The sequence below is a fragment of the Lemur catta genome, chromosome 1 (genome assembly GCF_020740605.2).
Source record: "Lemur catta isolate mLemCat1 chromosome 1, mLemCat1.pri, whole genome shotgun sequence".
NCBI lineage: Eukaryota > Metazoa > Chordata > Mammalia > Primates > Lemuridae > Lemur > Lemur catta.
This window is the reverse complement of record NC_059128.1, coordinates 11,029,833-11,101,921: the sequence shown is the minus strand read 5'-3', so window position 1 is coordinate 11,101,921 and position 72,089 is coordinate 11,029,833. Positions and strand designations below refer to the sequence as shown.

Genomic DNA, 72,089 nt, shown 5'->3' with positions numbered 1-72,089 from the left:
GTTGCCCCTGCACACACCTGTACTCCAGCCCCTCAACCCTGGAATTGTTCACTGGAGACTGCCTCTCCCCTTATGAAATAATCCCTGCCTGAAATGCTTAGTAAGGCCCTAGAGTGAACAGAGCTGGGATACTCCACTCACCACATACCACAGGGCCAGCCTCAAACCCTGGGCACTCATTTTCATCTATAAAACAAAGCACGGGACACAAAGTTCCTTCTTCCAGCCCCCAGATTCTACGGCCCTTGGCATGGAATAATCCATGTAGTTATAACCTCAAATCTAATAGTTAGGGTAGGGGAGGAAACCTGGCTAACTTTCACTTCCATGGTTGATGTGAGTCGTTCTGAAACTCTCACCAGCTCAAACCCCTGAGAACCAGAGCTTCCCTGACTTCTCTGAAGGGATGTCTTTATAAATCTGGGTATTTTTGTTGTTGTCGTTAACAGCCCTTACCCACGAGTGCAATCCTCCATATTAAAAGCATCTAAAGCATGAACTGCTCCCAGATTATAAAGACTGGAAACAAGCCCCCGACTCCGTTGGGTGCCCTGCCTGGGGGACCTTAGTAAATCCCTTCTCCTTTCGGGCCTCAGTTTACCCCCTCCAGAGCAACGCACCCTTCCAGCCAGAACACGCATGACGAGAGCCTCACCATCACCCCCCACCCCACAGGACGTTGGCAGAGAGGTCGCAGGGTTTCCCTCGGAATTCACCGTTTCCCGAAATTTCCCTTTGCAGGGTGAGAAACTGATTACTCAGAAATGGCCACGGGAAATTAAAATCCCGGCCCGGAGGCCAAGAGCCGCGTCAGACGGGTGGTCCTGCGAGACGGGCGGTGCTGGCCTCGGGCGTGAGGGCGGCCGGGTCCCGCGCTGGGGCCGGAGATTACCTGCGGCAAGGATCGCGGCTGCGGCGGCGCCCGCAGGACCGTGGGAACTCGCGGCGGCGCGCAGCCTCAGACCAGCCACCTCTGACGCAGCCCCGCTGTGATTGCGGCGCGGCGGCGCCTCGCTCCTCTTTGAGGGACCACTGCGCGGCGGTGATTGGCGGAGCTTCGGGGCGTGGCGTCTGCAAAAACCAATGGGAAGAGGGGGCGAGGCCGGTGTGCCAAAGGGACTACGAATCCCAGCGTGCATCGGCAAGGTCTTCTGAATCCGGGTAGGCTGGGGCGGCGGTTGCCCTATGAGCTGAGGTCGGTGCCTGGGTACTTGGGCACGCAGTGATTCTAGAAACGTCCACCAGAGGATCAAACCAGCTCTTGGAGCGCTTCAACCCATTGGTTTCCAAACTTGTCTTAGCATTAGACCCACCTAGGGAAGCTTCAGAAATACTGATGCCCTCTATGAAAATAAAATTTAAAAGCTATTGGCACCCCCCCAAAAAACACTTTAATCCTTAAGAGAGATGTGACTGTCGTCTCAGTCACATATGGTTACCCCTTTTATTCTCATAGTTTAACTCGCTTTCTTATTTTTCTTGTACAATTACTAGAGAGAATTAAGTGATTCAGGGACAAAAACCTCGTGCCTTCTTAATTAATGACCCTTGTTTATAGCTTAACTTCCCATCTGTTTTCCTGCTTTGCTTAGACTAGATGATGGAACCCATGACTGTACCCTTCTCAAAAAGAAACTGCCTATAATCAATCAAGTTGCTGTAACTATGCGCCAACCTTGTGTGAATAATGTTGTAATCCTGCTAAAAACTCCTCTGTCTCTGACTGGATAAATGAATTCTTAATTTCCCTACTTCGGAGCGCTGACTCCATTCCTTTGAAGTTGGTGATTCTGAGTGGCAAATCCTCATACATGGAACTTGCATAGTTTTAGGTTGACACCCTGTCTCATCCCCAGAGATTGTGATTTTGCTGGTCTGAATGTGGGCTGGATTTTGGAATCTTTAAAGACCCCAGGTGATTTGGACCTGGTCTCGTATAATCCTCATGGCAACCCTATGAGAGACACTGTTATTATTACCCCAGCTTAACAGATAGAACAACTGAAGGAGAGTAAGTCAGGGAGGTGAAATTAGTTTTCCAAAGGTCACATACATCTTAAGTGTCAGAGCCAGAACTAGGACGTAGGCAGTCTGGTTCCAGAATTCCAAGCCCTTACTCTCTATATAATGCTACTTCTCAAATGTTTCGTATTCTTATCTCACAAGGAACTGCAAAGAAAAATAATGTACTATACATACAAGCACTGTGTGGTGGCAATCAGTAAATCGAATTGAATGGAACTGATGTGATGGAATACATGCAATCCTGCCCAAGGATAATAAGCACATTCATAGGTAGTGTCATTTGGCCTTCTTTTATAATCTTATTTTCCAGTGAGTCGTAGATCAGCATACGACTCCAGTCCTTCCTGCCTACTTTTGTAAGTAAAAGTTTATGAAAACACAGCCACATCCATTGGGTTAGGTATTATTTCTGGCTATTTTTGCAAACAAGGCAAAGTTGAATAGTTATGTAAGAGACTATATAGCCCACAAAGCTGAAAATATCTACTGTCTGACCGTTACCCCAAAAAAGTTGCCAACTCTGGGGTTAAGTACATGACCCAAGATCACAGCTTGGAAGTGACCTTGGGCTTCAAGGCCAGGTCTGTTCAAGTCCTTTGTCCTCATGACCGCTATGCTTTCACAGTCTTCTGTAATGGGGACCATCAGGAGTTCATTTGTCCATTTCTTCAATAATACATTTATTAGGTGCAGGTGCCAGATGCAGCTGAGCATTGAGATAGGTGGGATTTTGTTCCTTCCCCTTCGAATTCACTGTCTAGTAAGAGAGGCAGAAGTGTGTCCTTAAACACTCCCTAATTCACTTGGAATAAATGACAGCCTTTGGCTGATTAGACCTTAACAGTTGAAATGCAATAAAAATGGTAACCTGATGCCCCACATATTTTGGCAAAGGACAGAAATAGCCCCCTTGGTCTCCTCAGCAAGAGTGGAGGCTGAGAGCTCAGAGTCTGGAACAAGAGAAAGTGGCTGAAAGTGGAAGGCCAATGGGAGGGGTTGCTGGAGGTTGCCATGGTGATGGTCCAGGGCTAGCCCCAGAGGAGGGCTAGCCTAGGCCAACCACAAGGAGGAGGCTGAGATGAGAGAGGCCTGTGGTAGGGACTGGTTACACCTGGTGGGCTCTGCTGTCAAGATGCCTGGATTCAAATCCCAGCTTTACTACTCAAAGCTGTGACCTGAGCAGTTACTGAGCTTCTCAGTGCCTGAGTTTCCCCAGGTGCCCCGTACATACTAGCTACTCCCTGAGTTCAGAGAATCCCTTTGACTACTGGGCTATAGCTTGAGGATTCTGGTGAGGAAAATACGATGGGAATCTGCAACCTTGGAATCTGCCTGTGCTCCTGTTCCCACCCATGGGATGGCAGTACTGTGTAGAAAGCACGGAGCTGATGGGAAGTGCCAGGAGCAGAGAGGTGGGCACCAGAATAGCCCTAGGTGGCAGGAAGGCACAGGTGGCAGGAAAGTGGCAGACTTTGTGTGGATAGATAGGCATGAGGACCCCCCCCCCATCAAATGCCCCCAGCAGAATTCTCACAAGAAAAGTCATGGCTAGGCCTCTTGCTACCATACCATGCAATCAGAGATTAGGGAGCCTCATGCAGACATAAGTGATATCACAAGAATGTGGCAGATCACTGAGTCACCAGAGATAATGGCACCAAGGAGCCATTTCAGAATAAGGATCTTTTATTTTTAATCTAATAGTGGGCGATTAAGTGAGTGATTTATGATTATAAAGCAACAAGAGTTGGGAGAGTATGAAACATATTGGTTAGGTTTAAAGCAGAGTTTCTCTACCTCAGCACTATTGACATTTGGGGTGGGTAATTCTTTGTTGTTGGGGGCAGCTGTCCTGTACATAGTACGATGTTCAGCACCTCTGCCCACCTGATGCCACTAGTATCCCTCCCCCAAATTGTGACAACCAAAAATGTCTTCAGACATTGCCAAAAATCCCCTGGGGGGGCAAAATGTGTGCTACACCCCTATGTTGAGAATCATCAGTTTAGAGAGGGGGTGAATATACTCATTCATTCATTCATTCTCTTTGATGTGATGGTTAAAGGCATTGACTCTGGATCCAGACTGCCTGGGTTTAAATTCCAGCTCTGGCACTTACTGGCTGTGTTACTTTGGACAATCACTCTCCCTCTCTGTGCTTCAGGTTCTTCATTTGTAAAGTAGGAAATGATAGTTGCAGTGTGTATTTAACAGGTGGTTGTAAAGATGAAATGAATTTATATATGCAAAGAAAAAACTCAGAACAGGATCCATATGTCCGCTATGCACTGAGTGCACGATAAGTGCCAGGCACTCGCCTTTGCTCTCAGGGTCCCTGCAGTCAACTCTCACCACCACGGATGGAGTTAAATGTAAATATTACAATCAAAGTATAAGAAATGTAGGAAAAATGCACAAATTATAAATGCATGGCTCGGTAAGTTTTCACAAAGTGAACACATCCAGATAACTGGCACTGAGATAAAAAATTGACGTTGGCGGCACCCCAGACATCTCCCTTGGGCCGCCTCCAAGGGATTTTGTTTTTTAATGTTACACACCCTCCCTTCCCCGGGGCATTTAATGATGCAGTTTCCTCCGGCTCCCCACCACCTTGTTTTATTCTGACCAAGTACCATTTATTCTTTTTTCTTTTTATCTTTTTTTATTGTGGTTAAAAATATATATGTATATATATAAAAAACATGAAATTTGCCATTTTAACCGTTTTTAGGTGCACAGTTTGGTGGCATTAGTTACATCCACATTGTTGTACAACCATCAGCATTATTTCCAAAACTTTTCATCATAATTCCAGCTCAAAAACTCTTCCATCCTTCCTAGAATAAAACCCTGCCCAGCTAACACCACCTGATCCCTGCCTACCCCTGTGACCTCATTTCCTGCCACCTCACTTGCTCCCTTCCAGCAATGATGGCCTTCTTGTCTTTGCAGCTGCAGTTTCCAGTTCCTGGAATGCCCTTCCGCTTCCAGTCACACAGCTGGCTTCTACCCAGATGGCACCTCCTCCTCACAGAGGCTGCTCTGAGCCAGTGAGCTGAGACACCGTACAAACCTCTGTCACTCTCTAGCCTTCTACCTTGCCTTACTATCTGACTTCATACATTTGTTAATTTCCCGGCTCAACACTAAAATTTAAACTGTTTGAGGGCAGAGGCCTGGCCTGGCTTATTTATTTCTATACTCCCAATGCCTAAAACAGTAGCTGTCCTATAGTAGGTGCTCAGTAAACATGTATCAATGCAGTTCAATGCTGTGATGAGGGTAAGTGCCATTCACTGTCCTCCTCTACAGAGAAGAGGCATGATCTCTTCCTTGTTACTTTTTACAGATTGCCAGTCAATCAATAAGCATTTATTTAGTGCTTGCTTCGGCAGCACATATACTAAAAATAAGCATTTATTTAACTCTGTGGCCAGCAGTATTCTAAGAGTGACCCCCTCCCCCAATAACCCTCATCTATGTATAATCTCCTCTTCTTTGAGAATGGGTGAAACCTCTGAATGTGATTTCACTCTGGCGATTATGTTATGTTTTGGCAAAAGGGTGATTATCCAGGCAGGGGATCCTACTCTAATCACGTGGGCCCTTTAAAATCTGAGAGTTTTCTCCAGCAGGTGCTAGAGAGGTTCATTGCTGATTTGAAGATGGAGGGGCCACAAGCTTGCTGGCAGCCTTAAAGAGCTGAGAGGGGCCCCTGGGTGATAGTCAGTGAGGAAACGGGGACCTCAGCCCTACAATTAAGCCAACAACCTGAAGGAGCTTAGAAATACATTCTTCCCCCAGAGCCTCCAGACAAGAGCCCAGACTGGTGTCAAAGAAAAAATTATTCAATGACACTTGTTAAGGCGTAGTAAGGAAGACTTTATTCAGGACTATCAAGATAGGTATATAGAGCCAGGCAAGGTGGCTCATGCCTGTAATCCTCACACTTTGGGAGGCTGAGGCGGGAGGATCACTTGAGGCCAGGAGTTTGAGGTTGCAGTGAGCTACAATGATGCCACTGCACTCCAGCCCGGACAACAGAGCGAGACCACCCTATCTCAAAAAAAAAAAAAAAAGAAAGAAAAGGTAGGTATAGAGACCACTGCAGTAGGATTTTGCAGTGGGAAAGAGAGATTGGGCTCAACTTCAAATGCAGCTTAATTCTGAATACAGCAAGTGGGAATTTATACAATAGCTATCGTATTCCATCTTCTGCTGCTGTAACAGAATACCACAGATTGGGTAATTTATAAAGAAAAGAGATTAATTTGGCTAGTGATACTGGAGACTGGGAAGTCCAAGATTGAGGAACTGCATCCCTGAGGGCGCTCTTGCTGAGTCATGACATGGCAGAGGGCGTCACATGGTGAACAAGAGCAGTGACAGAGAGGGAAGTGGGCCAAACTCCATCCCTTTAGCAGGAGCAATAACAAACCTGCCCCTGCAATAGTGGCATTAATTCATTCATAAGGGCAGAGCCCTTATGGCCAAATCCCCTCTTAAAGGTCCCACCTCTTAATGTTGTCACAACAACAATTAAATGTCAACTTGAGTATTAGAGAAGACATTCCAACCACAGCAATAGCCAAGGAGCGGGGTGGGGATCAGTGGATGAAAAATTACTAAGAGGAAACATCAGGAATAAGGAAGATTTTCATGAAACCTACCTAACAGGTTTTTTGCTGAAGACAGGCCAGGTGATTATTTTTTATTTTGTGTAAAGAGAGACAGGGTCTCACTATGTTCCCCAGGCTGGTCTTGAATTCCTGGCCTCAAGTGATCCTCCCACCTCAGCCTCCCAAAGTGCTGGGATGACAGGTATGAGCCACCATGCCAGGCCAAGGCCAGGTGATTAGACATCACCTGACAACTGGTGGAGGGGAACCAGATCAGATGGATCAGATATCAAGGGTGATCAGATATGGAGGATGAGAAGTCCTTGCTGGTTTAGTAGGGTTTTTGGTAAAACTGGATTTTACAAAGAAATGCACAGTTGGGCCTAGGGGAAAGTTCAGGAACCTGACTAAAGTTTGGTCAAGCAAAGAATCATGTTGTGAGATCCTAACCATAAAACCCAGTTAAAGTCACCTGAACTTCTCACCTATACAACTGAGATTAAAAAAAAATTTTTTTAAAGGTGCTTTAAGCTGGTGAATTTAGGGAAATATACAGCAACAGGAAGCCAATACATACTCCAACTGTGCACTCAGCTCTGTGCACACATGATGGGGCATTGCAGAGAGGCTTATAGTGGGGTTAACAAACACAGAGGTGATGAGATTGGGCTCCCGTTAAGACCTGCACTCTGTGTCACTGGAAGAAGAACCTTTTGGGGACTGCATTTCCCTGTGTCACATGTCCCACCTCTGCAGGCCCCAGGCAGCTCCAGGCTACCTTGACCCATCTCGGCCCCACCAGACCCCTCCCCAGACCCTTTCCTCCCACTCTCAAGCGAGAGCCCCAACCACTTGAAAAGTAAAACTCAGATTCAAATTGGCATTGTGCTTTTCTTAGGAACAGTCTTGAAATCAATAATGAGTCTTTTATATTTGCCACAGCATTTGCCATGGGAACAAGACTGCCAGCGGCTCACCACAGTTTGTTTTCCTCTTTGCCAGACCCCCTTGAAGTTCTCTGTGGCCATGTGACTGAGTTCTAGCTGAGTTCTAAGCACAACCAAGATGAACCACTTTTAGGCCCAGCCCATGAAGACTTCGCACTGTGTTCCTCCATGCTGTTTTTCCTAAGAAGGCCCTAGAAGCCATGTGTTGAAGTTGGCAACACTTCCTTCAGGTTAAGTCCCTGAGTGAGTATTTGGAAGACATGTTCACCCATCCAGGACTGATATGTGAACAAGAAGTAAAACAATATTGTGTTTAAGCTGTTATATATATTGTGGGACTACTTGATATAGTAGTAGTTAGCCTACCCCACTGGTTCTCAAAGTATAGTTCCACGTGGCTGGCTGCTCATAGATGTAGCACATTTCCATTGCATCATCTTACGTTGCTGATTATATCACAATTTGTCTTTCTATGATTGATCGGCACTTGGGTTGTTTCTAAGTTTGGAGTGATACTGACAGTAATATTTTTATTCATGTATCCTGGTGCACATATGCCTGAGTTTCTCTTGGGTAAATGCCTAGGAACACAATCGCTGCATCTTCCAGGAAAAGTGCGTTTTCAACTTTTCTTTGTAATGTCCACAAGCACGTATATAAGTTTTAGTTGCTCCACAATCTCACCAACACTTGGTATTGTCAGACTTTCTACTTTTTGCCAATCTGATAGGGTTACAATGGCATCCCATTTGGGGTCTTTAATCCACCTGAAATTGACTTTTGTCTATTGAATGAAGTATTTCCTCACTTCATTCAGTCTCTGCTCAAACGCTATTTTCTCAGAGAAGCTTCCCTGAATATTCTACAAAATAAACCCTCCTAGACCCACCTTGATCACTCTCTATTCCCTCACCTGGTTTTATTTTTGTTAACTTCTGACATTATATTATATATTTATTTCTCTTATGACATGATATTTTATATTTATTTGGTTTTTATTTTCTTAACAGATACCTGCTAAGGTCTAATTGCTTTGTGCACATTAATTCTTTTAACCCTCATGACAACCCTATGAGGAACAGTCCTATGTGGCAGCTGCTTTTTTTAGGAACAGACTTGAAGTCAATAATGAGTCTTTTATATTTGCCACAGCATTTGCCATGGGAACAAGACTGCCAGCAGTATTAGCCGGATATTATAGATGAAGAAACTGAAGCTGGAGAGACGGAGTAGCATGCTCAAGGTCATAGGGCTGATACACGGCAGAGCCAGGCAGTAGCACAAAGGCCATTTTTCATTTATTGTCCGCTAGAATATGAGCTCCGGAAGGAGGAAAGCTTTGTTTTGTTTACCTCAATACCTCTGGCACCCAGAGCAGGAGGTGCTCAATATTTGAATAGCCTTGGAAAAGCCCCGATCCTAGTTCTTTATCAGAGCTGAATGCTATATTTCTGCGGTGCAGTACTGGTCCATGGCCTGTTAGGAACTGGGCCTCGCGTCACTCCTGAGCTCCGTCCTCCCCCTGTCCCACCCACCATCAGTGGAAAAATTGTCTTCCAAGAAACTGGTCCCTTGTGCCAAAAAGGTTGGGGACTGCTGCTATATTTGACATTGATCTGCAGAGTTGTAACAGGGAGATTATTAAACCTAGTTGTGTATCGTTCCCTTGCCAATCATATTGCCTTGGGGTGCTTCTTCAGTGAAGACTAAGCCAGGGGCACCCAGCCTCAGCACTATTAACATTTTTGGCCAGATAATTCTTTGTTGTGTGACACTGTCCTCTTTGTCATCGTAAGTTGTTCATCAGCATCCCTGACCTCTACCCACTAGATGCCAATAACAAACCCCCTTTACCCAGTTGTGGCACTCAAAAATGCCTCTAGACATTGCTAAATGACCCCTGGGGGACAAAAGAGCCCCAGTTGAGAACCACTGAGCTAAGCCTTGAAGTTTAGCCTAGAGGTGCAGTGTGGGGAGGTACTGAAGTGCCACAGAAGGGGGAAGAGGGGAATTTGATCTGGAGATGCTGCCATCCAACACGAAAGAGAAAAATGGGTTAGAGGTCAGACTGCAAGCCCCACCTTCCCTCCTCTCCACCCCAAGGTTCAACTGTGGAAGGAGGGGCTTCCAGGCTTCAGATAGGTCCGTAGGGAAATCCTTGTACATAAGGATTCTCTCTCCATTTCTCAGCATGCGGGCCAGGAATTTGCAAGCCTCTGTTGCAAAGGCCCACATTCAGGGGGTAGTTCAGAAACGGCTGAGGAACGTGTCTAGGCAGGTGTGCAGGTGTGCTAGAGGGCAGCCCAGAGAGAGCTACGTACCCCAGAGAAGTTTGGAGAAGGCAGCTGAGGGTTTCTGGACCCTTGCAAAACACAGAGGTGCAGAACAAATCTGTGGCACAGCAGCGCGGCGCCAGCCCCAAGTCCCAGCTGAAAACCCGAGTGGGACCAGCTAAGCAAGCACCAGGGACATACACCCAAGAACCAGACCAGGCAAGTCTCAGCACATCAGAAGCCAGTAAACCCAAGAGGACAACATGTAGGAAAGGGCCCTCCTCCCAAGGTCATGAGGTTTCGGAAACCCACCCTGTCTCCAGATGCCATCTCAGAAAGGAGAAGAGGGAACAGGAAGTGTATTAGTTAGAATGCAGAAGTCAGCTGCCATGACAAAGACCACAGTGACAGTGACCTAAACAAGATAGAGAATTACTGTCCTGTGAAGCACTCCAAGTATAAGCAGTCAGAGCTGATGGGGAAGCTCCTTCTGTCTTGAGCTCTTTCATTTCTAGACTGTTGGCTTCACCTGGTCCAAGATGGCCCTGCACCATGTCACGTGCCAGGCAGCAACGTGGCAACGGTGTGGATATTATCCTACTGGCGAGAACTGAGGCACATGGCCATACCTGGCTTCAAGAGAGACTGGGAAATGTAGTCTTTAGGTGGGCAGCCACGGGCCTGGCTAAAGCTCAGGGGTTCTATTACTAAAGGAAGTAAGAGAGCCACCAGGAAGCCAGCTTGAAAGACTAATCCACTTTCCCTAAAGAATCTGAAGGAAGTGACTTACACCAGAAGAATCTGAGATACCTCTACATGCCAACTTCAAGTCATCCCCTCACCACCCCCCAACCTTTCCCCCTACAACATGGGGGCTCAAGATCCAGGTGGCAGTTAAAGGGAAAAAGGGGCACAATATTTTTTGCACAGCTGAGAGTTACTGCATGCATATTTAACTCTCAGAGAGAAAAAACAGAGAACTAGGTAACGTCTGAATTCCAGCTCCTGTGTTCCAGAGCACGCAGACAAGCCACAGCTCACTCTTGGGAGAGGGAGAGGGGGTGGGCCTCTGTCACCAGCATGTGTGGCACCCAAAGCAGGTCTAAGGAGAGGCACATCAGCTCTCCATTGAGGTCCCGAGTATTCAACAAATACCAGATGATGGCAGAATAGGAGGAGGTTGTAGGTTGATGGGAGACAGGCCTGAAGTCAAGGACCCCATAGGCCTTTTAAAATGTTTTTCCCCCTTAGTGTTACAGGAATATTAAGTACTCTGGTTGTTGTTTTTAGTACTCACTCAGGACCTATTGGCAGAGTATAATTTTATCACTTAATCCTCATAACAAATCTGTGAAGCAGGGGCTATTACTATTCCCACTTTTAAAGATGAGAAAACTGAGTCTCAGAGAAATTAAATAAGTGGCCCAGGTCTGTAAGGAAGGGCGCCTGGGAGCAGACGTCAGGAATCGAGCTGGGCTGGATTTTCCTCCCCCAAGGATGCCACCAACAATGTTTCATTACCTGGTGCTTTTCAGAAGGACCAAGGTAGAAATTCCTAACTGGTCTTCATACAGGTGTTTCCTAAAGTGAAGACACTGAGTTGTATAAATTACCAAGGGTGCATGTGTGTGTGTATTTATAAATACAAGGCTTATTGCAAAATCTGTGACCCACCCAAAGGAAACTCACAGTTTTCAGACTAATTTCTGGCCACATTGTGTGTCACCACCATTTTTCTTTCTTCTTTTACTTCCACTTTTCTCCCCAAAGTCACTCTTTTAATGCAAAAACTCATTCTTGGGAGGAAAAGACTTGATTCTGTGGAGTCAGGCTCTTGTGCAATGTGGTGTGTCTCAGGCTTTTAGCACAAATGGAGGGAAAAACCTAAAGGTCTTTCATTTGTTTATGTCAAGCCACACTGTTGGTGGATGATGAATTACATCTCCCCACTAACATGAACTTCCATATCATATTTTGCAAATCAGAACATACCAGGAAGACAGAGATAGTCCATGGGACCCGTGATAGGCCAGTTCCCTAGAAGCAAAGCCCGAGTTATCGAGGGTGTGGACTCAGGAGAAGCCTGGAGGGGAGTGAGGGGAACAGGATAGAGTCAAGGAAGAAGCTCTGCAAAGATGTAGGTCTGGGGAGGTGGGCCTCAGCCTGATCCCATGAAGAGCTCTGGAACCTGACTTGTACCACAGAGGTCGCTCCACCCAGAGGCAAGAAGGCTGCGCTGTTACACTCGCACATCAGTCAGCCATTGGCCAATAAGGGGGATGTGACCTCCCAGCGGGGGGTGGGGGTGGGGGAGTTGGGGGGTGGACAGCTTCCCGTAGCCAAGGACAGAACGGGGACCAACCTGAGGAGGGTGCGGAGTAAGCTAGTAGCAGCAGGCAAGAGGCAATGCACGGGCCCAGTAAAGGGGACCCGGGCAGGGTGCCAGGAGCATCCAGCACAGTGTAGTGACAACACAGAACCATGGCAACTTACACATTATGTTAAAGTCAGGTATATACAATAGGTTTCACTTTTGCTAACTATTCTCTTTATTCATTTTTATTTTTCAATGGACTTTATTTTTTAGAGAAGTTTTAGGTTCACAGCAAAATTGATGGAAAGTTCAATCTTTCTTAAACTCTGTGTTCAACACAGAGTTCCCCATATACCCTCTGCCCCACCCCCAGCTCTCCTTCTGTCAACGTCCCACACCTGAGTGGTACATTTACTACAGTCAATGACCCTTCGCTGACACATCATTGTCACCCAAAGTCCCTGGTGAGCATTAGGGTTCACTCTCGGTGTTGCACGTTCCACAGGTTTTGACAAATGCATAGTGACACGTCTCCACCATTATAGTATCACACAGAATAGTTTCACTGCCCTAAAAACTCTTCGTGCTACACCTATTCATCCCTCCCAAACCCTGGAAACCACTGAATTTTTTTTTTTATCATCTCCATAGTTTTGCCTTTTCCATACATACAGGATGTAGCCTTTTCAGATTCACTTCTTTCATTTAGTAATATGCATTTAAGGTTCCTCTATGTCTTTTTAGGGCTTGATGGCTCATTTCCCTTCAGCCCTGAATAATATTCCATTGTCTGGATGTACACAGTGTATTAACCCATTCACCTACTGAAGGACATCACAGTTGCGTCTAAGTTTTGACAATTATGAATAAAGCTGCTATAAATATTCATGTATAGGTTTTTGTGCGGACATAAATTTTCAGCTCCTTTGGATAAATACAAAGGAGCTCAACTGCTGAATTGTATAGTAAGAGTGTGCTCAGTTTAGTAAGAAACCACCAAGCTGTCTTCCAAAGTGGCTGCACCATTTTGCATTCCCTCCGGCAATGAGTGAAAGTTCCTGTTGCTCCACATCCTTGTCAGCATTAAGTGTTGTCAGTGTTCTGGATTTTGGCCATTCCAGTAGGTATGTAGCACTATCTTGTTGTTTTAATTTGCATTTCCCTGATGACATGTGATGTGGAGCATCTTTTCATACGTGTGTTTGCCATCTGTATATCGTCTTTGGTGTGGTCTCTATTCAGGCCTTTTGCTCATTTTTGAATCAGGTTGTTTGTTTTCTTATTGTTGAGTTTTAAGAGTTCTTTGTGTATTTTGGATAATAGTCCTGTATCAGATATGTCATTCACAAATATTTTCTCCTAATCTGTGGCTTGCCTTCTCATTCACTTGCTTTATTCATATTTCAATTTAATTTGGTTTTTTTTTTTGAGATAAGGTCTCAGCTTTGTCACCCAGGCTGGAGTACAGCGGCGTGATCATAGCTCACTGAAATCTCAAACTCCTGGGCTCAATTGATCCTCCTGCCTTGGCCTCCCAAAATCCTGGGGTTACAGCCATGAGCCACCTCACCCAGCTATTCATATTTTTAAAGAGTGTTCTACTCAATGTGGATGAACGTTGAAAGCATTATAAGTGAAATAAGGCAGTCACAAAAGGCCATATATTGTATCATTTCATTTTTGTCAAATGTCCACTAGGCAAATCCATAGATTTATAAAGTAGATTAGCGGTTGCTGGGGGCTGGGAGAGAATGAGGAGTGACTGCTAATGGGCACAGAGTTTCTCTGTGGGCTGCTGAAGACGTTCCAGAATGAGACAGTGGTACACAACTGTGAGTGCACTAAAAACTACTGAATTGTATATTCTAAAAGAGTGAGTTTTATAACATGTGAATTATATCTCAATCAGGTTGTTTTTTCTAAACTTTGGACTACAGAGCTAAGAGGTATAAAAATTTCAGTTGAATATTTTCTATAGACATTTTTAATAAAAACTTGGACTTCAGGTCAGGAACATGTCTTCCATTTTTACATAAATTTAGTATCACTCTCCCTTTTAATTTATGCTCTTTATTTTATGCACCCTTGAAAGCTGCCTCCAAATGTTTCTGAAGACTCGGTGTAAACAAATATTAATAGATAAAGACGCAGACACCTGACTCATCTATGCAGTCCCCAAGTGTCTTGAGCTTTGAGAGTCTGAGTATTTTTAGTGTACTTTAGTGCTTTTGCAGTGTATTTCCAGCAGCAAGAGTGAAACTGAGATTGCGGCGGTGGGGTCCAACTCCCAGGGTTGCAATCACATGTCCTGTTCTGCTGAGTCTTGGGGAGGTACCCTTAGATGCAGAGATAAATAGGCAGCATTTTCTCCTCCGGGCCAGTAAGCACTTCTTAGTCATTCGCAGACTTTGGCTGTCATGTGATGGTGTGGGCTGGTCTGGGTCCTGTGATGTATCCAGATTAGGTCAGCTCAGTTGAGGCAATCATTTCTCCTAGAGCAGTGTCTTGGTGAAGAGCCTTTTAGCACCTTGACCTTCCCAGAATGGCATTCTCTACAGTGTGCTGACAGACAGATTGATAAGTTCTTAGACTCCTGGAATCAGAAGGCACCTTGGAGGAGGCAGTGACAGTGGGAACAACATGAACTACCGAGAGAACGGTTGGGTAGCTTTGGGTGGTCGCTCCACGTCAGTGGGCCTCTCACTCTCTTTCATCTTGAAGATGAAAGGGATGAACTCCGTGTTCCGTCATCTCTTCCAGTGACAGACAAGCTGGTCTAGGGCTTCCCAAACTCATGGATTTCACAGATCAGTACAGTTTTCATAAACCCTCAAGAACTGACACAGGGTGTTTACTTTTTACTTTCCAAGGAAGGATGATAAAAAGCAACTACTACTGTTGCCATTTTCTGTCACATCATTTCCAGAAAGAAAGGATATATTAACTTAAAAAAAGATGTAGGTGGAAATAACCTCACCATTTTCCTCCTAGGAAAAGAGGATTGGAAACTTTACTTCTCCATATGCACTGTTCACTGGCTCTTTCTTCCTCATTTAAAAAAAGTGCTTTATTGAGGTATGATCTATGTACCATACAACTCACGCATTTTAAGTGTACAATTCAGTAGTTTGTAGCAAATTTATGGAGTTGTGCAACTATCCCTACAATCTAATTGTAAAACATTTTCATCACCCCCAAAAGATTCCTTATGCCCATTTGCAGACCTTTTCGTTCCCACCTGCCAGATCAGGCAGCCACTAATCTACTTTCGGCCTCTATAGATTTGCCTTTTTTGGACATTTCATATAATGGAATCATGCATGATGTGGCCCTTTGTGTCTGGCTTCGTTCAGTTAGCATTATGTTTTCAAGGTTCTTCCACATATCAGTGCTCCCCCTTCTTTTTATGGCTCAATAATGTTTCATAGTAAGGACAGACCACAATTTGTTCATCCATTCATTTGTTGGCAGACACTTGGTTGTTCATTCATCAATGGACATTTTGGTTGTTTCTACTTGCTGGCAATTATAAATCATGCTGCCATGAATATTTACCTACAAGTTTTTGTGTGGCCCATAGGTGTTCAATTCTCTTGGGTATATACCTACCAGTGGAATTGCTGGGTATGGGAGGCAGAATAATGGCCCCCAAAGATGTCCACATCCTAATCCTTAAATTTGTGAATATGTTACCTTAGATGCAAAAAGGATTTTGCAGATATCATTAAGGATCTTGATATGAGGAAATTATTTTGGATTATCAGGGTGGGCCCAATATAACCACAGGATCATTATAAGGGAAAGGAGGGGCAAAAGGGAAAGTGTCAGAGTGATGCAGCTTGAGAAAGACCCATCTGGCCATTGCTGGATTTAAAGATGGCAGGAGGACACAAGCCCAAGACTGTGGGCAGCCTCTAGAAGCTGCAAAAGGCTCCCCATGGAGCCTCCAGCCCTGCTAATACCTTGATTTTAGACCATGAGTGAGTGCATTTTGGATTTCTGACTTCCAGAACTGAAAGAGAATTTGTGTTGTGTTAAGGTATCAAATTAGTGGTAATTTGCTGCAGCAGCCACAGGAAACTAATATCACACTGGTCACATGGTAACCCCAACTGCACTTTTACATCACCAACAGACCCATGTAGGGAGGCATCATCATTGGTTGGGGTTAAGAGCACAATCTTCCAGGTGAATGCGTTCAAATCCCAGCACCTGCCGTATGTTGGTATTTGAATAAATTATTTAGCTTTTCTGAGCCTCAGCTTCTCCATCTGTAAAATAACAACACCTCCCTCACACTCGGTCGTGAGGATTAAATGGCCTGATCTATGTTGAGTGGGTCTTAGAGCAATACTTGGTATGTGGGCAGCACTATACAGAATCGTTTGCTCTTGTCATCATGCACAGGGTCTTCAGAGAACAAAGGAGTAGCGATAGCCTGCCCCACAGGTGAAACCAAAACTCTGCTTAAACCTTTCAAAAGATGTTTTCCTCCTTCCATCAAATCCACTCAAATCTCAAAGTTCTTAAGACCAGATTTCCCCTAGAGCTCAAGCAAAAGGGCTCGAGAAAGTCCCCTCCCTGGAGAATTCTCTGTGAAAACACCTTGCCCAGGCTGCTGGCTGAGGCAGAGCAGGGAGCTCTGCCAAAATCTTGACAGATTTTCTGATTCCCTCCACCACATCTTGCTCAGAAATCACTGCTTAGTCCATGGACAAGAATCTGGCATGTGTTTTTGTCCAGTTCCTCAAAACATTGTAAGCTCTTACCAAATGTTGGCTGAATATCAAATGAACAAATGAGTCGACCAGAAGAGCCCTCTTGCGCCAACTTCTGGTGACTTTCTAGAACGAATGAAGTCCCCTTCTGAGTTTTGGCTAGAGTATTTTGGAACAGAAATAACTTTGGAGATGACATAGCCCAGCCCCTGGGTTTGCGAATGAATAAACTGAGACACCGAAGGAAACACAACACCCAAGACCATGCAGCAAATTAGCCACAAAGCAGCTGTTCTGGTGTCCAGCCCAGATATGTCTCTAGATGTTGCTGTGGGTGAAAAACTCTAAGTCTCTGGTGGGAATCTGGGCTGACCATTGGACACACCCTGAAAGTTACTTGTTGAGCCAAGTACCTTGTCTCATTTGCTCATACTTCCTCTTCCAAATTCGGGGTTCAGTAAATCAAGAAATACTATCACCATTCCCTCTGGTCCCATATGCTATCTTCAGTGCCCGATGAGCATGCAAAGTCATGGACAAAAGCCACGATTATTTGTGGCTGGTGTCCTGGAACCCCTGACTTCCCACACCAGAGCTGAACTGCATAAACAGTGAGACCAGCTTGCCACGTTCAGCAAAATTCACACACGACAATGAACATTAACTCAGAAATAAAAATAGTGAACACGAGAACATGGTTCCTCTTTTTTCTTATTTCTCTACAGCAAAGCATTTGGTTAAAAGTGAGACTACTGACTGAGGAAATCAAAAGAGTCAAAACAGGAAGAGTAAATGGCTAGCAAAGCATTGTAGTCAATAAAAGATATATATATCTTTTGCCCAAGTCTCCTAAATGATCTCTTATTTCAGGTACTGTAATAGTCTGTGGAGTGGATCATTTGCCCCGAATTTAAAATGTTTTCTTTGCCCCAAATTTAAAATGTTTTCTTTCTTTTTTTTTTTTCCTCTCTCTGTTTTTTTTTTTTTTCTTTCTAGAGACTGGGCCTCACCGTGTGGCCCAGGCTGAAGCACAGCAGCACAATCACAGCTCACTGCAGCCTTGAATTCCTAGACTCAAATGATCCTCCTGCCTCAGCCTCCCAAGTAGCTGGGACTACAGTTACAAGCCACTGTGCCTGGGCTTCCTTTTCTTTGTTTTATTGTATTGTCTGGGACTTCTGGTACAACACTTCACATCAGTGAGTGCCCTGGCTTTTTCAGAAATCGTTTACTTTGTTATTGTGAAATATTTCAAACCTGAGACAAGACTACAGAATAACAGATAGCCATTTACTCACCACCAGCTTTATCAAATTATAACATCACAACATAGCCGCTTCTGACACTTGAAAAATTATAAACTTATATCTAAAGGCCTCTCTGTCCCTGATTCCTCCAAGCAGAAGTAACCACTGTCATAAATTAATGTTTATTATTCCTGCACATTTTATGCTCTTAATGTGTAAAAATTACATAGTATTGTTTTATAGATTCAAAATTTTTAAATAAATGTTATACCATACATATCCTTCTGCAAACTTTTTCTATTCAAATTATTTTTTTATAAAAATAATTATGTTAGCTTCCAGCCAACTCTGACCACCTAGGCAGGCGTGTGTCCAGCACGCTGTAAGGCCAAGAGAAAAGGTGAACATGGGTTTGGGAGCAGCAGCTGCTCCACTCTGGCTGGCCAGGGAACTCCCACTTTACGTGGCATTGTCTTTTTTGTTTTAATTTTTGATTATTGTCTCGGCCGGGCGTGGGGGCTCACACCTGTAATCCTAACACTCTGGGAGGCCGAGGTGGGAGTATCGCTCGAGGTCAGGAGTTCAAGACCAGCCTGAGCAAGAGCAAGACCCCGTCTCTACTAAAAATAGAAAGAAATCAGCTGGACAACTAAAAATATATATAGAAAAAAATTAGCCGGGCATGGTGGCATATGCCTGCAGTCCCAGTTACTCAGGAGGCTGAGGCAGAAGGATTGCTTAAGCCCAGGAGTTTGAGGTTGCTGTGAGCTAGGCTGATGCCATGGCACTCTAGCCCAGGCAACAGAGTGAGACTCTGTCTCAAAAAAAAAAAAAAAAAAGTCTCAAACATTTACTTCCGCACAGTCTAATGGACTCTATGTACTGATCGACCAGACTCAGCGTTGATCGGTGAAGGTCAATCTTATTTGGTTTGTACCCCACCAAGCCCCTTCCACTAGGTGAGGACAAAGCGAAACGATGCCATGTTTGAAGCAGAGAACAGCCCTCACCGGGCACCAAATCTGCTGGTGCCTTATTGTTGCTTGTTGTTCATATAAAAGTGAGATCTTTTAAGGACCCCACTTTTCCCAATTTCCTGCCTTAGGAAGCCCCCAGGTATTCTGAGAAAGGATGGTATGATCTTGCGAATCCAGTTCTAGACCTGTCTCTGCTACTACGCAGTGATAAGGTGGACAGAAGACTGACTTGTCATGCCATCCAGCTGAAGCTACCAAATTGAGTAAGTTGAAGTATATTCAAGCAGCCAGATTTGCTCATTCATTAATTCACCAATTCATTCATCCCTCAGACTTCTCTTAGAGGATTTACCACCTTGTTTGTAACTGTCAGCTTACTTGTCTATCCCAATCAGGCAGATTCCGAGCTCTTTGAGAGCAGACCTTTTATCTAGGTATCCTTAATGCCTAGCCCTGTGCCTGGCATAGACTAGGCAATGCACCAAAAGTGGAGTGAGGGGATAATAGAAAGATTGATCATTGTGAAAGAAGATAGCAGCTGGGGTATTTAGAAGGCATGTCTTTAGAATGGTGAGGAGACCATCTGGAGCAGCGGGTATCTGCTGGGGAAATATTAATAACAGTGGATAGGTAAAGCAGGACACCAAGGTCTTGGCTAGGCTGCCTCAGTTTCCTAAATAGGAGAGAACAGGCCAGTCTGGAAGGACACAGACTACAGCAAGCGCACATTTACTTGGCTGCCTCCTATGTGTGGCACAGGCCCAATACGATCGCTCCACTTGTATTCAGATGAAGTGTCCGCAAATGACAGTTAATGGTCAGTTTACAGGGGAATGATATCAACAACCTGGCAGTCCCCTGTCCTGGGCCCTGCCACACGACTCAGACATCTGTTCTCTCTTCTCTTTGCCCTCTGGGACCAGGAAGCTCCCACTCCCACTGGGGAACCTAGTTCACTTGGGATGGCCAGGGAGGGGCTCTGCAGGGGAAGAGCTTATAGCCCTGTGGATGGGAAGGGGCCTGCCAGAAGAAGGGGTGGTGGTGGTGATGATGATGAGGGGGGTGGAAAGGAAATTTCCAGGCAGTGGAAACAACAAGGCTGACACCCTGGGGGGCCAGATGGCTGGACTACGTGTGTAAGGAGAGAGCGCTGTAAGATGGAGCTTGAGAGAGAGGCCTTTTTTGGACATTGTCTGATCAATTGGCCGCCTGTGATTGAAACTCAGCTGCTGTGATTGGCTGAGACTCAGCCATCTGTTACAAAAGTATACTCCAAAGTTAGGCTTTCAGTTAGTTTACCCACTAAGTTAGATAGCAGCTCATTATGTGAGGACTCAAGTATGGAGGCATCCACAGGCCAAATTTAGTTCAACACTTGAAAGAAAGAATCTTATGGTATAAGTAACAATTACTCACATATACCCTAAAAAGCACTAACTGAGGCCTCGAGAGAGGAAAAGAGTTGTCCACGATGCCATAGCAAGGCACAACATACCGTTTGTTGATTCCTAGACATGTGCTGTTTCTAGGACAACACAAAGCCCCTTCTCTACCCAGCCCCACTACCAACAGGGGGTCATATGGGGCTTGGAGGCCTCTCAGCAGGGCAAAGACACTGCAGATGTGGGGTCCATGGGGGTCTGGGAGGTTTCATCAAGGCCTCAGTGCTGGAGGGATTCATCTCTGGGAGCAGGCCGGCAGCCCAGATAACATGGAAAACACTGGAACTGGCCTGTCACATCTGGAGGAACTTCTGAAAAGGTGTGGGAATATGAAATCCCCTTGAGTCATCATGAAAATATTACATTCCGTGCTCTGTAAATGAAAAGATACAGCAATCAATACTCATTTTACTTGTCGATCCAGGTATAACATACATGCAATACATATCTGTAAGTATGAAGCGCCCTCTGCTGCTGGAAGACAAAAACGCACAGAGGCTCACAATTTCATTCAGGTCTGTGCAAAAAGGCAGGTAACTCGCAGCACCAAGGAGCTGAAGGAAGGCAGGAATCTTCTAGTGAGGGACACACTCCCTACAGGAAGCCTGCAGAGGCTAGGCAGGTACACTGAATGCGGGGTGTAGGGGATTCAGAGAGGCAGGGCTGTGAAGACACAGAGAGTGCATTCAGTCTCCTAGGGAATGCAAAGTTTAAAAAAAAATATTTGATGCTATTTACTTTCAAAAAATAAGATTTTCATGGTACAGAGTTCAAAGGGTACATACAAAAGAGGATACATTGAAGAATAAACCTCCCTCTCACCTCTGTTGCCCAGCCAAGTTCTCCTCCCCAGATAGAAACAGGGCATCCCTCAAAAGGTCAACTCTACCCATAAAAGGTATTTTTACACAAATGATAGCACACTATATATACCATCTTTTTCCCCCTAACTTAATATACATTGTCAAGATCTCAGAGCTCTTTTCATATCCCTGCATAAGAGCTTCTGGTTTTTTAAAAACAGCTACATAATATTCCATTGGATAAATGTATTAATACCATGTACAAGTTTAACTTGTTTCCAATAATTGCTATTATAAGCAACACTGTAATTAATAATTTTGTATTTGTCCAGTTTTGCATATGTGTGGGTATATCTTTAAGACAATTTCCTAAAAGTGGAACTTCCTTCTTAACGGGTAGGTGTATTTTTTATTTGTTTGGTTTTTGTTTTTTTGTAGGTGTATTTTTTAAAAATTGTTTTAATTGAAGTATAATGTGCACGCAGTAAACAAATGTTAAATATACAGTTTGATGAACTTCAACATATGTATCCACACTTAAAATCAACACCAAAGTCAAGATATATAGCAGAGTCAGCACCGCAGAAACCCCCATCTTGACCACTCCCAGTCAATATGTGCCCCCCTCAGAAAGGTGACTAATATCATAACTTCTATAGTCATAGATTAGCTTTGCCTGTTTGACCCGCATATAAATACAAAGTAGTTTTTTCCAGACTGGCTTCTTTCAACTTCTTTCAACTTATGTCTGTGAGATTCATCTACGGTGTTGTAGTTTCTCATTTCTCATCAGTGTGAAGTCCTGCACTGTGCAACTATTCCACAATTTGTGTATCCATTTACCAGTTTATTGCCATGGGGTTGTTTCTAGTTTGTGGCAATTATGAATAAAGCTGCTTTGAACATCCCTGTACATGTGTTTTGCTGGATATTTGCATTCAGTTCTCCTGAATGGAACTGCTGATTCATAAGGTGGCCCTCCGCGGAGTCATCAAGTAGGCCTATGTTTAACTTCAGCAGGTATAACCTAAGGTTTCCAAAGTGGTTCTATCACTTGCATACACTCTCCTCTCAGAAATGTGTGACTGTTCCAGTGGCTCCACATCCTCATCAGTACTTGCTATTTTCCATCTCTTTATGTTTTTGCCATTCTGGTGGTGTGCAAATGTATTTCATTGTGATTTTAATTCACATTTCTCTGATAATTTATAATGTTGAACACATTTTCATGTGCTTTTGGCCAATTAGATATTTTCTCTTGTGAAGTGCTTATTTAAGATATTGTCTATTCTTGTTAGGTTGCTTGTCTTTTTAAAAAAAAATGATTTGTAGGAGTGCTCTATATATTCCAGATACAAGTCCTTGTCATATATGTGTGTGTTTGTGCACATGTATGTGCATGTGTGTGTGCACGTGTTATAAATACCTTCTCCTAATCCTTGGCTTTTCTTTCACTCTTAATTTTTTTTTTGGAAGAACAGAAATTCTTAATGTTACAAAGTCCAAATTATCAATCTTTTCTTTCATAGTTAGCTTTTTTGTCTGTATCCTGTAATAGGGCATTTTTTTTCATATAAAAAGTTATGAAGATGTTCTCCTCTGTTTTCTTGTAGACGGTTTATGATTTTTGCCTTTCACTTTTTGATTTACAGTCCTTTTGGAATTGATTTTTGTATGGTATAAAGTAGGAGTTAAGATTCATTTTCCCCACACAGTTATCAAACTCAGCAAGGGTTTATGCATTTTAAATGTTGATATACTTTTCTACATTGCCCTCCATACAGGTCATAGCCATTTATATTTTTGCCAATAATGTATAAGAATGCCTATTTCCCCACATTCTTGTCAACACGCTATGCACATTGTATGTGCTGAGTATTTGTTGAATTATTGAATGTGGATTTTAGACTCATTTCAAATATTCAGTGAGCTGTATGCATAACATAACCACAATATTGCTGTCTGGTAAGCGCTTTATTGGCCTTTTCCATCCTTTGGGTCTGAGCTCAAATATTGCCTCCTCAGAGAGACCTTCCCTGACCACCTGATTTAAAGTACTTCCCCTGCCCCCTGGCACCTCTCCCTGTTGTCTTGTCTTTACAGCTCCAGTAACGCTCTGAAATTAATCATATTCATTCACTGCTTGATGTAATATCTGTCTGCCACTGGAATGTAAGCTCCATGAAATTAGGGATCATTTTTTTTTTTTTTTGAGACAAAGTCTCGCTTGTTGCCCGCGCTAGAGGCTAGAGCGAGTGCCATGGCGTCAGCCTAGCTCACAGCAACCTCAAACTCCTGGGCTTAAGCGATCCTCCTGCCTCAGCCTCCCGAGTAGCTGGGACTACAAGCATACGCCACCAGGCCCAGCTAATTTTTTGTATATATATTTTTAGTTGTCCAGATAATTTCTTTCTATTTTTAGTAGGGGGGGGTGTCTCACTCTTGCTCAGGCTGGTCTCGAACTCCTGACCTTGAGCAATCCACCCGCCTCGGCCTCCCAGAGTGCTAGGATTACAGGCGTGAGCCACCGTGCCTGGCCAGGGATCATGTTTGCTGTATTCCCACCTTCTGCTGTGGGCCTCTGCATTCTCATCCGTAATACCAGGGGCCAGGTGGTGGGGAAAGGGAGCAAGGTGAAGTCTAGCGGGTCCACCTGGGCCTCACAGCCCGCCCAAATCAGTCTTCAAATTACTTCCAGGCGGGGCACGGCCTCCGACACCCACGTGGCCTGAAGCGAGGCCCCACCCCTTTATGGGCGTGGCCTCCGATGTTGTGCCGGCCGCACGCAGTCGGACCTCCGCGGGAGGCGAGCTACGTCACACGCACGCAGGCCCTGCCTCACGCCCTGTCTCTCCAGGGGCGGAATGGGGGCGTGGCCAGGCGCGAGGCCCCCGCAGCCGCCGGCGCCGCCGCCTGAGTCGCCTGCAGGTGCTGCTCTTCGCTCCCCGCCGCTCAGGCAGCTCGAAAGACACTCTGTTTTGGGGGCCTCACTTCCCTTCCACGTCTCCCGGAAGCGGTAACAGGGCCTAGGCTGGTCCGGTAGGAGGTTTGCTCAGCCTGGCCCTGCTGCGGGCCAGCTGCTGAGGGGGCGCGGTGCAGCCGTTCTGGAGTTCTCAGGTGAGGCGGAGGCGAGGGTCCGCCGGACCAGACGGGGCCGTTTGGGGGTGCTAACGGTCCTTGGAGCGGGGACATCGTCCCCTCAGCGGAGACGCTGGTCACCCCGCTTTCCTCTGCGTCGCTCTCCCCTTCGCCCTGTTCGGGGCTGGGGAAGGGAGCCGGAGAGACCCCTTGGGCTGCGTTCGACGTTGTTTACCGCCCTCCCCTCCCCTTCCCTCCCTCTCCCAGACCCCCGCTTGGGAGGGCCGTTCATCCCGCCACAGAGGCTGGTGGGTGGGGAGCGGAGTGGGCGTCTTACTCGCCTACCTGGGATCCGCCGACTGGGCCTGACGGACTAACCTCCGGCCTCTTCCTCTGCTCACACCTGGCCTTCGAAGCAGGCCCTGCGACTGCGGTCTCTAGACCCTTCCCAGCCCCATCCTACGCACTCTCTCTGCCCCCGGGCAGTGCCGGAGGAATTACCCGAGGGCTTTGTACCTCCGAAGTCTGGTCGAGCTGTTTGTCAATGGGGCAAGTGCCCAGGGCTCATGTTAGTATTTGTTGAGTTAGGTAATCAACGTTAAATTACGTGCTTTTGTTTTTAAAGCCCTATTAACTTTAAAATGGGAGACATTAAGAACAGTTGTTTTGGTTGCTTTATTAGGTGATATAATTTGCCCTCAGTCACCATCAGTGTTTACTTGAGAACAATACTTTCCATCTATATGGACTTTTATATGTTACAAAGCATTTCACCTCCATTTTCATTTGATTTTTGCATAGACTTTGAGACGCACAGGTGCGTAACAGCCGCATTTTGTAAAAGAACAGGTTTAAAGAGTGAGTTTCTTCTTGAAGTTATTTCAGTTTTGAGATGCTGGGTATGGGGAGGTGAGGGTTAAAAGGTGGGTTTGGCACTAGGCTCACTTAGATTTGAGTATCTGAGCAGCCACCTAAACTCTGGGATCTTTCTAAACCTTTTCCACATTTGTTAAAAAAAAAAAAAGGTATTGCTGCTTACCACATAATGTAGTTGTGAAAATTACATGTGATAGCGATACATGTGTACATATGCACAGCATCTGGCATGTAAAAATCGGTTCCATTTAGTATTTGTGAGTGCCTACTGTTTACTAGACACTGGAAATTCATTGGGGAGCAAAAGACATGGCCTTTATCTAACCACTCCTTCTGTTTCCCCAAAAAGGAGAGAGAGAGATTTTTTTTAAAAAATTATAAAACACTCTGAAGGGCTGTGAGGCAAAAGAATAAAGTATGTACAGAGAATGATTAACCTTAGATGGAAAGGAGGAGAACTCTGAAGCAGATGATGTTCAAATAAAAATGAAGAACAAGAAGGTTAACCATGAAAGAGTTCTTGGCAAAGAGAATGTTGTGCATGTTCAATAAATGGTTGTTGACTTTATTATAGTGCTTTTTAATATGAGGATTAATAACTTAATTGCTTTGATTTATTGTGGCACACAGTACTCAAATATATATATGGAACAAATGGTAATGCAATGATTTTTTATTCTGAATTTAGCTTAATGTACACATGGTATATATTGAGTATTTGAATTATTGAAAATGTACTTTAGACAAATTGTGTGTGCACACCTAAATTATCCATAATATTGCTGCAGTTTAACATTAAGATAACTTTTGTATTTATCAGAAGGAAAATTTGTTTTCAAGTTTTAGCACCTTAAAACAAGCTTGAATGAATTGTTTTTGTTTGGTTGTACTGGAATTTGCTATATTGATTATTTGCTATTTGGATGCTGTATTAATTTGCTAGGACTCCCATAACAAAGTACGACAGACTGGTTGGCTTTGACCGCAGAAATTTATTTTCTCACAGTTCTAATGGCCAGAAGTCTGAGATCAAGGTGTTGTTGACAGAGGTGATTTTTTCTGAGGCCTCCTTCTTTGGCTTTCAGATGCTGCCTTCTCCCTGTGTCATTACGTGGTCTTATCTATGTATATCTGTGTCGAAATTTCCTCCTCTCATGAGGATACCAGTCCTGTTGGATCAGGGCCCACACTAATGACTCATCTTAATTACCTCTTTAAAGACCCTATCTCCAAACACAGTCACATTGTAAGGTTTGGGGGGAATACATTTCAGCCCATACCAGCTGCTTTTGCTACATTAAGATTTGCCCTTCATTGAAATAGTAATAATAAGAACAGTAATGGTAGTTGTGATGGTCATAGTAGCAGCAATTAAAATTAGTGCTTATAATGTGCCAAGCATTTTGCAAAGTTTTAAAAAATATATTATTTCATCTTAAAACCATTCTATAAGGTTTCTCAGCTTCGCTTAAGTACTTTGCTCAAGTTTACCTAGCTAGTAAGAGGTAGGGTTAGGATTTCAACCCAGGACTATCTGACTCCGGAATCTTAACTGTTGTACTCCGCTATTATGCCACAGTGATCATTTTATGTCCTTTTTACAGGTTCATCAATAGGATTATTTTGCTGCCATCATGTCTTGGTTTGCTGATCTTGCTGGAAAGGCAGAAGATCTTTTAAACCGAGTTGATCAAGGGGCTGCAACAGCTCTCAATAGAAAAGAGAACACCAGCAACATCAAATATAGCAAAAATGCTGACTATCCTGAACTTCACCAACAAGATACAGATTTGACTTATCAGACTGGACCTAAAGCTACTTACATTTCCTCAGCAGCTGATAACATTCGAAATCAGAAAGCCACCATCTTAGCTGGCACTGCAAATGTAAAAGTAGGATCTAGGACACCAGTGGAGGCCTCCCATCCTGTTGAAAATGCATCTGTTCCTAGGCCTTCATCCCAGTTTGTGCGAAGAAAAAAATCAGAACCTGATGATGAGCTACTATTTGATTTTCTTAATAGTTCACAGAAGGAGCCTACTGGAAGGGTAGAAATCAAAAAAGAAAAGGGCAAGACACCTGTCCTTCAGAGTTCTCGGACATCAAATGTCAGTTCTGTGAACACCAATGTAACCACCATCAAAACCACTGAAGAAAATTCTTTGGGGAGCCAAACCCATGGTAGTTAATCGGTCCTCTATTTCTTTTTCTTTTTCTTTTTTTTTTTTTTTTGAGATAGAGTCTCACTCTGTTGCCCAGGCTAGAGTGCCGTGGTGTCAGCCTAGCTCACAGCAACCTCAAACTCCTGGGCTCAAGCCATCCTCCTGCCTCAGCCTCCCGGGTAGCTGGGACTACAGGCACGTGCCACCATGCCCAGCTAATTTTTTTTTCTATTTTTAGTTGTTTGGCTAATTTCTTTCTATTTTTAGTAGAGACGGGGTCTCACTCTCGCTCAGGCTGGTCTCAAACTCCTGAGCTCAAGTGATCCTCCCGCCTTAGCCTCCCAGAGTGCTAGGATTACAGGCATGAGCCACCGCGCCTGGCTCTCTATTTCTTTTAGACTTAAACAAATTGGATGTGTCATTATAGCCTAAAATGTTCTGATAGTGTTTCTTATCCTCTGTTATAGGATGTTTCCCCACTGGTGTAAGAGCAGGCTGTCTGCAATTGTCTGGTGTAAACAAGGGAGACAGCACTGAATACTATTAGTCAATATACAGTTACAGCAGGGACCTTTGAATGTTGTCTGTAGGGTAACTTTACCCAATCCAGCATCTAAAAATTATGTCAATTTGATTCTCCAGGACATGCTAAGATTTTAAAAAGAAAATTTTGAAAGAAAATGTATAATTTTGGATTTGGGACTATCTCAATTTATTTCTTTTTATTACTGGGATTATAAAAATGAGAGGAGGCTATACTTTACATATTTTCTGGGTTTTGTGGAGTCCTCCCCCCCATTCTCCAGAAATAAAGCTGAGAGATTGGACTTTGATCCCAGTTTAATTGTTGAAGGCATTGACCTAGTTGTGAAGTAAGAGCTTACAATTTTGGTTTTCAGTTGTTTAATTCACTGTGAAATTACCTCTACAAGTACATCTTCTTACCTGCAAAATGAGATTAAGTGTTGTAAGACAGCAATAAAACATAAGTTTTTGCAGGGATTCTTTACAGAGTTTATGATTAAGGGAAGCTTAAATGTTATACCTTCCCTCACTGTCTTGGCTGTTAGTGAATAAAATCTGTCTTGTATCTTCAAGATAAAAAGTTGTATAGAAGCAGTTGTTTGGGGCTTTCAAGATAAGAGCATGTAGTAGCAGTAGATTAATATGTTCACACACTCCTAAATTTCTTCTCAACTCTCTTTTGATTAATTATACAAAGAACCGACTCGGTGCAAGGATACAGAAGTGTCCAGTAGGTGAGATACACATGTAAACAGACAATTTACCTGTAGTAAGATTGAAGTATGGTCAGAGTGTTGTAGAAACAGAAGAGGAAGTAACTAACTGCCTCAGGTATTCAGGAAAGGATTCGCAAAGGGTCTGTATTTTGAGCTGGATCTTAAAGGATGAATAGGAGTTTGCCAGGTAAAAGGAAAGGGATTAGAGACAGCAAATTCTTAAAGGGTTGGTACAGTAGAAAAAGGTTATAAGAAAGTCTTAGAAACTCTTGAGTGTGAGATGGACAGCAACGAAGAAAATGAAGCTAGCAAAGAAAGTTGGGACCTGCTTCTTAAGACCCTTGTGTAACACTTACTTGTTTAAACCCAATAAACCTATAGATCATTGTTAAAGATTGGTCCCTGAACAACTTGCATTACTATCACTTGTGTGATAAATAGAAAATAAGTTATTAGGTGTCTCCTCTGACTTCCTGAGTCAGGTTTTCTGCGGATGGAGCCAGGGCATGTGAATTTTTTTGTTCCTTAGGTGGTTTTTAGGCCACTAAAACTTGAAAGTGACTGCCATAGGTAGTGTGATACTAGTAGAGGTCTTTAAGCCAGTAGTTGATATGAATTATTTTTCTACTTTTAAGGAAAACAACTTGCACTTTATTGTAAAGGATGGACCAAAGGGATCCTGGGTGGCAGGGAAATGAACTAGAACCAATTATAATACACAGATTATAGTTATAAAAATTGTTTCTCTTGAGTAGGGTCTCTCAACCTTGGGAGTGTTGACATTTTGGGCTCAATAATTCATTGTTGTGGGAAGCTTTCCTGTGCTTTTTAGGATGTTTAGCAGCATCCCTGGACTCTTAGTTGATTAGATGTCAGTAGCACCTCCAGTTGTGACAACCAAAAATGTCTCTACACATTGCCAAATGTCCCTTATAGGGCAAAATCACCTCAGGCTGAGAACCAGTGCCCTAGGATGCATTGCTTCTGTATAGATATTAATAGTTTGGTGAGAATCAGGACTTTTACTATATGGAGTTTTCTAATCCATAAATGTATAATTCCAACGTATTTTGTAATGTCTTTTATTAAGATTTTATTGTTTTCTCCATGAATATCTTATATACTTTGTTAGATTTATTCATAGGTAGTTTATAGTTTTTGAAGCTATTATAAATGGTATTCTTTAAAAATTTTTTCTCCTTCTTGCTAGTGTATTGCTTTTTGTATATACATATATGACAACCTGGACAGCTGTTAATCTTCCTATTTTTCTGGACATACATTTAGATTTTCAATAACACAGTCATGCATTATGACCATTTGTTTCCTCTCAGCCCTTTTATCTTTTTTTTTTTTTTTAAGAGATGGTGGGGGGGGGTGTCTCACTGTATTGTTTAGGCTGGTCTTGAACTCCTGACCTCAATTGATCCTTTCACCTGGGCCTCCCAAAGTGCTGGGGATTATAGGCGTGAGCACCTGGCTCACATATTTTTATTCTTTTTTATTGTTGTGTAGTATTCTATTATGTGGATATACCACAGTTTATCCATTTTCCATATGGACATTGAGATTGTTTCCAGTTTCTGTTTATTGTGAATAAAGCTGCTATGAACAGTTTTATACTTGCCTTTTTGTAGGCAAATGTTTTCATTTCTCTTGGGTAAATACTGAGGCGTGGAATTGCTGGATCAAACTGTAGGTGCATGTTTAATTTCATAAGAAATTGTGAAACGTTTTTCCACAGATGTACCATTTTGTAGTCCCATTAGCAATGTATGAGAGTTACAGTTGCTCTGTATTCTCACCTGCATGTGGTGTTTTTAATTTTAGCTATCATAGCAGGTGTGTTTTGGTTCTCACTGTGAATTTAATTTGCATTTCCTTGATCACTAAAGATACTGAGAACTTTTTCATTTGATTATTTACCATTTGTTTATCTAACTTGATAAAGTGTGTAAAGCCTTTTGCCTATATAGTTATTGTTTTAGTTGGTTTTACCATTTGGATATAGTTTTTTTCAATCACATAATTTTTAGAGTAATTAAAAAGTATACTTGCATTACATTTAGTAACAAAAACAAGGTTAATCTGAATTCATGAATCTCTTATCTCTTTGGGTAAGACATTTTAGATTCTAGTTTGATATATAACAAATTGCTGTGACCCGTTATTTACTTTCCTTGCCCACAGCTGTTCTTTGAGTTCCTTCCCAATATTTTCAATGTTGGAACTTTGCCCCTTTTTCCCCCAAAAACCATACTGGAGACTGGGGGAGTTTGAACCTCTTTTTACGTGAACATCACCATCCAAATTGTCTCTGGTTTTTTCCTTCCCAGAGCAATATTCTTGTATTCTCTATTGCCATTCGTTCAGTGTATCCAGACTTTGAGAAATCTTAAAGGTCCATAGGCTCCATTTATGAGAATGGATTTTCATCAGAGGGAAACCTATTGAGAATTTAAGCTTACTTTTTGTGGTATTTTAGCTACAGCCGTCAATTTGAGCCAAAAGGCAGCCAGCCTACCGAAGTAAACTGCTAACGCATATGTGGTGAGCATGTCAATCTAATGAAAATGTATTCTCTTTTTACAGAAGCTGCTAATAATTCTGATTCTGGCCCTGAAAGCCAAGAGGATTCTTCAAAGGAAATTGCATCATCAAATGCCTCCACTGATCACAACCCAGCACCTAATGATGACAGCAAATCACATGAATTATCTAATCTTCGACTGGAGAATCAATTACTGAGGAATGAAGTTCAGTCTTTAAATCAAGAAATGGCTTCATTACTTCAAAGATCTAAAGAAACTCAAGAGGGTAGAGCCTTATTTAAATTGTTCGAGATTAGGAATTTTACTTTCAAAACTAAAACCTTTACATTTACACTATTAGGAGTAGTTTAGATAAGACTTAGAAAATGGTATTTTCATAGAAATGTGGGGCTTAGATTTGGAAATCATACCACTCATCATCCCACCAACCTGAAACATAGAATATTGGTTGGTTTGGTCATTCTTTTGGAAGCACGAAATTTAAGAACTGAGAGTAACTAAACATTAGTAATTGTCTCGTTTGTTTGATTTATTTATTCTGAACTTTCAAGGGGAACTATTCATTAACCAAAGGTGAGATTAAACAAAATAGTGGACAGTAATAGATAGGGGTATAGAATTGCTGTTTCAGAAGGCTTAAAATATAATATGGAATTCACTTTGAATAATGCCCTCAGGAATTGTGCAACGAGGTGGCCCTGGAGTAGAAAACCTTTGAAATGGGTAATTAAAAAGGAAATAATCTCATAACTTGAGGTAGTGACAGGGGAAGGTGAGAATGTTATTTTAAGTGTGGCTGAGGAAAAGAACAAGAGATGCATTTGCTGCCTTGGTCCTTGGGGCTAATTAAAAAGGAGTTGGGGGACAGTGGGAAAAGTTTTGCCAAGGCATGGATGGAAGTCCAGAAGAGCAGAATAGGAAGATAGTTTAAGACTAACTAGTAAGGTTGACTTAGAAAAAGCTTTACTTTACCGAGATTTAGACAATAGAAATAGAACTTTTCCTGAGACCCCATAAAGTTTTCTTCAGTGTTGGAAAAACTTTTTTTTTTTGTGGCAAACTACAATTTCAGATGGTATATGAGGATGTGGAGATGCCATTGTATTCTGAAATAGAGCACTACATTGCTTTTTTGGCACTGATTTCCTAGGTTAAAAGAATAATATCTTTTTGCAACAATAATTGAAAGAAATAGCCTCTTTCGTGTGCTTTTCTTTAGGTTTTATTCTTAACTGAGGTAGACCTTTGATCTGGGTTTCCATTCCTTCACCTGTCTCTAGCAGAACTCCACAAATCCCTGACCATTCTAGTGTTACTAATACTGTGCTATCAACTGGGTTTGGGTTTTGGCTCCCAAATGCTCTATGTTGTATCTCCAGAAAAAAACAACATAGTAGGAGAGCAGCTAGCTTCATGCCTCTTTCTAACCTAATCTAAGGTGTGAATATTGGCCTTGGAAAATGAATGTCTCATTTGGGGACAAGTAAGTATCGAAGATAATTTGTAAGCTCCTGATTTTGGCAATAAGTAAGGTACTAAAAAGACTCGAAGAAGAAACTGTATGTGCTCTGAAAAAGATGTCTTTGGTTTTGCTTGTATAGAGAAATGTCATTTTTTTGTAGAGTTAAACAAAGCAAGAGCAAGGGTTGAAAAGTGGAATGTTGACCATTCCAAGAGTGATCGAATAACTCGAGAACTCCGAGCCCAAGTAGATGACCTGACTGAAGCGGTGGCTGCGAAGGATTCTCAGCTGGCAGTACTGAAAGTGAGACTCCAGGAAGCTGACCAGCTGCTGAATACTCGCACAGAAGCATTAGAAGCCTTACAGAGTGAAAAATCACGGTAGGTAATTCAACTAATAATGAAAAACCAAGGTAGAATGGTTCTCTCTTCCCAATACATTGTGATATATCCTATCTTAAGAAAATTTAGCTTTTTGGAAATTTACAAGAGGGAAAATTTGTTTTGGTAGTGTTGGAAATGTGAATGATTAAAATGGATCTATCATTTGAACCTTGGGATACATTGTTAGCGAATTCTGAATTTAAAAGTGTTTGAAGAGTGTCATTGATCTTCAATATATAGTGTGTACTTAAATTTGGATATCTAAAAATATGAATTATATTCCATTAGAAAGGAAAAAGATTACTCTAAGAATGTTTTAGTCAAATCACCTTTTTCATGCTTGACTAACAAGCTGATGCTCTAAGTTATTCTTCCTTATCACTTGTACACTGTGGAAATGAGTTCTTTCACATGATGCATTTTCTTTTAGAATTATACAGGATCAAAGTGAAGGTAGTAGCCTACAGAATCAAGCTCTGCAAACACTTCAGGAGAGACTACATGAAGCGGATGCCTCTCTGAAGAGAGAGCAAGAGAGCTATAAACAAATGCAGGTTAGAATGGGAGACAACAGATTTGTATTATTATTTGGACAAGGAAAAATGACTTTATGCTCTTTCATAATGTATTTTCTCTTGAGTAAAATTCTGCATTTCAGAAAATTCTGCAGATTTTTGAAAATTTAGCTTGATTCTTACTAATTTATTTTTATGTATTGAGATATAATTAAAATCATTTATGCATTAGAGATACACATCTTTTACTTAATTTGGTTGTGCAACAGCCATTACCATTATTTCATTAAAGGCTAATTTGGGGCATCTTGTTTTTTTTTTATTTAAGATTTTTCTGATTCCAGTTTAATCTGATTCATTTATTTCAAAGGAAAGATATTATTTCGGGTTTTACTCTTAAGTGAATTTTTATGTCTAGTTCAGTCTCAGCTTTGTCTACACATTAGAATCACCTGTGTAATACTTGCTGCTATCTGTCTCCACTCTTGGAGTCTGATTCCGTTGCATGAGGAGGAGCCTCAGCATTGTTTTGGTTTTATAAGATTCACAGGTCTATCTGATGGAAGTCAGGGTCACAAACCACTCGTCTGGGCTATCTTTCAACAGGTGAAAATAGTTCAACCTTGAAAGTAAATATCATGTAATGTGCTTAATTTAAATTTTAATGTTTTTACTTAACACAGTATATCCAAAGTATTATCATCTCAACATGTAGTTAATATTAAAAATTATTAATGAGATATGATACATTATTTTTTGCATACTGATTCTTTAAAATATGGTGAATTTACACTTAAAGCATGTCTCAATTCAGTCATTAAGTTTTCTTTGGGAATATTTGATCTCTATTTAGATTTCATAAAATTTATAGGTGAACAAGTAGATCCACATACCCAAGATTTTCTAAACATACTCAGAAGTTTCCCCAGAACAAGCAGTTAAACATAGAGTTACCACATGACCCAGCCTACTCCTAGGTATACACCCAAAAGAATTGAAAATATATGTCCACATAAAAACTTTTACACTAATGATTATAGCAGCAGCATTCATAATAGCTCCATACTAGAAGGAATACAAATGTCTGTCAGTGGCTGAATAGATAAATAAACTGTGGTATATCCATACAAGGAAATATTATTCAGCCATAAAAAGGAATGAAGGGTTGATACATGGTACAGCGTGGATGGACCTTGAAAACATGGTAAGTTAAAGAAGACAGACACAAAGGGCCACATATTTATATAATTCCATTTATATGAAATGTCCAGAATATGTAAATCCATAGAGAAAGAAAGTAGATTAATGGTTGCCGGAGGCTGGGGGGAGGGAGGAATGAGTAGAGGATTTTGTGAGAGGAATTAATTAAAATATTCTGGAATTAGATAGTGGTAATGGTCACATAAATTGGTGAATATACTGAAAACCACTAAATTGTACACCTTAAAAAGGGGAAGTTCGTAGTGTGTCACTTATATCTCAATGAATCTGTTACTTAAAAAGTTTCCAATAACAGAATTGAGTGTTGTTATGTTTCCATTTAAATTAATTACAATGAATAAACTTAAAATTTTAGTTCCTTTGTTGCCACTCTCAATAGACTTCAGCAGTAGTCCTCTTGCTCCTTTTCTACAAAATAGGAGTTGATCTCAGATCAGAAGTTTGTGGGCAGACTAGAAGTATTGATGGGTGCCTGTAGTCCCAGCTACTCAGGAAGCTGGGGTAGGAGTATTGTTCAAGGCCAACTTGGGCAACATAGTGAGACCCTGTCTCTTTAAAAAAAAAAAAAAAAAAAAGGAGGAGGAAGTTTGTAGGCTTTCATTATTGGTGTGTAAGTATAAAAGTTTTCTGGCTTTCTGTCAATGGGAGTTGAAAGTAAAGGTAACAATTCTGGAGTATTTATTTCTAAATAGGCTAATAAGTGATAGGCAATGTGTTTTTTAGAATGTGCTTTAAAAGTTTCTTAAGCTAAAAAATGACATTGAAGAGTTTATTAGAAAATTTGAAATAGGAGAAAATATTAGCTGTGATATTAGAAAAGATATAGCTGTTTACTTAATTCTTCCATTTGTTTTCTTTTTCTTCCCTTAGGAATACTGTGTTGAGACGTAATTTGTTTTCTAATAGACTTCCTAGTTTCCTGTAGATCTATTAGCCATTGATCAGCTAGTATCAGACCAGACCTAGTATCCAAGTGACCTGGTAAATTTCTTTAAAAACAGATTCCCAAGCCCCGTCTTGGAAATTCCAATTTAGGAATCCTGGGAAATCCTTGGGTGGCTGTATTTTTAATAAACTTCCTAGTTAATTTTGATGCAGTGCCATGTTTGGGAGCTACAACCTTAGATTTCCTATTAAGCTTCTAACAAAGGAAGAGTTTTTCCCCCTCCCTATTATGTTGCTGAGTTGAGCTAATAAGATATCTGAATGGATGGTTGTGAAATATGTTTCAAAGCTAAATGGTATAATAAGTGTGATATAAACATTTATCACAGAGTGAGTTCGCTGCACGCCTTAATAAAGTAGAAGCAGAACGTCAGAATTTGGCAGAAGCAGTTACTGTGGCGGAAAGAAAATACTCAGATGAAAAGAGGAGAGTTGATGAACTACAGCAGCAAGTCAAGCTATATAAGTCGAACTTGGAGTCCTCTAAGCAGGAATTGATTGACTACAAACAAAAAGCTACTAGAATACTCCAAGTAAGCATGAATCGTACACTTTTGGATGTTAAGATGCCACTTAACTGAGAGACACCTTGAGACTGTGTAGATATTGTGAAATGATGTGCTCATGTTCGTCTGGATTGGCTCCCTTCAGGTGCCTTGCTCTACTTAGAAATTTTATAAAAAGGATGAAATGTCTCTTGTTCCTACTGCTTTTTTTTTTTTTAATTCATTCTGCCACTATCTAGTTCAGGTCTTCAACCTATTACCTTGATCACTGTGATGATATTAACGTTTGTTGTTAAGCAGCTGTTTTATTTTTCCTTGTTGATCCCCTATTGAACTTTTTGCAGCAAAAGCTCTAGACCTCATTCAGCTCTCAGAATCACCTCACCTAGTTTTTTTCTCCTCCCTTAGATCGAAGGTGACCTTACCCTCTACTAAAAAAGATTACAGTCATCTAATGAAGTTTTCAACTTCTCTTTGAGAAAAGAAAGTTTTCAACTTCTCTTTCCTTTGCCTCTCCTATCGGAGAGAAAACATGTCCTTTCATTTTTTTCTAGGATGAGTTTTCTGCCTGTGCATTGATCCCACTTCTTCCTGCCTCATTAAAGCCCTTTCTCCATAAGTTGATCCCCTTTCTTCTTGTGTGTCCCTCTCTGCTGCCTCTGGCACAGCTTACTCAAGAGCACACGGTTACTTGGTGGAAGAATGAAGAGTAGATTTGGGACTCCTGCCTAAGAAAAAAGTCTCTTTTATCTTTGTGACCACTTTGAACTATTTCCTTGTCCTCCTTTCTTTCACTGTCAGCGCTTACCAGAATTGTATATATGCTGTCTTCATTTCTGTAGAACTTGTTAACTTTAACTCCTTCATATAATTTCTGTCCCTGCTACATTCCTGAAACTATCCTCACTGAAGTCTTTAATGACTTAAATATATATTCTTTGTCCTTTTCTTAGTTTCCATATACTTGATTTTGGTAGAGCTCTTGGCACTACTAACCCTCCCACCTTCTTTTATTTTTTTTAACACAGAGTCTCACTCTGTTTTCCGGGCTAGAGTGCCGTGGCGTCAGCCTAGCTCACAGCAACCTCAAACTCCTGGGCTCAAGCAATCCTCCTGCCTCAGCCTCCCGAGTAGCTGGGACTACAGGCATGCGCCACCATGCCCAGCTAATTTTTTTTTCTATATATTTTTAGTTCTCCAGCTAATTTCTTTCTATTTTTAGTAGAGATGGGGTCTCACTCTTGCTCAGGCTGCTCTCGAACTCCTGAGCTCAAACAGTCCTCCCGCCTCGGCCTCCCAGAGTGCTAGGATTACAGGCGTGAGCCACCGTGCCCGGCCCCTCTGACCTTCTTGAAACTCCTGCCTTCTGTGCCACTAAAACCACCTTGGCTCTCTTTTGTCATCTTTTGCTGCTGTTTCTGCCTCCCTTGTGCCCTCTTCCTAATCTTCAAGGAGTAAGAGTCCTCTTAAGTTGTCCTAAACTCTTTCATTGTTCTTTCTTCCCTTGCATTGTCATATACTCACTGCTTCTGTCTGTCACCTCCATGTGACTTCAGGCATGTCTCTAACTCTAACCTCCTGACCTCAGTTTCTAGCTGCTTGTTGTACAGGCATGGGATGTTCCAACCTCCAAGCCGGCTTCTCCTTCATTCTTCTGTTTTGGTAAATATTATTGCCATTTGGCAGTAAAGCTTGAAACCTCAGGTCATTTTTGACTCCACTTTTTTCCTTTAGCCATAGTCTCCTGTTGGCTATGAACACCTTTTTGATTCCACCTCCATGAACTATCATATCCATCTCCTCCAAACCCATTTTGCTAATTATTTTTGTTATATCACTATAATTTGTTCATTCATTGAAAAGGTACTTATTTAGCATCTAACTATTCAGTAGGCCCTATGATGGGTGCTAAGAGTATAAAGCTCAAAAGACATGTCCTCTTCCTTTAAGGGAGTGTTCATTTTAGTGGAAAGAAACTGAGGGAATTGATATAATAAACTTATTGATGCAGTACAGTGGGAGCTTAGAGAAGAAGCCCTTAAAATTTGCCTAGGGCTGTCAGAGATCTCTGCACTGAGGAGATGCTGTATGAAGAGAAACTCGAAGGATGAATAGGGAGACTCATGATAGGGAAGAGATTTCCGATAGAACAGCATGTGCCAGAACATGGGGGCCTGAGAGAACATGCTGTATTTGGGGCACTGCAGCTAGTTCCCTATTGCTGGAGTGTAACATATTAGAGATTAAGAGACAGGAGATAAAACTCAGTGACGGGCAGAAGTCAGATTATGGAGGGCCTTGTACACCATGCAAAAGAGTCTGATTTTATTTGATAGGTGATAGGGGCCAGGGATATTAAAAAATTTGAGTAGCATGATCAAATTTGAGTGTAAGGACTGTGGCAGCAATGAAGAGGTTGGGGGAGAAGCAGCTCTCTATATTGTTTGTCACTGTATCCCTGGCACAGTGCCCAGTACTTGATAAATTATTGAATGTGTTAAAGGGATGAGGGTTGGGATGGTGAGATCAGAGGCATGTACATGGTGAAGAGGTGATTCTAAGAAATAATGAGAACCTGATCTAAGTTTGTGGGACTGAGGATGGCAGACAGGGGACAGCTAAGAGATGTGTAAGAGATAAACATGTGAGACTTAGAGATTTAATTGGAGGGAGGGGACAAAGGACAGTGGACTCTAGGATGACTCCAAGTTTGTGGTTTGAGTGTATGAATGATGTCCCCTGTATTATAAAAGGGAAACCAAGAAAGATAGCAGGTTAGGGTTGAAGGAGAGTTTGACAAATTATGGTGAGTTTGCAAAATTGATGTGACATTGAAGTGAAAGTGTCAGGAGGGTAATTAGAAATACAGGACTGAAACTCAGCAGAGAGGTGTGGGCATTAGCTGTGTTGAGATAGCCGTAAGTTAGGAGGGTAGATGAAATTAACCAAGAATAATATGTAGCCTGCGAGGGAAGAAAGGCTGAGGTCTGAGAACACAGTCTTACACATCAGCATTAACAAATTGGGCAAAGGGAGAGAACCTACAAAAGAAAAATATTACAAAGAAGGGTCACGGTCAGAGGTTGGTGAGAACCAGGAAGAGACTGATGCCCTCCAGGGAAGCCAAGCGAAGGGAGAATTTCAAGTGGGGTTTGGTTGCACATGGCTCTGGTGTGATGAGGACTGAGCAGAGTCATCGGATTTGGCAACTAGGAGGTCCCTGGGGACCTCTCAGAGAAGAGTTTCAGGGTGCAGTGGGAGCTGGAGGTAGGAAGACAAGGACTACTTGACTATGGTCGTGAGGACAGGACAGTTGCTACATGGGGGTATGAGCTGGGAGGTTTCTGTATTTTGATTTTTTAAAAATAACTTAGAACTACATAAAATATTCATGTTCATTATAGAAAACTTGAAAAATACAGAAAAGTTGGAAGAAAATGGAAATCACCCATGATTCTACCACATAGAGAGGAAAAAATATTTTTGATGGAGGAAAGCGACTTTGAAATATTTATATTTAAGGTGAAAGAATTGTTGGTCCTTACTGTTACTGGTCTAGAATTAGCACTTTATAAACCGGTCTTTGCACATCAAATCTCTTATTCCAACTCATCCTTTACACCAGCGGTCAGCAAACATTTTCTGTAAGGGGCCAAATAGTAAATATTACAGGCTTTGTGGGCTATATATGGTCTCCTTCACATATTCTTTGTTTCTGTTTTTTATAATCCTTTAAAAATGTAAAAACCATTTTTAGCTTGTGGGCTATACAAAAACAAGTCCTTGCACCATAGTCTGTGGACACCTTTTTTATAGCACTGCCAGATTAACCCTCCTAAAATGCATCTCTAGTCATATTACTCCCCTATCGACTGTTTGGTAGTTTGTTTTAGCCTACTAAATAAAATTAAAATCTTTTGGCCTGGAGTCTGGAGCCTCTACAGATTGGTCCTGACACTGTCTGAGCTGTATCTCACAATACTTTCTTGTAGACTTTCTGTGCTTTTGCATTTTTATGTTCTGCTCTCTGTTCTCTCTATACTTTTAAAAATTCTGTCCATATTTCAAGGCCAGCATAAATGCTGTCTTTCAAGTAAAGCTTCTTCCCCAAAAGCGGTTTCTCTTTCACAGAATTCTCCAAGTAATCTGACGATATCCCTTTCTCAACTTGTTTTTCTTCCCTCCTACTGGATACTTGTAACTTCCATTTCAGTTTCTAAGGCAGAGGGTACTGTCTAGAGTAAGAGACATTGTCTTTATTATGCTTAACACAGTGCCAGCCCATTATAGGTGTTCCATAAATACTTCTGGTAGAATGTGATGGAAAAAAGCATGGGAAGAAAGTGTATGAGAAAAATCTTATTTATAATAAGTTTTTAACTATAGCATGGTCATGGAGACTAAAATCCAAGGACATGCTACAGCAGACTCTATTGTATTTTTGTCCTATGGATTTAATAATCTGTGGACTTTCTTTGGAGATAATAATTGGAATGTTTCCGTGGTGGGTTAGTTTCTGTATGGTAGATGATATTTAACATACAAACTGATCTTTGGTTTGCTTAAACATATCTCTTTTTTTAAATAATAGTCTAAGGAAAAATTGATTAACAGCTTAAAGGAAGGCTCTGGTTTTGAAGGCCTAGATAGCAGTACTGCCAATAGCATGGAGCTAGAAGAACTCCGGCATGAGAAGGAAATGCAGAGGGAGGAAATACAGAAGCTGATGGGCCAGGTACATCAGCTCAGATCTGAATTACAGGTAAGATTCATTGCTAAGATTCGTTCATAGATGCCATTTGCCCCCAGCTGTTAACAGTTTGAGAGGTGATAGATTCTGTATTTTGGGGCAAAGGCATTAGTGAAATAATGTTTGAAAGTTCTGCTGGAATATTAGTTACCATATAGAAGTGAATCTAAAACAATTAGTTTCTTATCCATTAATTGACTCTAAAATTATGGGAATAAGAAACATAAGTAAACAAATTCATTCAATCAACAAATACCTACCAAGTGCCTGCCTAGGCTTGGAGTTATAACAGGGAGCCAGACAGACTCTTCATATTTATGGATCTTACATTCTAGTGGTTAGAAACAAATTAGTTGGGGGCTTATGTGTGAAACTAGGATGTTTTCTGATATTAGAATGGGCTCAGGGATGGTCTTTTAATTATGCTTTTATCCATAACCTTATAATTTATAGTTTATATATAATTAAAATAAAATTGAGTCATTCATTTTGCTTAAACGGGGTCTTTGGCATAAATATCTTAGGAGGGAGTGTCTGAAGATGAGAGAAGGTAAAGTGCAAGATGATGAGCCTTCTTTACTTAAGAAAAAAAAGGAAACTTTTTGTAAGGAATTTCATCCATGCATTAGCTCTGCAAGTTGTTGATTTGTAAGACTTACATGAACTACAAAAAAAAGTGTAGAAGTTTTGAGAATGAGATATCTTGTCTAGAACATAGACTCAAATATCAGACAGACCTGGATATAGATTCCATCTTTGGTATTCAATAGATGTTACTTTGCATGAGGCACTGCATCTTGCTGAGCCTTAGTTTTCTCATCTATAAAGTACAAATAAGCAAAGGTTCTCTTGACCATAAGGGATAAGAATGTAAAGGGCCTAGCATTGTTCATGACATGTAATAGACCCCACAGTAAATAATAGCTGCTGTTATTTCTGGATTTATTCTGATTCATTAAGTAGAATTTTTTTATCTGTAATTTTGAATTCCAGCGAATTTGGTCCTATGAAATTAGGGCATATGCTAAACTTACTCATACCTGTTCCGTGTCTTTTGAATGAGATTATGAAAAATATGATTTGTTTATTTAAGATCTCATCCCAGCATCATTAATGACATTGACCCATTTTCTTACCCCATCTCAAAAGTTTATGAAAACTATAATAAACACTATTGGGTCTAGCAAAATGGACAAATTGTTAATAATTACAATAGCTATCATTTACTGAGTACTTAAGTTCTAGATACTACACAAGCACTTAACATACAGCCTTACATTTATTCTTTACCATAATCCTATAAGGGAGAGGATGGTATTTTCATTTTATAGTTGAAGAAATTTAGGCATAGAGAAGGAAAGTAACTTGCTATAAGTCTGGTAAAGTGGCAGAGCCAGGATTAGAACCCTAGTCTAACTCCAGAACATGTGTTTTTAACCACTGTGCATACTGTCTGTCTCAAGAATTCACCTGATTTAGTCAAATTAGTAACAAAGGTTAATCTACCTTCTAATCCTGAAAGCTCAAAGGTAGGGAAAAATAATTGTAATTACTGTTTTTTCCTCTGAATCCACAAAGTTGTGTAAGTTTAGACAATTACATTGTGATTATCTGGCAGCATTGTTAATCTCAATTCTTTCAAACAATGTATGAAGTTCCAGAATTTGTGGAAATGAGTATAAAACAGAATGTACCACAAGATAAAAAGCAAAATTAAGATGTCAGTTTTAATCTCCTATAGTGCCATATGAATAGACTCTTGCTTAACCCATATAGGGAAAATACAGAAACCTAGAGCTATGTTCTTTGCCACTAGGAGATTTGACAGGAAGTACAGCAGGTGTCTTTTGAGTTTGAAGAAGCGAGTAAGAAATATGGGAAAATATGTAAATTGGTAATAATAATAAAGCTAAAAGAAGAAAAGTATATGCTAACCTCAGTTGATATGGGAGAAAAGTTATAGTCTTACCATATATTGATCACTGGGACACACATGCCCACAAAAACTTAATTATACCTGCAATTTCAGGGGACTAATGCAGTGAAGTCCTTTTTAGTGTTATATTCTGTTCTTTTTGAAATTGTTAGCTTTTGAATAAGTCTTCTAATGAGCCACAGTATACTCGTAGTCATGAAATCAGATGGCTTATGTGCTGCGGCAGTTGTAGCATCCTGCTCATTCCATTCACTGTTAGCTGTAGTATAGAATGGTGAAGTTATATATTCCTTATAGGCTGAAACCGTGACTCGATCATCTTCATTGCTCCGTGTCTGCTGAGCTCAGTTCGTAGCACATAATGGTTGCTCAGTAGATGTTGAACTGAATGGTTAATTATTGCTTTTATATGTAAGATTCTTCTTTTTAGGATGTAGAGACTCAGCAGGTTAATGAAGCAGAATCAGCAAGAGAACAGTTACAAGATCTGCAAGACCAAATAGCTGTACAAAAAGCATCTAAACAAGAACTAGAATCAGAACTGGACCGACTGAAGCAGGTAAGGATTTTAGATTGATGATTACTGAGGAAGACTCTGCCCTCTAGTAGTCATTTAAGGAGACCTAGTAAAGTGAAGCTTACTGAAATTCTTACAGCATGAGCTCAGACTTTATAGGTCCCTGCCACTCTTTTTGGTTTTTTTGTTTTTGTTTTTAAGAGACAGGGTCTCTGTTGCCTAGGCTGGGGTGTAGTAGTGCAATCACAGTTCTGTAGCCCCGAACCCCTGTGCTCAAGTGATCCTCCCACCTCAGCCTCCTGAGTAGCTGGGACTACAGGCACATGCCACCATGCCCAGCTAATTTTTTTTTATATTTTGTAGAGATGGGGTCTCATCATCAGGTTCGAGACCAGACTGGTCTCAAACTTGTAGGCTCAAGCGATCTTCCCACCTCAGCCTCCCAGGGTGCTGGGATTACAGGTGTGAGCCATCACTCTCAGCCCTGTTTTTTAACAGATGAAAAATAGAGGCACAAAGTGGAGGTGACACTTGCCAGATATTATATAGCTAATAGAATAGAACCTAGGATTGCTGTCTCAGAGCCCAGAATCCTTTCTACTACCGTCTGTATTATTTCTCCTTGTATAGAAAACTTAAAAACATACTAAATATTAGTTGATTTTCATAGTTTATTACATATGTGCTTTGTAGGAACAACAGTAAATATTTAGTGGATATACAAATACAATTAGTGCCATATTAACTGCTCTTTTCTGCTTGAGAAAAAATGGACTGTTCTTACAAATCATGTTTAAAATTATATTTCTTTGTTCAATTAGCAGTTGTCTGCTCTCCCAGCCAAATTATTTTACTTTAATGTACTTATGTAATAGTTTTAATAACACAGGTAAACATATTTATAGCCACATTTTCAGAATAAAATTCTATATCTAATATTAATATCACTAATATTAATATTGTATATTAATATTACTATCATTAATTTACTGAGTACCTACATTGTTATAGTACATACAGTACCTACATTTAATATATATTACCTTATTTGATACCCACAATGAAATCACTGCTATTCTCATTTTACAGAAGGGAAAACCACTATAATTCTTAGTGTATCACTTATAACATTTCCAGCTTTGTGTTTTTAAATTCTTTGAAGATTTTTTTCGTATTTATCATTTCTGAAACTGGTTCTATTCTTATAAAAATGTTTGTTTTTATTATGAAATTAGTACTGAAAATACGTTTCCTAAGTAATAAGAGAAAAACTCACCAAGTAGCAACCTGCAGGGTACATCATAGGCTGTTTTAGATAATTAAGTTGTAAGAATAGTTGTCCTTTCAGAAATTGAATTTTAATTATTCAAAGAACTTTTATATATTAAAAGACAGCAATTTGATGTTCTTGATGGTTAGTGAGATAATTTTCATTTTATTGTGGCAGATGGTGTTGCCGCACCTCTTCCCAGTGCCCTTTTTAAAACGAAGGAGTTAAAGGAAAATGTAGCCGAATGTACCTGTGGGCTATATATTTAGTAATCAGATGTTTTAGATGTAAAGTGTTTAATCTTGGGATCGACTAGTCCTTTAGTGCTCCTTATTAACTTAAGTAATTTCAACCTTAAATTTTTACTAGCCTAGAACTTGAAAGAAATCAGGCATACCTTCTTGTAAAGTGTGATTCTCCTACCCTAGTTACCGGTCTAATGGTCTCTTTTCTCACTTATCTTGATTTTTTCAATTTGTGAAATGAGCAGGTTGAGCTAAGTGTCTAAGGGAGTCTCTAGCAGTTTGCTTCTGTTTCACCTTTACTGCTTCAGACAGCTCCTGTGTGCTGCTGCTTTACTCCTTTACTGTCTGCGCAATTAAGCACAAAGCTTTTCAAAGTACTTAGTAACTCTAATTATTCTTTTTTCCCTGTTCTACGTCGTATTTCAGTGATTTGGACATATTTTTGGATTGGCATGTGCTTTGCTCTTAGATTATGACCTGACTCTGACTCAGTGTATCTGTTGTACAAACTACCAATGCATTTGTGCAGTTGTTAGTAAATCTGCAAGTATTTCTTTTTTTCTCTCTCACTGTCTTCTATCAGTGCCAGAGAAAAACAGGTACAAGATACTGCCGGATACAGATAAGCACAGGAAAAGCTGTTCAACATCATTGTTAGGGAAATGCAGATTGAAATCACAATGAGATACCACTGCATACCCACTAGAATAGCTACACTTACAGAGACTGACAATACTGAGTTGTTAGCAAGGATGTGGAATAACTGGAACTCTCTCTTATTGAGGGTTGGAATGCAAAATGAATGATACAGCTATTTTGAAAACAATGCAGAAAACAATTTGGCAAGTTTTTTCCTTTAAGTTGAACAAACACTTATGATCCACCAGTTCTATTCTATCCAGCAGTTCTATTCTTACATTTTTACCAAAGAAAAATGAAAATACAGGGCCACATAAAGACTTATGCTTGGATGTTCATAGCAACTTTATTCAGAAAAGCTGAAAACTAAAAAGAACCTAAATATCTATCGGGGTGAATGGATAAACAAGTTACAGTATATCCATACAATGAAATATTATTCAGCAATAAAAAGGAATGAACTATTGATACATGCTACAACATGGAGGAATTTCAGACAAATTATGCTAAGTCAAAGAAGCCAGACACAAAATAATGACATACTACATGTTGCATTTATATGACATTCTGAAAGAGGTAGAACTATCATGGTAGAAAGCAAATAAATGGTTGTCAGGAGATGAGGGAAGGGGATTGAATACAGAAGCCACAGGAGAACTTCTTGAGGTGATGAAAATGCTCTATGTCATAATTGTGATAGTGGTTACACACTTGTCAAAACTCATCTAATTTTATACTTAAAAAAGTGGATTTTATTGTGTGTAAATTAGACCTCAGTGAAGTTGATTGTTATATAATGGTATTGTCTGATAGTATAAAAAGGAAAAATTAAGGGCCCTAACCTGAATTCATTCCCAGTTGAATGTCTGTGGTTCTTTTCTTTCTTCCACAAAATAATTTATTGATTTTTTTTCAAGTGTCCCCCACCACTGAGTGTGATATCAAAATTGGATAAAATTTTTCCCTGTGTTTTTAATACTTACATGTAAATTTTAAAAGACAGTGAATCTTCCATTCTTAATTTTTAAAATCATTAAATATTTTTCAAAAGCATAATTTTAATGGCTCTATAATATTTCACAATAGAGATGAACTATAATTTGTTTAGATATGCTACTGGTCTAGAACCAAACTCTATTTTTATTGTTGTTTTCTAAATTTTTTTGCTATGATTGCCCTGGAATGAACATCTTTGACTCTTTCCTTACATTAGATTTCTAAGACAGGAATTACTGAATCAAAAGCTATAAATCTTTAAAGCTCATAATATATGTTGCCCATTTGCTTTTCAGAAGTTTTTATTAATTTGTATGTAACGATAAAATTCCTGTTTGCATTCTTGCTCACATTAGATGTAGTTAAAAATATATTTGTTTCATCAACAGGTTATATGTGGTAACTTATTTAATTTACATTTCTTTGATTGTTAGTAAGATTGAACATTTCCTCTGTCTGTTACTAGAAATATTGCTGAGGAAAAGGGTACATTACATTTGTGATTTTGGCAGATTTTGCTAAATTTCCCTCCCTAAAGTTTGTACCAATTTGTAATCTGACCAGTTGTTTATGAGCGTTATTCCCCCACAGTAGTGGGGAAATTCAGTATATTATCAAAATTTTGGATTTTTGCCAATCTGCTACATGTAAAATGGTATCTCAGAGTAATTTAAACTCACATTTCTCTGAGTAAGGCTGAGCATCTTTTCACAGTGTTTAGGAGCCATTTGTAATTCTTTGCTGAGAACTGTTTTGTTGTTGTGTTATTGATCTTTTTTAAAAATCAATTTGAGGACCTCTTTATATATTGGTGAGATTAGCCTTTTGTGTATCATATGAACTGCAAATAATTTTTCCCAGTTTGCTATTTGTCTTTTAGTTTGCATAGGGCTTTTGTTTTGTTTTGTTGCCATGCAAAAGTTTAATTTTGATGTAGTCAACTTTATCATTCTTTTCTACCAAGACTTCTGGATTTTCAGTCATGGTGTCCCACGTTCTGAAATTATAAAGAAATTTGCCTGTGTGGTTTCCATCTAGTACTTTTATGGCTTCATTTTTGCATGTAAATCTTTGCTCTATTAGGAATTTATTCTGGTGTGTGAAGTTAGGTATGGATCAACTTTATTTTCTTCCACATGGCTACCTAACTGTCCCAGTACCATTTTTTAAAATAGTTTGTCTTTTCTTTATTGATTTGAGGTGTCATTTTTATCATTTCCTAAAATTCTCAAGGTATCTAGATCTGTTTCTGGATTTTATTCTCTTCTATTCATCAATTTGTCTGTTTATGCATTAGAACCACATTGCTTTTAATTTCTGAGATTTTATATGTTTTCATATCTTTATAACTAGTTCCCCTTTTCAGCATTTTCCTGGCTGTTCTTTCCTGCAGTTTTCCATGTGAACTCCAGAATAACCTTATGTAGCTTTAAAAAAAAAAAGGAAAAACGAACTCTTGTTTTTATAGAGATCACATCAAATTTATGAATTAACTTGGGGAGAATTGATATCTTTATGATGTCTTCTTATTTGAAACATGGTATGACTTTTTATTTGTTCCAGTGTTTCCTTGTACTCTTTAGAAATGTTTTAAAGTATTCTTTATATATGTTTTGCACACCTTTTGTTAAATTTCTTTATATTTTTTGGTTAGTGTTTATTGGGGTCTTTCTCCCATTATATCTCCTACCTGCTTTAGATATAGCTACTGATTTTTATAGATTATTTTGTACTGTACCACTTTACTGAATTCTTACTGTTTCCCTTTATTTTTTCTCATGTACTTTGTATATTTTCTAATGTGACTTCCGGTTTATTTTTTTTAATTTATGAACATTATATTGCTATTAATATTAATCTTTATCATATATGTTGTGAATGTTTCTCATTTTGTTGTCATTGTTATTAAGGTTATTATTAATATATATCTGAGATTCTTGAAGGGATGACCCATTCTTTCTCATTGCTGCAAGATAAAAAAATTTTTTTTTGTTTTCTGGCGATTTATCCTATTAACAATTATTTATGGGCCTGTGTTACAACATCATACTGAAGTGTTAACTTTTCATCCGACTCATCCATGTCTGTTCATTTATTCATTCAGTATGTACTCGGCACATACCGATTTAGTGCCTACTATGTGCCAGCCACTGTTTTAGGTACTGAGGATGGAAGAGGGGATATTGATTTAGCTTTTGTTTGTGCCTTACTTTGTAGGAATTCCACTATATAGAAGAAGATATGTATAGAACAAAGAACACATTGCAAAGCAGAATTAAAGATCGAGAAGAAGAAATTCAAAAACTCAGAAATCAGGTATGAATCTTCACAACTTGGGAAAAGATACCATTGTAAAGCTACATTTTTACAAAAGGGTATAGGAAGACTTTTCCCCATGTTTTCACATGAGTTCTGGTGTTTCAATGATGAGATAAGTTATTTTTAACCTGGTGTAGAATTTTCATCTAATGCCATTGAGTCTACACTTGCTCTATTCTGTGACTTGCTTTTTATAGACATATCTTGTAGCCAAAGTCACTGAGGACAGATGAGAATTACCCCCAGATTTCATACCTTCTGATTTCAGTGTGGTTGTGCTGATTGCCAGTTTCATAATTGTGGTTTTTTTTTTTCCTAAGAAAAATCCAGTGATAAATCATCCTATTAATAATTGACAGGTCTTCCATAAAGTCACTAAAACCTTTTTTTAATCCTGAAAATGTAAAACATACAGAAAATGATGGTACTCATGTGCCTACTACCCAGATTTAAAAGCCTTGTATCATTAACTGAAAGAATCACACATTCACTTAGCCTGTAAATGTACATTGTCATTTCCTCCCTTATATTTAGATGATTAACTTTATATATAATGGATTTATTGATCATTTAAATAATTTACGTAAAGATTTATTAATATTTTTTAGTTAGCTAAAGTTTGAACCATGAAAAGTCAAATAATTTTGGTCTTCTCAGTTCTCAGACTGAAAAGTAGTCCATAATTTCAAATGTTTTGGACTATTTTGTCTTAATTTTTTATGAGTTGGGAACCGCTGATTGGAGTGCTCCCTCTCCTTCCCTTGCCTACATTTATTAAATACTTATAAATGGTAACATGACTTGGTAGCAGAACATCAAAGAAAGAAAAGAAGGACCAAAAACCACCAATTGCTTTAATCCTTAAAAATTTGCATATTTAGTAAATACTTATTGAATACCTACTAGGTCTAAAATATTGTGCTATTTTTATTAATCAAGAATTGACCATAAGAAGATTTCTCTTAAAGATTTTTTCATCTAATTAGAACAGAAAAACCTTTGTCTGATAGAATGAAGTTGACTTGTACAATTTAAAAACAGATAAGCATCTTAACACATTTTTTAAAAAATCACACAGAATGAGTTAAGATTTATCTGAATGAACAATAAAGAATTCTGCTTCTGCTTATCTTACTACTTTGAGACCTCCTAGGAGAACAACATGTTAAAAAAAAATTGGGTTACCAGTTTGAATATTTTTTCATTCTTTAAAAACTATTCCATGGGAGTAGATAAAAACATACAGAAAAAAATGAACCTTTATCCTTATCCCTAATTAGACTTGTAAAGTTAAAAAAAATAATTTGGGGTGAAGCTAGGCCTAAGCTGTAGAGCTTCTAGGAGAATCTTTTTGCAGTTTAGAGGAAGACAGATTTCTTACAGAGGACACAAAAAGCACTAACCATAGAAGAAGAAAATGAGAAATTAGAATTCATCAAAATTAAAATTTTCTGCTCATCAAAAGACGTTGCAAAAATGAAAAGAAGCCACGGACTGGGAGATGATATTTACAAACATATATCTGACAAAGGATTTATAATCAAAATAGGAGCAATTAATAATAAAAAGATGTACACTATTTCTTTTAAATGGGCAAAAGACTTTCCAAAAGAAGATACCAGCATACCTCATTATATTGTGCTTTGCTTTATTGCACTTTGCAGATATTACATTTTTTACAAATTGAAGTTTTGTGTCAACTCCACATCAAGCAAATCTGTCAATACCATTTTTCCAACAGCACATGCTAACCTCATGTCTCTTTGTCACATTTTGGTAATTCTTGCAATATCTCACACTTTTTCATTATTACATCTGTTATGGTGATCTGTGATCAGTGGTCTTTTATGTAACTATTGTAATTGTTTTAAGGTGCCTCAAACTGCACCCATATAAGACAGCAAACTTAATTGATAAATGTTGTGTGTTCTGAATGCTCCACCAACTGGCCTTTCCCACATCTCACTTCCTTTCCAAAGGCCTCTCTATTCTTTGAGACACAAGAATATTGAAATTAGGTCACTTAATAACCCTATAATGGTCTCTGAGTGTTCAAGGAAAAGGAAGAGTGGCATGCCTCTCACTTTAAATCAAAAGCTGGAAATGATTAAGCTTAAGGAGGAAGGCAGTGTTGAAAGCCAAGATAGGCCAAAAGCTAGACCTCTCCTGCTAAATAGTTAGCCAGGTGAGTGCAAATGAAAAGTTCTTGAAGAAAATTAAAAGTGCTACTCCAGTGAACACACAAATAAGAAAGCAAAACAGCCTTATTTATGATAAAGAGAACGTTTGAGTGATCTGGATAGAGGATCAAACCAGCTACAACATTCCCTCAAGCCAAAGGCTAATCCAGAGCAAGGACCTAACTCTCTTCAACTCTGTGAAGGCTGAGAGAGGTGAAGAAGCTGCACAAGAAAGGTTGGAAGCTAGCAGAGGTCGGTTCATGAGGTTTAAGGAAAGAAGCCATGTCTATAACATAAAAGTGCAAGGTGGGGCAGCAAGTGCTGATGGAGAAGTTGCAGCATGTTATCCAGAAGATCTAGCTAAGATCAGTGATGAAGGTGGCTACATTGAACAACAGATTTTCCATGTAGTCAAAACAACCTTCTATTGAAAGAAGAGGCCATCTAGGACTTTCCTGGCTAGAGAGGAGAGGTCAAGGCCTGCCTTCAAAGCTTCAAAGGACAGGCTGACTTTCATTAGGGATTAACACAGCTGGAGACTTTAAGTTGATGGAGATGTACAAGTAGAAGAATGTTGTTTTCATGACTGCTAACACAGCATCATTCTGCAACCCAAAAAGCAAGGCATAATTTTGACTTTCAAGTCTTATTATTTAAGAAACACATTTTTTAAGGCTATTGCTGCCATAGATAGCGATTCCTCTAATGGATCTGGGCAAACTAAATTGAAAACCTTCTGAAAAGGATTCACTGTTCTAGATACCATTAAGGACATTTGTGATTTATGGGAGGGTAAAATATTAATCTTAGCAGGAGTTTGGAAGAAGTTGATTCTGACCCTCACAGATGACTTTGAGTGATTCAAGACTTCAGTGGAGGAAGTAACTGCAGATGTGGTAGAAATAGCAAGAGAACTAGAAGTAGAAGTGAAACCTGAAGATGTGATTGCATTGCTGCAATCTCATGATAAAACTTATACAGAGGAGTTGCTTTTTAAAGATGAGCAAAGAAAGTAGTTTGGTTTTTTTTTGTTGTTGTTTTTTTTTATGAGATGGAACCTACTCCCAGTGAAGATGCTGTGAACATTGTTGAAATGGCAGCAGAGGATTTTGGGTATTACTTAAACTTAGTTGATAAAGCATCAGAAGGGTTTGAGAGGATTAACTCCAATTTTGAAAGAAGTTCTATAGTTAAAATGCTATCAAACAGCACTGCATGCTACAGGGAAATCTTTCATGAAAGAAAGACGTAAGTCGATGTGACAAACCTCATCGTTGTCTTATTATAAGAAATTGCCACAGCCACCCCCACCTTCAGCAGCCACCACCCTAATCAGGCAGCAGCTATCAAGGCAAGACCCTACTCCTACAAAAAGAGTACAACTCACTGAAGGCTCAGATAATCGTTAGCAATTTTTAGCAATAAAGTATTTTTTATTTAAAATATGTACATTGTTTTTTTAGACATAATGCTATTGCATACTTAATAGACTACAGTATAGTGTAAACATAACTTTTATATACACTGAGAAAACAAAAAGTTCGTGTGACTCACTTTATTGAGATAGTCACTTTATTGCAGTGGTCTGGAACTGAACCCATAGTGTCTCCAAGGTATCTCTGAGGCATATGAATGGTCAAATAAGCACATGAATAGGTGCTCAAAATCATCAGCACGATACATACCACTACACACTAAAATGGCCAAAATTAAAAAGATTGGCAGTGCCAAATGTTGGTGAGATGTGGCATAACTGGAACTCTCCCACCCTGCTGGTAGAAGTGTACAGCAGCGTATCCACTTTGGAAAACTGGCTGTTTCTGATAAGGTTAACATCTAACCTATGACCCTGGATATTAACTCCATATAAATGAAGATGTACGTCCACAAAAAGACTTGCACATTAATATTTCTAACATGTTTGTTCATAAATAGCTCAAACTGGAAACAACCCAAATGTCCATCAACAGGTAAATGGATAAATTACCAACCACTTGTCAGTTAAAAAATAAAACACACACACACAACATGGATGAATCTTTTGTTAAAACGTCACACACAAAAGTATTCATACTGTCACTCCATTTATAAGAAATTCAAGGCAAAACTATTATAAATTCTGGTGATAGAAATATTTTTTGTTTTGATCTAGGTGGTGGTTATATAGTTACTCATTTATCAAAACACATTTATTTATTGTTTTCATAAAATCTGGGTATTCCATCACTGTATATCAATTCCTTCCTTTCTTTTTTTTTTTAAGAGAGAATCTTGCTCTGTTGCCCAGGCTGGAGTGCAGTGGTGCATTCACAAGTCACTGTAGCCTCAAAACTCCTTGGCTCAAGTGATCCTCCTGTCTCAGCCTCCTGAGTAGCTGGGACTACAGATGTGAGCCACCACTTTTGGCCTGTAAATTTCACCTTGACTGAAAAATACCGAAGTAGGTTGATCAGGGGATCACAGTACAATCTTAAAATTGAGCATTCCTTTTTTGAATAGTAAACCTTAGTTTTAGGTTATACTCAATATAATTCCGTTCAGTAGTTATTTGTTGTGGACCTAATCCTGTGCTTAATTTAGGGCTGTAAGGGATTCAGAAGAAAGGAAGCTAATTTTTTGAGAGCCTACCATGTGGCACGTACTATGTTAGATGCTTTATAAGTTACTTCATTCAAGTAAACATAACATCCTAAGAGCAAGGAAACTGAGGCTTAGATTTGATAGCTTTCTCAAGATTGTAGCTAGAAAATGACAGAGCTGGGGTTTTAAACTTAGACTATCAGTGTTTATTCAAAACCGTATTGATGTAAGCAGGCATTCTTGCCCTCATGGAGCTGACTTACTATTTGTTGAGGAGGCAGACTTGACCCCCATAAAATGGTGTTATCAGAGTGACTGATCAAGACATTCAGAAGAAGGCTGAAATCAGCATGGTCTGGAGTGGCTGAGAGGATTCCAACAAAAAGGCTTTGAAGGCAGGTGGAGCTTGGATGAGAAAAGAGGACTGAGTTTCTGAACAAGGAAAATGTGACCAGCAAAGCAGAGGCTGGATGGGAGTAGAAGGAGGTGGTGACAGACAAGACACAAGGCCAAGTATTAATAGAACATGGAACAAAGGAAGTTTGTTAAGTACCAGCTGTCAACTAGACCCCACTAGGAAAATGCTCTCATTAAATACCCTGGGCAACAGGTGCTGTTATCCACACTTACAGAAAAGGAAACAGATTTAGAAGGATGTAGCAATTTGTCCAAAGTCAAATAGCTAAAAATTGCAGAGCAGAGGTGAAAACCTAAGACTGTGGTCTTTGCATTGCAGCACAACTGTTAAATTATGGAGGTTTTTGAATCCTGATTGAGAAATTTAAACTGGGTCCTATAAACTGTGCTTCCAAATATTTTGACCCTGATGCTTCAGTAAGAGATACAGTTTACATGATGTCTCAGTACTCACAGGCTCTTACATATACACAACCAAAACAGAAGTTTGACAAGATAATACTGTCACATACTGTGTATTATATGAATATCAGAATATGACCCATTCTATTCTGTTATATTTTTTAAATGTTGATTTTGACCCGCCAGATTGATTTCGTGATCCCACTAATATTTTTGAAAATCACTTCTGTGGACAGTGAAAGAGTCATTGTCGAGTTTTGAAAAATCAATTAATGCCACAATTTACTGTGAAAATATAGTAGTATGATTTCTGTATTCTTTGACTTTCATTTTATGTGATAATTTTATGAACACTTTGCCTTTCAGCTTACCAATAAAACGTTAAGCAACAGCAGTCAGTCTGAGTTAGAAAATCGACTCCATCAGCTGACAGAGACTCTCATCCAGAAGCAAACCATGCTGGAGAGTCTCAGCACAGAAAAGAACTCCCTCGTCTTTCAGCTGGAGCGCCTCGAGCAGCAGATGAACTCTGCCTCTGGAAGCAGTAGTAACGGATCTTCAGTTAACATGGCTGGGATTGACAATGGCGAAGGTAAACAAAAAAAAAGAATCTGAAAACAACATTTCATTCACACCTAATTTTGAAAAATTACGGAAAGACTATTTTTATTTGAAAAGAAAGAAACTTTACCCGATGAAGGACCCAATTTTTCTAATGTGAGACTTGAGCCATTTAGTATTATCACTGGTGACCCAGATAATAGACTAATTAATATCCCTCACTGCTATTAGACTTGGAGAAAGGAGGCCTGAGGATTGATAATCATCTTAAAATGTGTAAGATACTTAACAAGATGATGCTGACAAGGCAAGTAATTTAGTAGCAAGGGAGTTCCAGGAAGCTTTAAGCAAGATTTGCTGGAATAATCTTCCAATAAATAATTATGAGTATTAAAGCTAATGTATAGTTCATGTAAGTATATCCATGCTCTATGATTTTAGTAAATCTATAGATTCCTAAAATATATAATCAAAAATAATGTTATAGTATAAGCATCAACAGATCAAATTTTTAATCTTAGAACTTCATAAAATCTACAAGAAGTCATTTAGCAAATCTCTCAGTTCTTTGGCTTTAGATTCTTTTTAAAAATTTTAAAAATACATATTTTTAAAGAATTACTGGGTGCTAGGTATGGAGATGGGATTATAAAGTCCCAAGGAGGTAAGGTAGTGAACAGTGAGGAGGCCCAGAGGAAAAGCATTCCAGGCAGAGCAGAGTAGGGACAAAGGCCCTGAGGCAGGTGTGTGCTGGCTGTTTCAGGAACAGCAAGGAGGCCAGTGCAGCTGGAGTGGACTGAGTGGAGGAGAGACTAGTGTGAGAGGAATCCAGAGAGCTTGGAGGAGGCTGTTTAGGCCTGTGTGAGGACTTGTACTCTGAATGAGGTAGGAAGCCATGAAGGGTCTTGAGAGGGGTAACTGATCTGAGTTGCATTTTAATAGGCTGCCTCTGGCTGCTGTGTGGAGAACAGACCTCAGAGGGCTAGGAGCCTAGGCAGGGAGACCCGGCAGGGGGAAGGGGGAGCCCTTGCATTAATCCATGAAAGGTGGTCGTCTAGATCAGTGGGATTGTGGGGTGGATTGAGGATTTATTTTAAAGGTGCACTGACAGAATTTGCTGGCAGATTAGATACGGAATTTGAGACAAGGAAAGGAGTAAAGGTTTTTGGTCTGAGCAGATGGAAGGATGGAGATGTTGTGTCCTGAGAAGGGGAAAAATGGCAGGAGAGGCAGGTTGGCAACAAGAGCAGGAAATCAGAATCATAGTGTTGTGCATGCCGTTCGAGGTGCCCATTAGCCATCCAGGTAAAAGTGAGTAGGCAACTGGATGAGTCTGGTGGGGTGGGAGATCTGGGCTGGAGTACAAGTTTGGGAGTCCTCAGCCTTACAGAGAGGCTGCCGGGCCTCCATCCTGCTAGCACAGGAACAAAGGGCCAAATAATACTCTAACCAATACTTGGTATTTGTAAACTCTTTAATTTTTGCTAAAATCATATTCTTAGTTTAAAAATTTTTCTTTTTAAAGATATGGAAGCTTAAACATTTTATATAATCATATTTATCTATCTTTTCTTTATGGTTTCATCTACTTTGGCGTGATGCTTAGAAGGTTGGCCTTGAGAATTTCTTCCACTTGTAATGTATTTCCAGCTATAATTTTCTTAGAAAGTTAATTTTGGTGTCAGTACATTAATTTATGTTCTTACTTAATCAGGTACACGTCTGCGAAATGTTCCTGTTCTTTTTAATGACACAGAAACTAATCTGGCAGGAATGTATGGAAAAGTTCGCAAAGCTGCTAGTTCAATTGACCAATTTAGGTAAGTAGTGCCAGTGAGGATGAAGGATGGACCATCAGCTGTTTTTATAACATTTTCCAATAGTTTAGGTCATTGTGAGTCCTGTTAGGCAGAGCTGGTATTTAAAGTGACATTTACCATATTCCTTTTGTGATATTTCAGCACCATGGAATTGCCTCAAGAGGTCTGCCAGTGCCTATGTTTTATTGAAAACGATTAACCCTGACCATTTCTCTTCTTTCTATAATAAACTCTATAAAAAAAACCTCTCATTAAATTTCATTGAGAAAGCCTCTATCTCACGTGAAAGTATCCTTCTGAATGTTTTATCCTAGTACTTTATCATGTGATTAGAATAAAAGATGCTGCTATATATAACTGACAAAACTCATTTTAATAAATATATGTTACATAACAATTTGTCATATACAGTTATATATAAATTTTTTATACTAGCAGACATCCACCTTATCAAGAAAATGTTTTAACAGTTTATATATAGCCTTGATAAAGTTCTTGTCTAAATAATCTGCACCCTTTTTCCTTTTAGTGTTTATAATTAAACACAATTTTAATGAATTGTTTGCATAATAGAGTAATCTTTTCTTACCTTTTTGTATCAGAATTGAGCAATGGTGTTAAAAATAAGAGAATGATATAGTAAGATTCCTGAAGCCATGGGACTAGAATGCCATAGTCATTATCTCCAAATTAAGCACCTCTGTTTCAACTATTCATTTATTCAGCATACATAATTTTTAGAGAACCTATATGTAAGGCATTGTACCTAGTGGCAATGAAAGAAGCAAAAAGGTCTGTTTGCCTGTACCTGTATCCATCTTGGTAGGGAAAAAATGTTGCAAAGAGGTGTCAGTAATAAGATCTAGTCATCATATTGCTTCCCTGCTTACTTTCTTAGGTGTTTACTTGAGGTTCTGTAGCTTTGTGCCTTTTAGAAGCGTGTATCTATGTAAAAGCTCCCAGATTAGCTGCTTGCAGGTTAGTGCCAACCAGACTCTTTTTTTCCCCCATTCACATGATTGACACCTACCTCATCTTTTGTAACTTTTTTAGTTCCTAAAAGAAAAATGATTTCGAGTTTGCCTCCTACGATTGTGGCCACAGAATTAAGAGAAATACCTTGTGCTAAACCAAGCCCCAAATAATGATAAAAGTATTTGTTTACTATTACGACATTTCTATATACTTATTTCTCAAGTAATCATTTAACAGTTTACTATAAAAATCATTCTTCTATGGTAGACACATAAATAATTTAAATGAGTGAAATTTTTAAAAATACCACTAGCTGTTATCCCAGGAAGATTCATTTTGAGTGTAACTCTCTTCTCTCCCCCACCCTCATTTGCGCAGTATCCGTCTGGGAATTTTTCTTCGAAGATACCCTGTAGCACGAGTTTTTGTAATTATATATATGGTAAGTAAACATGTTTGAAAAAATAAATGCTGCACTTGATTTTTAACTAGTTTTTTTCCACTGCTGATCTTACTGATAGTTTAGCAATCAATTTTGAAAGAGTAGAACTCATTTTTAGTAATTAAGATTTTTTTCTTAAAATAAGTTATAACTTTTGACAATTCATTATGTGTAGAATATAAATTACTCAAAGGCTTTAACTACAAATAAAATTAACTTTAATGCGGTTTAATAGTTACCTCCATTTTTAAGGCCCTGTAATGATAAAAATACAATATAAAACAATTGATTTTATTTTTATCATGATATTATAAAGTTGCTTTAATTATTTTCATGTGTTTTGCTTTATTTTCTAAAAGGATCTCAGGTTGATTTACTTTGTTCCAGATTTCTTAGCTCTAATGAAATGGTTACAATAGTGGGGGGATGCCATTCCATGTGTCCTGTGTGCCTGAAAAGCTCATTAGCTATTCTCAGTGGGTATATCTAAAAGTAGTTAGGTTGACTTAAGATGGGCTGCTTTCTTTAATAAAAGCATATTGAAAAAGAAATTTCTCTGTGATCCACTAGAGGGAAGAGTTACTCCTTTAAATTAAAAGTTTTTAAGAAGGGAAAGATGGGGAGAACATAAAAAAAAGGGATAGCAACAGAGGGGTGATTTCCCAGGTGTTCATGATTATGAATAACATGGATACCATCTGTCACATGATATGTGATTTTTTTTGCACACTGCAAAGTGGTAAGGCACTTAGTGATGGAATCTCATCATTTCAGTATACTATGAGGGAATTAGTGGAAATTTGTCACTGTGGATCATGTACTGGACCCTAAAATCAACCTCTGAACCTTGACACATTATTCCTGTGAAGAACATTATCCCATCTTTTCTTCACCAAACCTTGGCTAAACTCTCTTTCAAAACACAAACCATGACTCTAAGTCTTTCCAGCCAACTTCATGTATATCTAGCAGGTTCAGTCGTGCCATCCACTCTGCATTATGACCACCTGAATGGTTACTTATGTGTACATGTGCATGTTATGAGTTCAAGGCTTTAATCCTCTGAACTGAATTCTGTAAGTATAGCAACTCTTTGTTACCCTCCATTGCACTTAGCTCATTTAATTGCTCATTTGTTCCTTCATTATTTATCCAGTCCTTAGCCCCTGCCATGTTTTAGACACAGTGTATCCCTTAGGGGTATGGTCCTCAAACCCTGGGTCACGGACCTATACCGGTCTGTAGCTTGGTAGGGACCAGGCTGCAGAGCTCTGCCTTCCCCCTCCCTGCCACTGTGCTCACCCCATGGAAAAAGTGTCTTCCATGAAACTTAGGACCAGGGCCGTACAGCTGAAGGTGAGCAGTGGGCCAGTGAGCAAAGCTTCATCTGTATTTACAGCCGCTCCCCATCACTTGCATCACTGCCTGAGCTCCATGTCCCACCACTCCCCCACCCTCCCACCCCCATGGAAAAATTGTCTTCCATGAAACCAGTGCCAAAAAGGTTGGGACCAACCACTGCAATAGGGGACACAGACACAAATAAGACAAAGCTCCTGCCCTCAATTCACTACACAGTGGGCCTTTGGTAAAGATTGATTTATTGGCCAATCCATAAATTGTTTTTTTCTTTCTTTAGGCTTTGCTTCACCTCTGGGTCATGATTGTTCTGTTGACTTACACACCAGAAATGCACCATGACCAACCATATGGCAAATGAACTGAGTCCAAGTGTTGCGGTGATCGGTCGTCTTTTTCTAGACTTGGGATCTGCAAAAAGACCATTTGTCTAAAATTCTTGAGAAGGGTGCACAAGATTATTTTATCACTACAAGCTTTTAACTTTTTAAGTTATTATATAAGTATTCTGCTACCTAAATCTTCCTCTTATTTCCTTCAAATGGTAAGAGTTTCTAAAACAGACAATAATTTAACAAGCTCAGCTCTGCTTTTTCTGAGTGGTCCTAATATGTAGAGAGAGATACTGGGGTTGTTCACTTCTGTACAGACCATCTTGTATTTTAGGTGACACTGATTATGGGTTATAATCAGGGAAACTAATTGTACTTAGTGCTAAAATAAAAAAATTTTCTTTTTTGATAATGCAGTCTGGCTTTTGTATTTTCATATATTTAACTTTGCAAATAGAGATTTACTTTTTACATGTTAAGGGCCTTATTGGTGTATAAGTCTTTTGATAAATACAGAAATAAAATTTACTGTGCCTTTTTCTTTTTTAGAATAACGGTTTTTCATCCCCATTAAACAAGACCTTCCCAGATGAACTTCAGTAAGTAGAGCTAGAAAGCAGCAGCTGAAGTCGCTTGTGATTCTTAGCGGTTTGCCCCTGCTCCCCGGTGCATGCCTGTGTCTTTCCTCTCCACCCCCTGTGCTATCTTCCTTGGATTCTTACTCACTCATTGTCCTCCTCCTCCTGTTTTCCTTTTCTCCAGCCATTACCTTGGGTTTGCCCATGGTACCCACAGCCCCTGCTGGTAGCCTTTAGGAGTCAGATCTGTTTTATAACCTGTGCAGTTCTAAAACACTCTAGCAGAGATATTGTAGAGTTATTCTTTGATTTAAGTCCAATATAATGTCTGTTTTGACTTTCATTTTCATCTTCATGTCTGAATTCTGGAGTTGTTTTGTCACCGGGGTACTGGTGGTCTCTCTTCACATGTAGTTAATATATGTGGGTCTTGGGCTGTGCAAGGGTATAGCCCTTCCTATCTGGGGGACTGTCTTTGAAGCAGTCTGTTTGGTACCTAACTGAAAACTTGACCAGAGTTTCTATTCTTAATGATATCTCTACCTGACTTTAATTGACATGAGCCCTATAAATCCTTGAAAAGTTTTGGTGCACTACTAGATCTGTATGTTTCTTATTTTTCATCAGAAAAGGAAGGTTTAAAGGTCATTGTAGGTGTGTTTGGGCTGTTTTTCAAGTTGGCATCAATGAAAAAGGCAGAAAGTTCCCCATTATATAAAAGCAAACGTTGGGGGTTGGAGGCAGAGATACATGACTAGGTCTGTATGTATAGGATTTATGGCACAGTCTTAGGTCTGATAGCCCATGAGTATCTGAGCTGTTAAGTCAGGCTGATCTCAAACAGAATAAAGTTAAGAGTTGAATCTTGTTAATATATTTTTATATGTTTTTTCCAACTCTCCTAATGTGGAAATATTTCTGGAAAATGATTAAAACCAGGCTGCATACTTAAAATGGAAAACAACACATGCTTCTTCATTGTGTATTGCCAGACTTTTTGTCTCTGTGTACATCCTCCTGGCCTTTGTTGGGATGTCTCTGAATCTTTTGTTCCGTCTTTACACATTCTTGGCTTTGAAAATAGTTTGACAATGTGCTTCCAGGATTATTTTTTTGCAGTTACTTAAATCTTTAATTGGGTTTCAGTTTCAGTATTCTTGACCTCTAACAAACTGGGAAATTTTAAAAAGTCGTGCCATTCACTTATCCTCAGATAACATAAAACCTTCTTGACCTAATTAAAGGGGTTACATGAAAGCTAAGTTTTTTCCTTCTCAATCCAATGTATTTATGTGAAGACATTTTAAATAAGTATGTGTTTATATATACATATATAATAATACATAATATGTACATTATCAGAGCTCTTGTACTGTTTTGTATTTCTAGGTGTCAACTGGAAAATAAGATTATTTTAAAATTTTCCTTTCTCTAGACTTTGTGCTTATTGAAAGCTACCATTTCTATTGATACAGAACAAAAGCTTCAGAGGGGACTGTAAAAAAAAAATAAAATAAAATAAATAAAATTTAAAAAAGACAAAAGCTTCAGAGGAAAAGCATGGGTTTTTAAATAATATAGTAGAAACAAGCCTTCCTTGTTCTTTAGATGAGGAAATAGAATGTCTGGGGCTTATGTTAAAGCTGGGTAGGGGAAGGGCGGCATGGAATGGTGGAAACTACTCAAATAGGCCTCGCTGGGCTCCAGCTCCCTATTGCAAGAGACCAGTTAAGTTCTGGAAAAGGCTAGTGTGAGGATCCTGGTCTGGATGGAAGTAGAAGGAAAGAACTGGTGAAGCCTAAGGGTAGTCAAGGACTAACGGCCTCGGGAACTTCAGACTGCGATTGGCCAGAAGAAAGAAATGACTGAGAAAGATGTTTTAGTGGTTATTCTGCACACATTGAGGTTAGTACTGTATTCCTATTCTTTCATGGATTAGAAGAATATGGATTAAATGAATCTGAATTTCCACACTTCTAATCGGTGGTCTGCCTTCCAGACACACTCACAACATGAACACCTTAAAGTAAGTGAAGCTCTTCCATAAGAACACTTGAATGTCAAATGTGTTACATATGGAAGCCTTATTTATAGACGATGTCTTAAGGGAAAAAAGTGGGTGGTAAACTAATTTTAAACCATAGTAAGACTACAAAGTCATTTGAATTACAAGTGCCTTGTGTACAGGCCACTTCTAGGGACTGGGAGTAGAGTGGTGAACAAAAGAAGTCCCTGCCCCTGTGGAATTTACATTGACATGGGGAAGGCAAGCTGTAAACATACACGTAACACACTACTCAGTTAAATGCTATGAAGAGAAATAAAATGGGGTGAAGGTGTAGAGTGAGATGGGTGTGGGGGGTAGCAAGGGAAATCCTCTCTGCAGAGGTGATGCCTGTGCAGGTCCTGAGTAAAGTGGAGGGCCATGCACGATATGGGGTGTGTTTTCTAGGCAGTAGGTTCGATAAGACACACAAAGCCTTTGAATGGGAGCGTGCTTGGTGTGTTCAAGGACTAGAACTGGACGGGCGTAGTGGCTAACACCTGTAATCCCAGCACTTTGGGAGGTTGAGGCGGGAAGATCATTTGAGGCCAGGAGTTCAAGACCAGCCTGACCAACACATTGAGACCCTGACTCTACAAAAAAATAGAAAAAAAAATTAGCCAAGTGTGGTGGTACATGCCTGTAGTCCCAGCTGCTCCAGGAGTTCGAGGCTACAGTGAGCTATGATCATGCCACTACACTCTAGCCTAGGGGGAGGGAGGCTGGAGCCAGTCCCGTAGAGACCTATGGGCCAAGGTTAGCATTTTGGATTAAAAATTCCTTTTGTTTCTGCTTGGTAACCCCCTCTGTCTGCCCTGAACTTTTTTTTATGAGACAGAGACAGGGTTTCACTGTGTTGCCCAGGCTGGAGTACAGAGGCATCATCATGTCTCACTGCAACCTCAAACTCCTGGGCTCAAATGATCCTTCTGTCTCAGCCTCCTGAGTAGCTGGGACTAGAGGCGAGGGCCACCATACCCTGCTATTTTTTTCTATTTTTAGTAGAAATGGGATCTTGCTCTTGTTCAGGCTGGTCTCGAACTCCTGGCCTCAAGCAATCCTCCCTCCTCAGCCTCCCAAAGTGCTAGGATTACAGGTGTGAGTCCCCGCACCTGAACCCACCACCTGCTTTAAACAGGGAAAATCTTTAAAATCTATGCAAATGCTGAATAGTAATAATTCATTTTGTGGAGGCGAGGACAGGCTGTACCTGAGGAGTTATTTTCCTGTGTAGTAACTAAGAACACCAAATCACTGAATTTGTAGATTCCCCAAAAACTTCTTGGACATGTTCGCAGTTAACTCCTAATCTTTGTTCAAGTCAAGGACAAACAGGAAAATAAAGAGTAAAGCACTTTCTGTCCAAAGGTAAACATTTTCCATCCTTTGACTAACCAACAGTAGAGTGACTCACTGCCTGACATTACCGCTGTCCTGCTATCAGAACTCTTAAATGTCTCTGGACATTTCTGATCCCCTAGCGGGGAAAGACATTACTTTTTTTTTTTTTTTTAACACATTGCCACACAAAAAAACCAGAAATTTTTCCTTGGGGCCACAGTGTTTTATGACAAAAATAGAATAAAAACTTTGAATGGAATTTAAAGGTAAACATAAATAGACAAACGAAATTTATTGGCTTCTATTCATTTAGTCCACAGTTTTAGAGTTAAATTGTCTATATTAATTATAATAATATCAACAAGAGTAAGATTTTATATATGCTTCACGTGGCCCCAGGGTCAAAACTAGAGTGAGTTCAACACAACTCTCATGGCAGTTAATAGGTTAAGCTACTATTGTATCCCCAGTGCCTAGAACTGTGTCTGGTGCATAAACGGCCTGAGATTGATGTTCATTGAACTTTGTTGACCGAATCGGGCAAAGCACTAAGCTCATGTACCATCCTCTGGAGCTTCCTAGACCTTCACTCAGCTTCTGTCTCATTCCTACAGCTCATCTGGTTTCTAAACCATATCGAGGAAGAGAAATGGTAACTGGTGAGGTACATGGACAGCAGTGTGGATTTAGATTGGGCAGCTTGGCAGGGCAGGCTTCCCAAAATAAGAAGTGCCATAAGAATTTTTTTTTTTTTTTTTAGGAATGAGGTCTCACTCTGTCACCCAGGCTGGAGTGCAGCGGCGTGATCATAGCTCACCGTAACCTCGAACTCCTGGGCTCAAGCAATCCTCCTGCCTCAGTCTCCTGATTAGCTAGAACTATGGGTGTGAGCCACTGTGCCCAGCTGAGCCATAAGAATTTAAAATACAAAAGCAAAAGATGACCCAAAGATAATCGCTGGTCATAGATGTTCATAGTTGTCTTAGTCTGTTCAGGCTGCTGTAATAGAATAGCATAGACTATGTGGCTTATAAACAACAGAAATTTATTTCTCTCAGTTCTGGAGAGTGGAAAGTGCAAGCTGAAGGCATCAGCAGATTCGGTGTCTGGTGAGGGCCCACTCGCTCACAGCTGGTCTTACTGTAACCTCCCAGGGCAGAAGGGGCCAGGCATCTCTGTGGGGCCTGTTTTAAAGGCACTAATCCCATTCATAAGGGCCCCGCCCATATAACCTAATCACCTCCAAAGACCCCCTACCTCCAAATAAACTTATCAGCCACTAGCAGTTTGCTTTAATTCATGGTTTAAGTCAGTTGAATCTAAGAATTAATTAAAACTTTAATCAGGACTAGAACACACATTCTCAATATAGGTGATGTCACCCCCAAGGAGATGAAAATTAGTTCTTAGGAGGGTAAAAATATCTTACTGTTTTTATATATAAAGCCCAGATATGCATGTAGGACCTAACAGTGTATCTGTGGTATTGAGATTTTCCTGAGGGTAATAATAATGAAAAAAAGGTTGAGAAACACTGGGTAGAATGATAAGGCAGAGACCTCGTCCCTGCCCTCATGGAGCCTACATTCTAACAAAGGAAGCTTTTAAAAAAATTTTTTTATTGATACATAATAGATGTACCTCCCCTCTGCTTGGGACACTTCACTTTTTGGCTCCTGTGCTCTCCTGGTGTCAGCTTAGATGCCACCTTCTCTGTGAAGCCAGAACTACTCCCTTCTCTTCCCCCCAAAAGAGAAAAAAATACTAGGCCAGATGTTAATAGTAGGCAGAATAATGGCTCCCCAAGGATGTCCCTGTCCTCACCCTGCACCCTGTGAGTGTGTCACCTTATGAGGTGAAAGGGATGCTGCAGATACGGTTAAGGAGCATAAAATGGAGATAAAGTGACCTAGCTATGCTAATGCAGTCGCAGAGGTCCCTAAAAGATGGGAAAGGGAAGCAGAAGAGTCAGAGAAGGTGTGACAATGGAAGCAGAGGCCACAGCGGTGCCATTGAAGGACGTGAGGATGCATTTGGCCTCGAGGAGCTGGAAAAGGCAAGGAAACATTCTCCCCTAGAGACTCCGTGGAGAGACGCCGCCCTGCGAGACTGGTTTTAGCCCAGTGACACCCACGCCAGACTGCTCACCCCCATAACTGCACGAGGAGAAATGTGCTGTTTTAAGCCACTAAGTTCATGATCATTTGTTGCAGCAGCCATAGAATGCTGCATCCCTCCCCGATGATGAGCTACACAGCACACGGCAGGCCCCGCTCGGAGCACCCGAGCTGCTCTGGGTGCCTCTTCACGCTCCGTCCCTCCAGGGGACTCCAAGCTTGATATTTCCATCTTGTCACACGTGTCCCTGCAGAGCCTAGGATAGCGCAGGGCATTAGTAAGTCCTCACTGCAGATTTGTGGAAGGAACAACTTTCAAAACTAGGACTAATGAGGAACAGTGACGTGTGACAAAAAAAAGCATAAATTTAAAGCTGAGTGCTACTATTTTCTGGCTGGATGGCCCAGCTGGCTGTGGTGCTGCAAACCACTCAATATCTCCCGCCCGCCCACGATTTCGTGTTCTTAAAAATGGAGACAGTATCACCATCACAAAGAATTTCCCCACAGGTAAAAAGAGTGTTTTCTGAGTTGCAAAGTGTATTCAAATGTTAGTTTTTTTGGGCGGTATGTTTATGCTAAAGTTGGATGAGACAAAGTGCTGACAACCAGTCATCCACATTTTCTATTCCCAGCAGAACATAAACAGGACTCAGGACAAGACATTGACAAGGTCACTCTTATGAGCACAAAAATTACTAAACACCCCTCCTGTGACAAGCATTGCTCCTTTCCGAGCAACTGCTGCTGCTTTACCCATAACTAACTCGAGCCCCATTTTAACCCTCCTCCTAGAGAACCGTGATCGAGCTGCTCAGTCACCAACTCAGCCTTGCTCTGCAGCTTCCAACCCAGAACCCACCGGGTTCCTTGCTCTCTCTCACAATCAAGCACCACAAGCCCAGCCCTGTGAGAATCCCCTGTCACCTCCCCTTACTGAGATGCTCCTGAGGACACCTTCTCCCCTGCTGCAGCCTGATCAACCTAATTTGGGAAGTTCGTTTTGTTTTGTTTCTTGTTTGTTTTGGCTACAGGTGTGGTCTTTGGTCCGCTCTGACAGAACCGCTTCATGCTAAGTTATATGATTTTACAGAGAGGCAAACTGGTCCAAAGACCCATCAAAGTCCTCCAGTTAGTACTAAAGATGAGGTCAGGCACAGCTTTTGTTTGTTTTCATACAGCCCTGGGTTTGGACTATTTGGTTACTGAACATGTCAGTTTACTAAATCTGTCTGGCACAGAATCTTCTGTTTCCCATCTTGACCTGGACTTTCCGATAGCTTTTAGTCGCTGGAGAAAACCTGCTATATTTTTTCAGATCATACTTAGTTCTGGGACAAAGCCAGGTACGTTCTGGTGAGAGTTAATGGTTCTCTATCAGTGTGAGAGGAAGCAGGTGTGTGCTCCCCGCTGACATCTGATTTATTTCTTGGAGCTCTAGGAACAGATACTCCACTAGCCACCCAAGCCGGAAATTGCCTTTCTGCAGAAGGTAAACAAGAGAGTTTGCTTTATTTTTAGCCATAAAATTGGACCTAAAAAGCATTTCAGATCACTTGGGGTTTCTTTCTGATGGGTAGGATAATATTCCTTAATTGCAGGAAATATAGAAAAGTATAAAGAAAACAGCATTCATCCATAGATCCACCACTCCAAACCAATAAGTTGTCCCATTTTGCTCCGTTTCTTTCCAGTCTTTTTTTTTCCCAGTTGTGAATATGTATGTTATGTGGGAAGGTCTGGAAGTGGAGAAAGAGCAGCTTTTAGTTGAAATCATACTGTAATACATTTTTCATTTTTAATTGTATTTTTAAATTATATAACACATGAATAAGTGCTTATTGTAAAAATCCCAAACACTACCATGTGCAGAGCAAAAATATCTAGTGCCCTTCAGCACTACCCTTTCCCCCCATGTCCCAGCGATAACTACTGTTAAACTAGGAAGAAATGGGACAGATACGCATGGTACTTTAGTGTTCGCTCGTGAGTACCCGGTAAATAAGAGCCTAGCAGTGTGTAGCTGGCGCAGCAGGATCCCACTAGTGGTGAACAGACCCTGAGCTGACCTCCAGTCATTTCCCACCTCCAGATGCCATGCCTTTGTGTAATTCCCTCCTTGTCAGTGCAAGCGGGACCTGTGACTTGCTTCTGGCCAACAGAATATGGCAAATGTGAGGGGACGTCACTCCCATGATTTGGTTGTGTTCTGTGGCAAAGGTGATGGACCGCCAGCTTCGTGATTATGCGGAAGATTCTGTCCTCACTGACGGGACTCTTCTTGGTGACTTGACAAAGTGAGCAGCCACGTGAGGGAGCACACATGGCAAGGCCCTGTGGGCAGCGTCTAGGGTCATGGGCAGCCTCCAGCTCACATGGCAAAAAGCCGGGGCCCTCCTAACACAAGTGCAAGGAAATGAATTCTGCCAACAACCGATTGAGCTTGGAAGCAGATTCTTCCTTCCACATTCAAGCCTCCAGATGAGACCACAGGCCTGGCTGCCTTGTGAGACCAAGAACAGAGGACCCAGCTAAACTGTGCCCAGAGTCCTGACCCACAGAAATTGTGAGATGATAAATGTGTGTGGTTGTAAGTAAAGCTGCTCAACTTGTGATAATTTGTTATGCAGTGATAGGAACTAATACACCTTTTCTGTGCATTTTCCTACTGTAGTGGTCAGGACTCCTTGGGTTTAAGCAGCAGACATCCAACTCAGCCTGGTATAAGCAGAAAGGAAATCTATAACTCACTTCAGGTATGTTTCAATTCCGTTGCTCAAACTGTAAGCCGGTATCTTTGTCCTTCCCTTAGCTCTGCTTTGTTCTGTGTGGGCTTGAGCCACAAGCAGCTGCTCCCCAAACAAAAGACCACGCTGCCTCGGGTGATAGTTCTGTCACTGTGTAGAACCCTCCTGTGATAGTTCACACCCTAGCAGCTTGGTAGCCTCAGGGGAAAGATTGCCGCCTTGTCCCAATAAGACCAGCAAAAGCCCTGGGGTTGGTGCCTGTTGGCTCTGGTTGTACTAAGACAAGACGTGTGCCCACCAATCGCTGGGACGGGTGGGTGTGGTTCATATGCCCACACCCAAACCTCATGAACTCAAAGGGAGAGGAGTGAGTGCCCAGAGAAAATAAGGGTGCTGCTAGTTGGACAAGGTGGACCAGAAGCTACTTACCCAAATGAATTTGCAACTTTGTACCCTACTTTGTTGACATACCAGCATGTAACAATATTGGAGTAGTGCCTCCCATGAAACTTTCAGCATTTCATGTTTATTTTATTTCATAAAATTTCATAAAATAAACATGGAAACTTTTAAACCGAAAAGTTGAAAAGATAACATGGTACCTACCCACACACCCTTCACTTAGACTCCTTCATTGTTAACATTTTGTCCCAGCTCTTCTTTTTTTTTTTTTTTCCCCTGAATGATTTAAGGAAATTTGCAGACCTCGTCACACTTCATCCCAGGTAGTTCAGCTAGGCTCTAAGAATAAAAATCTCCTATATAACAACAAAACCATTAACGCATCCAAGAAATTTAACATTGTGTATGTAATGCTTATGTACAGTCCATATTCAAATTTTTCTAACAGCCCAAAAAATGTTCTTTATTTATTTATTTTTTATTTATTATTTATTTATTATTTTTATATTTTATTTATTATTTATTTATTTTTCCTGATCCAGGATCCAATCCAAGATTGCAGATGTCTTCAATCTCCTTAGAGAGAACAGCCCTCCTCCCTGTCCTTGGTCCTTCATAGGTTGCTATTTGGAAGAGCGTGAGCCAGGTTATCTCGTAGGAGGACCCGTGATAGGCATTGGTTCCCTCATGATCAGATTCAGGCTAAACATTTTTGGGAAGAATTCTATACAGGTGGTGTTGGGCCACTGCATCAGCTCTGGAAGCGTGTAATGTCAGCGCTGCTAAGTTTGGTCACTTGGTTAAAATGGTTTCTGCCAGATCAGTCCATTTTAAAGGTGTATTTTTCCCTTTGTTGTTAATAAATGTTTTGAAGGGTGATACCTTGGAAACCTTGCAAGTTTCCAATTCCCCCACAAACTTTCAGTGCTTTCAGAATGCTGTGGTAATCCTCGCCTGAATTGTTATATTGGTAATTGCAAAATAGTGATTTTCTAATTCTATCATCATTCCTTCTGTTGGTGTTAGCTGGCCTTTTTCTTTCCCTCTAGTCCCTCTTTTTTTAAAATCCTATCACTATGTATTTACAGATTCTTTATTTTAAAATTCAGTATGTTAAAATCCATTATCATTATTATTCTTGTTGATGCTTAAATTGTCCCAGATTTGGCCAGTGGGAGCCCCTCCAAGCTGTGGGTTGGCCTCTCCCCTCTGCCCCCTGGTTGGCTTTGAGCACTTTTTGCTTTCTGGCACACTGAGATGTTCCCCTCTAATCTAGTTCTTCCCTGCCCCGCACCTGGAATTTGCAGCCGTTTCTGCCCCCTCTCCCCAGCTTCCTCTAGCGCAGCCTGCACCCCACCCCACCCAGGAGTCTCTCCTTCCTCCTGCCCAGAACCGCCCGTGGCTCCCCTTGATTTGCGCTGTTTCCAAGCCACCTGGGCCCCGTCCTCTCTACCCCGTCCCCCTCCACCCCCTGCCTCCGTGCACACCAGAGCACCTTCGCTTCCTGAAAGACAGCAGGTGGCTCCACCGCTGTGCGGCCGAGGCCGGCCTGGGCAGGGAGAGAACCCGTCTTGGAGCCACGCGGACCCGGGCCTGGCTGTGCCCGGCCTGGACACGTCACTTGGCAGCACTGAGCCTCACTTTCCCCGTCTGTGCAGGACAGAGCTGCCCGGGCCACAGGGTGTTGAAGGCTTGGCAGGGAGGACAATGGGGCAATTCTGCGTAAGGGAAAGTGTCACACGTGGTTTCTCATGGGCAATTGCCGCTGTCCCCTCACCCACCACCACAGAACCCTCACAGAGCTTGGTTCCCCTCTAATAGTGCTTATCAACGTAATAGCTCTATGGCTATTGTTTAGTGAACAAACAAATGCAAGTTACCTAGCCTCCCAGAGCCTCTGTTTCCTCGTGTTATATGTGGCTCATGTCCACGGCGTTGGGTGGCTGTAAGGGATTAAATAATATATGTGTAGTACAGGGCCTGATGTGTAATAGCAATAACTGTAATAAAAATAAATAATAATTACTGGTATTATATTTTAGTAATATACAGCATACGAACATAGTACACACTTAGTAAGTTTTGCCAGGCAATGTCGTAAGTGCTTGATGTGACTCATAATTTATCCTCACTCCTGTCTGGGAGGAAACGTAGTTATTATCCTTTATTTATGCATGAGGAGACCACAGATGGTAAGTAGTGGGCGAGGCTCTGTTGCCTCAGCCCTGGGTGGGCCTTGGCAGCAGCCCCCAGCCTCCACACACACTGCGCCATATCTGGTACAGGTAACAAGTGTTCTTCCATCTAGCACCTATTTATTGAGTACCTGTTATTTGCCAGGCCTCATTCGTGGTGCTAGGGCTATGCCTCAGTCAGCTCTGGCTGCTGTAACAAAATACCATAAACTGGGTGGCTTAAACAGCCATCTATTTCTCACAGTTCTGGAGGTTGGGAAGTCCAAGATCAAGGTGCCAGAAGATTTGGCGTCTGGCGAGGATCTTCTCCCTGTCTTGCAGACAGCTGCCTTCTTGTGACATGGCAGAGAGAGAGAGCTTTGCTATCTCTTCCTCTCCTTACAAGGGCACTAATCCCATCATGGGGATGCACCCTCATGACCTCATCTAAACCTCACTACCTCCCAAAGACCCCACCTCCACGTAACAACACATGGGGGACTGGCCTTACTCATATGTCTGAGTCGGCTGCCTATTGGCTGGGGTGATGGGAGCGACCGGGCTCTGTGTCTCTCACCATCCAACAGGCTGGCTTGAGTTTATCCACACGGTGGCGGCAGGAGTTCAAGGCAGTGAG

At 40.6% G+C, this 72,089-nt stretch overlaps 2 protein-coding genes across 2 annotated transcripts in view; one reads left to right on the top strand and one right to left on the bottom strand.

Annotated features, from left to right (window-relative positions):
• The window catches only part of LGMN (legumain), a 31,582-nt gene extending 30,582 nt beyond the window's left edge, over positions 1-1,000 (bottom strand). Inside the window, exon 1 of the mRNA XM_045561821.1 lies at positions 893-1,000. The gene's annotated coding sequence lies outside the window, so the exon portion shown is untranslated. The remainder of the gene's footprint in view (positions 1-892) is intronic.
• A 23,289-nt stretch (positions 1,001-24,289) lies between these two features.
• On the top strand, positions 24,290-60,461 carry GOLGA5 (golgin A5). The gene is made up of 13 exons (XM_045561808.1): positions 24,290-24,485; positions 26,927-27,503; positions 31,318-31,542; positions 32,900-33,119; positions 33,553-33,676; positions 36,133-36,336; positions 40,901-41,071; positions 43,426-43,554; positions 48,880-48,978; positions 54,927-55,152; positions 56,836-56,941; positions 58,295-58,358; positions 59,998-60,461. Exons 2-13 carry the CDS (start codon positions 26,957-26,959, stop codon positions 60,076-60,078), a joined length of 2,196 nt encoding a protein of 731 aa, XP_045417764.1. The 5' UTR covers positions 24,290-24,485; positions 26,927-26,956; the 3' UTR covers positions 60,079-60,461.
• Positions 60,462-72,089: the final 11,628 nt, after the last annotated feature.

Bases quoted from the DNA above. Each gene is read 5' to 3' on its own strand.
- GOLGA5 (XM_045561808.1), top strand. From the start codon at position 26,957: ATGTCTTGGTTTGCTGATCTTGCTGGAAAGGCAGAAGATCTTTTAAAC. The intron at 36,337-40,900 runs GTAAGCATGAAT...TTTAAATAATAG, and splicing joins AAGCTACTAGAATACTCCAA to TCTAAGGAAAAATTGATTAA. The intron at 43,555-48,879 runs GTAAGGATTTTA...CTTACTTTGTAG, and splicing joins AACTGGACCGACTGAAGCAG to GAATTCCACTATATAGAAGA.